The sequence below is a fragment of the Nannobrachium achirus genome (genome assembly GCF_963921795.1).
Source record: "Nannobrachium achirus genome assembly, chromosome: 22".
Lineage (NCBI taxonomy): Eukaryota > Metazoa > Chordata > Actinopteri > Myctophiformes > Myctophidae > Nannobrachium > Nannobrachium achirus.
In genome coordinates, this window is record NC_137829.1 from 28,516,288 (window position 1) to 28,588,376 (window position 72,089).

Here is a 72,089-nt window from a genome sequence, read left to right on the forward strand (position 1 = left end):
ATACATTTGAAAACTTGTGAAATGGGACTTTCTGCTCGATGAGTACTTTCTACTTTTGGTACTTTAAGTACATTTTGATACCAATACTTTAGTACTTTTATTCAAGTAAAAGTTGAATTCTGAATTCTGGACTACTTGTAAGAGTATTTCTACATTGCAGTATTGATACTTTTATTTAAGTAAAACATGTGAGTCCTTTTTCCACCGCTGATAGAGACTAGGAATGCCGTGGCTTGAGCCTTGAATATGCTTCAATTGTGACATTGGATGCCAGATTTGTTTATTTGTCATTGGCACGTTGCAGGGAAGGGTGACCGAATAAATTGCCTTTATTACTGTGAGGAGACCCTTTTATCAAGCTGTCTGTGGTGCCTGAAGAAGTATCAAACTGCTAATTGGTTCTTGGTGGTTTTTTGACACCGGCGACTCATCTGTAGTCTTTGATTAATACCAGGCGATTCTTCCACTAGTGGATAAGAGACATGGTGATTCATCTTTTGAAGGGGGACGATGTAAGCTGACTGCATCATCAGCTAACGTTTTCAAATACTCTTGTCAAGTCACTCATTCAATTCCTGAAGAGGATTAAATAAGACCAACATACAAAATATACACAGGCGAATCCAACAGTAAAATAGCAAAAGGTGTTTTACTAGGTTTGACAACATATGGAACTGGGTCAATATTACAATCTATGTGAATATCACAGAGGAAAGGGGATGCCTGATGCATGCCAATAATGTGCAGCTTATGAGCTGAATAGCTATGAATCACAACAGCCTTCCTCTGCTCTCTTCTCCTCTCCTCTGGACATTGATTAATCACACACGCTCTGCTCCCATTATCCTCTGTGGAATTCCATGCTGGGTACGGCATTCGTAGCAACCCTGCTCTGCTGTGATATAAGGCAACAGGAGAGCCTTGAGTGAGTTTAATCGTAGTTTGGGTTTAGCATACAAATGATAAAAGAACAGCTTGATGAGATGGCCTCATAAACCTTGTAAAACTTCCCGTGGGCGAAGGATTGTCACAACAAATCATCCTATACAGTAGGTGCAGCTACTGTGCAGTATTATGTCACCATCTTCCTCTTTGCTGTTTCTCCAAACTTCTCCCTCCGCTCCTCAATGGCAGTGGTTCTCAACCTGTGGGTCGGGACCCCCAGGGGGGTCCCCAAATTATTTTGGGGGGGTCCCCAGATGATTAACTTAATGTGAAACCTTGTTTTCTCACTTAATAGTAAACAAACCAGCATAAAGTTGAAGTGTATAAAGGGTATCTGCACATTTCTGAAGTGTCAATTTAAGGACTACTAAACTGACAAATGAAACATTGGCCAGATTGTCAAATATTAGAGTCAGAAATGGTGAAAATAGCCGATTGCGAGGCGTTGTGAGCATGTAGATCTGCTATTTTCACAATAGAACCGTGTTATACAAAATGTAATTCCTCAACTCTTAGTGCTCGTCAGGGTGGAGCCGTGGGGGTCCCCAGTTAAAATATGATTATTTTGGGTTTCGCTGCCTGAAAAGTTTGAGATGCCATGGCAATGGTGATGATGAAGGCACACACACTCACACTCACACTCACACTCACACTCACACTCACACTCACACTCACACTCACACTCACTCACTCACTCACTCACTCACTCACTCACTCTCTCACTCTCTCACTCTCTCTCTCTCTCTCTCTCTCTCTCTCTCTCCCTCCCTCCATCACTCTGCCACACTGTCCTAGCTCCCTGAAAGAGTGCTTATAGCCTTCTTTTTTGACTCCTAAGATTCTGAAAAAGAAACACATGGCTCTGGCTTTGACAAGGCTGTGTTTACTGCATTCATCAGCACCCACAACAGCATCTGTGTGCCCTTACAACCCCTGTGTCCCCACACTACTGTGTTAATTTAAGTATGAGAGGGTATAAATGTAACCCAAAGGAGACTTATAGGTTCCATTGGGTTACATTTTGTACACTTTCAGAGTTATAAAAGGATAAATGAACACTGATGATTTCACTGAGCACTCCATCTCCTTACCTCCCATTGATTTCTTATACCCTCCTCCTTTTCTTCGTACTCTCTCCATCTCTATCCATCACTCCGTTCCAGTGCTCTCCCTCCCTCTCTCCATCCTTCCCTCCCTCCCTGCCCTCGCACTTGCTCTCTCCGCGTCTCTTCAAAGCTGTCATTACAATGTGCCGCGACTCGCGCTCATGATTCCACGGCGATGGGAAATTAAACGACGGTGGCTTTAGCGCGGGGGGCTGGCTGACAGCAGAGGCGCGCTTTGGAGGGATGTAACCAGGGGAGACTGATGCTGCGCTATAGCTGCCACATCCTCTTCCACGGGGGCTGTGGATTTACGCCACTGAGACGCGAGGACACGACAATCACTCAGCCATGCAGAAGCCCCGACAACAACAGGACTAATCTCTCCACCTGACTCGTGGAGGAAGCTCTGGTTTTGTTCATTATTTATTTCCCCCAACTGCTTAAACACAGTGGGGACAATGGAGCCGGAGTGAGGAGCAGATTTGTAGATTTGTAGCCCTGACGGACTGCAGCAGTCTGCTGCACACATGGATGTGTTCAGCTTCGTAAAGATGCCAAAGCTGTCAGGGTGAGTCCGATGGATGCTGCTTTGCTGCTGTAATGTACAGCACTGTATGTGTGTGTTTGCGCGTGTGCGTGTGTGTGTGTGTGTGTGTGTGTGTGTGTGTGTGCGTGCGTACGTGTGTGTGTGTGCGTGCGTGGGTGTGTGTGTGTGTGTGTGTGGGGGGGGGGGGGGGGGGGGGGGGGGGGTGCGCGTGTCTGCCGCTGCATGGCAATGGTTTTCTTCTTCTCGTGTTACATGAGGTTGAGGGAAATTATTGAGTTTGTCAAACGTCGGTGCGAATAACTTGGCGTGTGATTCCGTGTGGACTGTTGAGTGAATGAACGAGTGACATGGGAGTGGGCAGACAGCTAGGGTGGGTGTGTTGGTACTATGGAAGGCAGTAGATGCTGATGTGCTATACACAGTCAAATCCTCATCTTTAATATAACTCAGAGAGTGTACAGTAAATGTTGGACACCTTTTTTTTTGCATTGTGTGTGCAGTAGGTCACATGACTTGTGTATTAACTAAATAAAACGAAAACTATCTGTAGAACATATTATTTAGTAAGTAAATATGTGGGCACGATCATCTCAAAAGATTAATATACAATTGTGTGTCATGTAGTCTACTATTAAGACAGTTCCTCTTTTGGACCTTAATTGGAGCTGGACATGTGAGTTCTCCACAGTGTTGTTTTTGACAGCAAATTTTGATTTAGTTTTAGTCATAATTTAGTCTCCTGAAAAGTTTTAGTCAACTAAATATCACAAGACTTTTGTTGACTAAATCTACAGTTGATTTAGTCAACTAAAATGTATTTTGGCAGGCCTTGATGGCATCGTAATGACTAATTTTACACTTGGTTGCATGTCTTAGTTTTAGTCATCACAGCTTTGTTTTTATTTCGTTTTTATTTAGTTTTCATCAGTGAAAAAAACGCAGTCGACACACATTTTTCGTCATAGTTTTAGTCGACAAAATCAACACTGGTTCTCCAACTCCAACGACCTAACAGAATACAGGTCTGAGGATTTCCCAAGTTTTTCCTTACATACAATGAAAACCCAATATTACAGTGTCACAGTTTTTACAATAAGAAATACAAGAAAGAGAGACCATCTTGTAATATTTAAATATTTTAAGCTATTTTAAAACCTATTATTATTAAATGAATTGGAGTGTGTGCATGAATTGAAACCACGGTGCCTTAATAAGTGATTAGGTAAATGAAATGGTTTTGTACTGCAGATCCTGAGTAATTCATTCATTGCCCGGGCAGACAGTTCACACCCATGTCTGTGTGTGTCATGATCTTCTACAGTAATCCTCCTAAGGGATTTAGCTTTCACCACAGGGTATTGGTTGTGAGATCAGTTCACCAAAAAAACGGGACACATTTTTTATCATAATATAGTTAGTATAACAAATAATGATGATGGCATTGGCCGTCTTATATGATTCATCCAGGGCTGATTACATGCATCAGTTCCCATTTTATTAATAGGCTCAAACAGAAGTGTAGAGTCGGCCTACAAGATTAACTTGGCTAACAAACTTCATTTCAAAGAGTGACCATTTTTGAGTTATACGGAAACAGAATGCAGGTTTTGCTCCAGTGTAGGCAAATCCACTCGAAGAGATAAACAACAGAGCTGACTTGCAGTTAAAAAAGGGAAGCAAGCGGGGACGACAGGGCTGCTGCTTCCGTTGAGGGGACCATTGCTGTCCAGTTACAGTAAGTGTCCCTCCATGGAAGAGTTTACAAGGTGGCTCCCATGTGGGCCACCTGCATCCCGTCACTGTTAATAACGGTGCACATAATATAGTCCCTGTCACTGCAAAATGCTTTGTCTCTCTGCCACCAACTAGAATTTCAACTATTTCATACTCCGTCCTTGGATGACATTTTGCACAGAGTAAGCCATGGCACAGTTACCAGTGGTGGAAAAAGTATTCACATTTTTTACTTAAGTAAAAGTATCAATACTGCAATATAAAAATACTCTGGGTTAGGGTTAGTGTTGGGATTCAAAAACGACTTAGGTAAAAGTACAAAAGTAATGGTATCAAAATGTACTTAGTACCAAAAGCAAAAGCACCCAGAATGCCCAAAATGTGAACTTTTGTGGAAATCTTTAGAAACCCTATGATTAATGACACATTCTGGAAACAAAAGATTACTGGATATTCACTTGTGACCAACGAAAATGGTCCTGACTGGTCCTGACTGTTTGGGAAACAGTGTCCTAGTACACAACATTGCCGTCCCAATTGTCTCCGCTGTCAGGAAAAAGAGTGATTTTTTCCTTTTCCATTTTCTTCACTGAGTGTAACCGTCTAGTGAACACGTTTCCTTGTTTGATGTTCTTTAGACCTGAAAGAGCTGAAGAGAGTATGAAAACATTTGAAGTTGTAAATGGCAAAGGTCTTGACTGATTTGGGGACGCATGTCATTCTAACAGCAATGAAAGAAGTACACAATAAAATCCAGTCTGTTCATTTATCTCTGATGTTAAATTAACATTTAGCCTTTAACTCTGTGATAGTTCATCATTATTTGCTTCAAAACTATGTGTTCAATTATGTGTTCAAAACTTGAGTAGATGTGAGAATATTGCAGCCTAGTGAGTGGTAGAAGCATGTTACTATGAAAGAATAGTTACATTAGCTGTTGTAAGTAAATCCTTAAGTGTTTATTTATCCATTCAGAGTGTACAAATATAAATGTGATTACATTTGACACTGTCTGAGACGTTTACTGCGTACTTATTACGTTATTACATTTGGTTAATTTCTGGGTGTGTTCTCTACAATGACGCATAACTCAATCAATCCATTAGCAGTAAGCGGGGTCAGTCCTATTTTAAATGTGCAACATTTCCACACAGAAGCCACTGGACCGGATACAATTTGATTAGCCTAAATGTTCATCAGAGTACAAGGAGACCAAAAGATTTGTCTTTCATGGCTGTTTAAATCAGAAACTCTCAGGGCAGAAGACACCAGCGATGGCTTGAGGGGGCAGCAAAGAGAGCCAGCTGGCTAGTGAAAGAGGTCTGAGCCAACCATTTATTTTGTTCTCTACTTTAGAGCTTTTAGAATGGAAGCAATGAATAGCACAATGAGCTTAGAGGAGGAGATTCAAAGCTATAGCCTGGTGCCCACTGGTCAACTGCATCACTATATTCAGTTAATACTTAACATGGAGTGCTATATAGACCACAGGGGGGCCTGGGGGAGGTTACAGTGCAATATAGAATGATTTATGAAAGGATACAGATAGATAGGCCCAATCACTTTTCTGTGTATCTCCCTGGTTACAGCCAGTGATATATATATACAGTACTTTAAAGTTCAATATTAACAACATGAGGACGGAACCGATTTGCATTAAAATAAGGAGTATATATACTACATTCAAATAATTAGTACCATTAATAATAATAACCAAGTCCATATATGTAAATGGATATATATTAATCCATCAATTTCCAATGGCAGCGGAAAAGTTTATCCAGAATAAAGTTTCCCAAGAACTATAGTATGTTGCCCTTCGGGCAACCACACTAACTAGAAAGATGCAATTGGAAATGGCAAGTGTGGTTGCCGACGTGACTACCGGTATATTCTGCAGCAAGCTACCGTAACTGTCATGTGAAGCTCGCCCAATACTCGAGCTAGCACTCGACCAATACTCGAGCTAGCACCACTCCCATTGATTCCCTCCCATTGATTCCCACTCCCATTGATTCCCTATTGATTCCCTATCCCATTGATTCAGAGCAGAGGCGGTGGGGGAGGAGAACACATGCTATTGGCCGGAGACTCCCGGTGAGATTTGCCGGGTTGTGTATCCCCACCCATCTGCAGTTTCTGAAAGCTCTCAAGGTTTCACCCACATGCCAGCCCTGTACAGAGTAACTAACTGTATTACAGTCCCTTGACACTTGTGAGGATATGATGCATGACACGTCTCCCAGTCGAATCCCCAGAAATGCCAGAAAAAAGCACCATGCTTTTGATGAAGGCACAAGACTTCTGTGTATTGTTCTTATTCTTCTCAAGAGCACACGGTAGTCAGAAACGTCCTTACTGTATGTCCCCTGTCTTTCAAGTACAAATATTGTAGTTAAGTCCTGCCTACCCAGGACTGCGTCAGCCGCCAGGACATGCAGGGGGTAAACAGAGTTCGATTAAACTTTTTTTCCCTGTTTTTTGTCAGTGGTTTTGGAGGTGAACTCTATCGAGGCCCCTCTACATGCAAGTCCAATCTTTTTGGTGGCAGTGGCTCAGGAGGTAGAGTGGTCGTCTTGGAATTCCAATGGTTCCAGGTTCGAATTGATCGTCCTGGCCACTTGTCGAAGTGCCCTTGAGCAAGACACTGAACCCCTACTACTGATTCCTGAGCGCGGTACGGCTCCAAGAGATGGGTCAAATGTGTAGAACAAATCTTGCATACAGCAATGCATGTGACACATAGTAGGACTTTAATCCATTTAGACCCGGAATGCTTCAACCAGACACACACACAAAAAAGAAAACAGCTCATTCTAATGAAACATCCTGCACAGTTTTGGGGCCAAAAGAACACCTTGAACGCCTTGTATTTGAATGAATCATTAGTATGATATAACGTAACCTCACATGCAGCAACTTATTTTCGGTAGAGCAATGTTAGTTGCGTCTTTATTTAACGTGCATGTCTGTGTCTTCATGTTTATTCACCTTATTCCTGGCCACGCCCAGGAAGTAGGTGGAAACCCTGTCCCCCTCGGCGGAACACCTGGGAAAGAGGTTCACCCGGCCGGAGACCCACATCATTGAGTTTCCTGTTTACCAGTGTTGCCATGTGTTGCCTTTTCTGCTTTTCAATTTTGGCCTTTTTTTAAGTGTAGTTGCTTATTGGGCTTGCTTTAAATTGCTTTCTATTATTTTTTTTTAACTCTTTGACTGACAGATACAAGGCTAAGCGAGGCTAATCGTCTGCTCTGCTCTTACCAGCAAATCGGAATGTTTTCATGGGGGGAGGGGGGGAATCATATCGGCAGACAGAGGTACGCTGCCTGGCACACACACAGAAAACTACATATTTTATGTTACCGGGAGTTAGTTAGCAGCCATGGTCTCATCCATCCAGGCACGTAGCTCAGTGACGCGGGCGTACCCAGCAGGGCGGTCCACCCTGCAGTACCCATGGACCCAGGTGGTCACACCAACCAGAGTCCAAGCACCATTCTTCTCACAGACCAGAGGGCCCCCAGAGTCACCAAAGCAGGGAGATACTCCATTGGCTCCCGCACAAATCATCTGCTCAGTGACAGTGGCCCCGAATTTCTTGCACTCCTCATTAGTGAGGAGAGGGAGGGCGGCCTGCTGGAGCCGGGCAGAGGTGGGCCAGGGCAGGTTGTTCTGGCCCCAGTCAGATGTCACACACATCATTCCAGCTGGGAATCTGTCACTGGTCTCGGCCACGCACGCCAGAGACACATGCGTGTCCAACTCAGCGGGCCTGGCTAACTTGATCAGTGCGATGTCATTGTTCAGCCAGTTGGGGTGTCCGTATTGGGGGTGCTTGAAGAACCTCTCCACCTCTATGGTCTGGATGTCTTCGTCGTACGATGAGTGGTCGTGCTCGCCCAGGATGACGCGGGCAGAGTGTTGAACAGAGCAGTGAGCAGCCGTCACGATCCAGCTCTCGTTGATCAGGGTTCCGCCGCAGAAATGGTGGCCTGTGGGATCCTGCAGCGACACTTGCCATGGCCATGAGTGAGGCAAAGCCTCTTGGCCCCCAATAATACGGGTGGGGTACCCCGTGATCACTGGAGGGATGTCAGGCACGCCACAGCCGTAAGCAACGGTAACGATGATCGCGAGGCAGCAGAGAATCAACCGCAAAGCCATGGTTTCAATTTGACTCTTAGCAGGCTGCCAGCAGCGTCCTTTGTACTGGAGCTATACAATATAGGAGACTAATTGTCTAACTCTAGCACCGACGATAAGAACTTTGACTCTCTCCTGGTGGAAGCTGGTTGATGTTTCTGAAGGTTCTAGTCTTATAATAAAGGATCCTGGGTAACACTTCTTGCATCTGCAATCTGGGGTGACTGCAACCCTTTATATACTGTAAGTACAGTATCATCACCATGTCGTCACTCAGTCATCACACAGCCTAAATATGGAAATCTCTGTATCTGTCAGTCCTTGTTTAGAAAGAAATCTGTAGGAGTTGCAAAAGTGCGAAAAGGGTGGAACATCTAATCAGCCGGAAATTGCCGAACTTGCAGTATATGGGCATCTAATCCCAGAACAAACTGATGGTGACGTCACCAAGGCTGTTCGTTGCTGTCTCTATGTATGTGAGTGGGCAAGTTGGCACTCTGCCGAGGTGCCAACTATATATATCAGTTCGCACTTGTTGGTGACATCACCATTAACAGCCAGTGAGGGACTAGTATTCTTGGTGACATCACCAACAAGTGTGACCTGGTATATATATACACAGAGGACATGTCTGAAACACCAAACGCAGTACTTGTGCGCTCTGCTGGCACAAGTAACTAGAGTGCACTCTGTCGAGGTGCCAACTTGCGCCTCCTGCACTCGTGGTCATGTTTGGCCTAACTGTGCACCAACAGAGGGCGCCTTGTTATTTATATATCAGGTCGCACTTGTTGTTGACGTCACCAAGAATGCTGGTCCCTCATTGGCTGTTGATGGTGCCGTCATCAAGGATGCTGGTCCCTGATTGGTTACTGGCGTAAACATAGACACATACGCGACAGATACGCCAGCGAGCGCAGTACTTGCCTTGTGCACTCGTGGCCATGTATGGCCGGCCTACTTGTGCGCCCTCAGAGTGCGCAAGTACTGCATTTGGCGATTTTGAGCGGTAGTAAACCGCTCCATAGAGTGGCTGTGCGTGTGTCTGTAGCCTTTTTGAGCGGTGGTAAACCGCTCCATAGAGTGGCTGGGTGTGTGTCTGTAGCCTTTTTCCTCAGCGTTTTGCCATAGCAAAACGTGTGTGTGTAGCATAGTCTGTACATCCTAGACTCAAATCCTAGTCTGAAGACGTTATGCAAGCACGACCACCGCTCACTTCACATTGGGTGCGATTTTTTATTTTTTGAAAAGAAAGTCAATCATGAATTCATCTTTTATTTTATTTTTATAGCAGATCTACAAATAACTAGAAAACATTGTTCCTTCGAAACAATCGTCCAGGATGACGCGGGTAGAGTGTTCGACGGGGCAGTGGGCAGCAGTCATGTGAAGCTCAACCAATACTCAAATGTTTTTCCTTTAATTTCCAAATGCACCTGGTTTCCATCAATATCCATTGGCAGCGGAAAAGTTTATCTAGTGAAAATAAAGTTTCCCCAGAACTACATACCATATGGAAACTGCAAACACACTTGCAATTTCCAATTGCATCTTTCTAGAAGCTTGACCAATACTTGAGATAGCACCACTCCCCCATTGAACTCAATGGATTTGTCATTCACAAATAAAGTTTATCTAGAATAAGGTTTATCTAGAAAAAATAAAGTTTCCCGGGACTACAGTGTGTTGCCCTGTCGGGCAACCACACTAATAATAATACATACATACATACAACTTAACACTTTTCTAGGTACTCAAAGATGTCGCTTTACAGAATAAGATAGAAACTACTTATTAGGAAAAACTAGTTAAAACTATAAAAGAAAGGTAAAACAAAGGGCGGTTGGGATTTATGTAGGGATTGCGAGTCTGAAAAGGTGGGTTTTGAGTGTTGTTTTAAATGTGTTGAGGGTGGGGGCAGCTCACATAAAATAAGGAGTACCATGGGTATTACATTAAAATAAGGAGGACCACGGGTGATTTGAAAGGCATGCGGATGCAGAGGCCCCCAGCTCCCCATTTCTGAAGAGTTTATAACCTTTAACATAAAAATTCCCACCAGACATATAACTGTATGTTGTCTGTATATGTAGGGGGTTTCGTGTGTGTGTGTGTGTGTGTGTGTGTGTGTGTGTGTGTGTGTGTGTGTGTGTGTGTGTGTGTGTGTGTGTGTGTGTGTGTGTGTGTGTGTGTGTGTGTGCGTGCGTGCGTGCGTGCGTGCGTGCGTGCGTGCGTGGGTGTTTATCCTAACTTAACTAACATAACCTTAAGAACACTCACAATACGATGGTGTAATTCATCTCACTATGTCAAATGGAGATGAATGCAATAAATATAGCATCTTGTATCATGTGTGGTGCAGTACCAAAATGCTTCCTTTGGGTGGTGCCAGAGAACTCCCAGGTTCCAGTGTGTACTACAAACCTTCTGTTAAGGAGTACCCTAACCCATTTTTTACACTGTTAAAGTTAAATTTACACATCTTTTATTGTAGACCTTTAGGTGCTAACTGCTAATACTCTGCTGGATAAAAGTTAGCAATGCTTACAGTCAGTGGCACTTACTTATTCCACTTATTCAATGCAAAACGGTGGTTCCCAACTCGCTCACCGCTTGTAGATCGGCTATTTTCACTACTTCTTAATTATTATAGTTTTTTGTAATGTAATTTCTTAGATTTGTTTGTTTGTTTTCAAATGTATAAAATGTGTTAAAAAAAGTTTTTTTGGGGGGTTGTTTTCCAAACACATTTTGAGAAATACCACCCAAAGGAAAACGACTATGCTGAAAAGCTGTCTTTAGAGAACCACCAGAGAGCTGCCTTGGATAGAGCTAGTGCTGTTTCCCATAGCAACAATATCAGCACTTGCAAAGAACAAAATAAATACAGAAATGCAAAAGGCACATTCAGCTTTTCTTGTTTTAATGGCCTCACCAAAAAAATACATAAATCACATAGAGAAAAGGCTACACTTCTGTGTGCCGTAGATATGAATAGCTCTTTTCTATGCCAATATTATACTGACATATTTATGGAAACAAATATAGGAATTGTAGTTCTCAGGGTTGATCATGCTGGTGTGATAATTATAGTATCAACTCCTGCATGATACTGTATGTACTGTAGGAGGTGTCTGTGGATGGACGCCATTTTATTTCTTTGGTGTACACTGCACTTTTATTCTACCTATGAGGGCAGATTCTGCCAAAGCATTTCAATGGGAATTGAGTGGTTTGCTGCCATTTGCGTATTTCTGCAAAAAACAACAACAAAAAAACAAACAACCCATTGAAATGCATTGGCACAATCCACCCTCATACTGTAGGTAGAAGAAAAGTGTGGTGTGAATATATTGCAGCATTGATACTTTTAATTGAACCGCTTTAACTATTCTTTTATGCTTCAGCTATTAAAAAATAGTAGATATACAAACTCACAGCGCGCTGCGAGCTTGTATCTGCTTGTATCTGCTATTTTTGAATTTGACCAAGTCTTTGAATGTTTTTGACCCCATTCGTCTCCTAAATATTTCTTCTAAATCAGTGGTACTCAAACCTTTTAATGTCAAGGACTCCCAAAATTACACATATTTGGTCACGGACCCCCCCAATCTCAAAATATGTAGTTCCAGCTAGGGCACTCGGTGCCGCGCTGTGAGCTTGTATATCTGCTATTTTTCAACAGCTAAAGTATAAAATAATAATAAGTGCAAAACTATGGAGTAGCCTACTTTCTACACCCCTGGTCAAACAGAGGACAGTGCACTTCCGCCCTCAACAGGAAGAGAGAGAGAGGAGAAATAAGGCTCTTTCAGAACGGGTACACATTATTGTGTATCATTATTTTAAAAACGTGAAAATTTTAATTTTGACCCGATTCTATAAGTGTCTTTTGAATCCTTCTAAGGTTTTTTGAAAAACCTATGTTTCTATGTCAGCAATCTGGCCAGCCATCGTCAAAGAAAAGGTCCTTTTCACTTAACTGGAGCTCAGTTAGTCTGTTCTTGAGAGACTACTATGTCAGTGGTTCTCAAACCTTTTCATGTGAAGGACCCCCAAAATGATATTTATTTGACCACGGAACCCCATCTCAAAATATTTAGTTCCAGGGACCCCCCCCCCCCCAGAAGCAAAATTTGAGTTACAAACGTTCGCTTTGAAAATACATATATTCAAAGATTTACACACATTTTCACGACTTTTTCCAAAAATAGCAGATCCACAAGCTCGCAGCGTGGCACTCAGTGCCGCGCTGTGATCTTGTATATCTGGTATTTTTCACTGGTTAAAGCATTCAATAATTCTAGGCCTAAATGGATTTTAATCAGACTGGTTCCTCTCTGTCTGAGCCACCGCTCTGCTCCCAGGGGCTGGTCATCTCATCTGCTGTTTGTCCACAGATTACATATCCAAACAGAATCACATTAGCCTGCTCTCTCCACCTTGCAAGCAAACATCTGTTGAAATCAAAGATCCAAGAGCACAGCAGAGGCAGTAGCGACACCCCATAGGCCTGCCTATCCACTGGCGGAAATACGAATACCCTTCCCTTTCCAATTATTTGATATACAATATTAGTCTGATTGGTAAAAAATCGAATCAGATCTACAAACTTGCAGCTTGTAGATCTGCTATTTTCGCATATGTAGGGGGAATAGGGCGGTGGGTGTCAGGAATGACGGTATAGGACCCAAATGAAGACTCAAGTCAAAATGGGGCCTTACAGGGTTATAATCTATCTAGAACCACAGGACAACACAGGAATATAGAGGTTACAACCCCCCCCAAAAAAACAAAGCCAACCAGGGGACTTAATAATAAATAGACACAAGGATTGACAACGATACGATGGGAACGATGCACAACAACGAATATAGCATATATAGAATATAGTATATCATATAATTACATATTCAAATGTCTTTTTTCACAGAATCAAAGGGTTTTATGGCCATGATTCACCAGGATCCCGGATGCATGGCTTGCTTCTATGATTCTATGCATAAAATAATTGATATAAATATTTTTTGTAAAGGTCAGTGAGTGGGGAAAATAAATGATTTTTTTAGTGGCACCAGTAAACCACGCCCACTGCTATAGATAGGTAACGACTACAATGGGTGACAGGAAACACAAGACCATGACTTCAAAATAAGAACACAGTTCAAAAACAACACACGCAATGCAGATCCTGACATTGGGTCTTTAAAGATGGGGTGCCATGATTCCCCCCCCCCCCCCCCCCCCCAAAAAAAAAACAAAACAAAACATGATTATCAGGTATTATGAGTATACCAGGAGGAAGATTTTTTTTTCTAAAAGTGTACAGAAAGAGTTAAAATTAGGTTTTTATGTGGCCACACCCACCAGTTCATTAAGTATGCCTGGTTGTCATGGTGGGTGGGAACCCAGTTGAAGTTAGCCACACCCACAGTGTTGGGTGAATGGTAAAAGGGGAGGGGATGATTATATGATGTCACTCTATCTGTGTTTTTGGATCTGCACTTTTGACCCACAAGGTGGCAGCCTCGAGGAATAAACCCAAAAAACTAAGGGAATACATAATTGCTCATAACAACCACACCAGGGGGTCTAATGAAATACTGTCAACCTCCTAGACACATATGGCACCACCTCTTTAAGACCATGCTCTGATATCAGCATGCACTGCATGACAGAACATCTTTTTTAACAGAGATCATCATGATTTAACTTATTCATTTTAGCTTGGATGTTAATGGTGGATGTAATGTACTGCAGGCCTACATTCAAGAACAAAGGTTGACTGTGATTGTGTGGCCGTGATTTTGATGACGTCAATGACTGAGAGACCATGGTGGTTGGTTCTAATGATCCGTTAATAGCCAATACCGGCAGGCAGACAGGGGCTGTGGCGTGGTTTCATATAGCCAACAACCATGGAGATTGTTCGTGTGAATTATTTAAACACAGTTAAGTGACTCCGTATTAGAACGCTCCAGTTAATTGGAGTTTGTCTGTACAACATGGGCGCAAATATCCATCAGCAGGAATTCAGACTTTATAATGGGGATTCTGCGATAATATGTCTTTCATAGAGTCAAGTTGTGAAAGAGAAGAAAGTGAAAGTGAGCCGGCGTGATAGAGCAAGGATCCAATTCCTCATGCAACTTTTATAAATGGCTGAACAGTGGCGCCAGTTCAGCAAAAGCTAAGGTATGGCAACATGACTGGTGTCTTGCACGCGCGCCTGCAAGACACCAGTCATGTTGCCATACCTTAGCAACAGGCACGGTGAATTCATTTTAAGAAGTACATTTTCTTCTTTTCTCCTGTAGCCAAGGTATGGCAGCTGCCATACCCTGCCATACCCAATTGACGCCTCTGTGGCTGAAAAATGATCTTTTCCCAGGCTTCTTTTCAGTTTTTCAGTTTGCTAGTGCTGAGGTGTCCAAAGTTAGTCTTTGGACGATTTCATCACAAAAGATGGGCACATGCTTTGAGAGAATTGAGACGACAGACAATTTCAATCTTTGAGCAAATATATTAGGTTCAATGTGTGAAATGATGTCTACTGTACAAATTAAACAGTGTTGTTTTCTCCCAGTTTAGATTATACATCAGTCTGACCTACAGTCGCCATAATTACAATGAGAACAGCAACAGCAACATGGTTCTTGGTTATTAATCATGTCATCATTATACAGTAGGTGTTTTCTTTACTGATGAAATATGGATACCACATAATGGGTTTACACTGTACAGTAAAAGGTTACCGTAATGTGATAGTTTATGCAGTAACTACTGATGCCAAACCCAGTGTCAGTTTTAATAACGATATTTATTTTTTATGTAATAAGGAATTATAAAAAAATATCCATTATGGGTTTTGCATTTTTATACTGCAGTCTGCTCTCTGTTCCAAAAGAAATCCTATAAAATGTGTAATTTAAACCCAGTCTCAGATTTTATACGTTTTTTACTGCATGGCACTGGAGGGGTCGAGCGATTTATAGAAGAGGGTCTGTGTGTGTGTGTGTGTGTGTGTGTGTGTGTGTGTGTGTGTGTGTGTGTGTGTGTGTGTGTGTGTGTGTGTGTGTGTGTGTGTGTGTGTGTGTGTGTGTGTGTGTGTGTGTGTGTGTGTGTGTGTCAGAGTTGCACATTAGATCAACTCAATTATTAAACCCTGTCTTGCTTATGCACATGAAAGACAAAACAAAATCACACCTAGTGTGAAGTGAGCATTGCTATTTATGAGTTCCCACGAACAAACTTTGAGTGCTTTGTGCCAAGATGTAGGCCAGATGTAGGCCACGCTTCAGAGCCCGGACTTGGGCGTACAACACACTTTGAGTGCTTTGTGCCAAGATGTTGGCCAGTTGTATGCCACGCGTCAGAGCCCGGACAAAGCCGGATGTTGGAGCTTAGCACTGCACAAAAAACATCCATGCCTTATACTGCACTATTCTAAAATAAATCCTATGGAATCAACATACATGCCTTCCTGTGGGATGAAATTAATTGAAATTAATTGAACTAGTTTCCCCTACCTCTCTGACTCTTGGGTAACCTGTTCATGAATTGTGCACCATGGGGTTAGCGACTCCGTCAGTCCTACATGACAGCACACACATCATTTATTAATGCCTGATGTGCCGAGGAGGATCGGTTTCACCGTCCACCATGCACCGTGTCAACCTCTCCAACTCCCCTGGAAGTTGTTGTTCTTTATTCTACAGAGTCACTCTGGCTCAGTGGCATAATGCACCTCTGGTGGACGGAACAAAGGCATCAAAAATCACAATATCCATGACCATGCCATTTAGAAAGACACTATAGGCTATGGCTGACTGAAAGAGCATGGATTTGGCACAACCCTTTGTCAGTCCAGAATGTTATCCAGGAGACACATCGTCTGAATCTGTGAGTAGCACGTTCCATTGTCTTTTTTTTTTTGAGAATTGTTCAGTCTTTTTGGGGGTCACCTTCATGAAAGGCTAGTGATTCCCAGAAAATCTACCTCAAGTAACGTCAGCATTTTTGCCGTATCATTCTCTGTGCATTACATCTGAACCTGAGTGTGATTTAGACTCCGCGGTCTCCACTGAATTACGAGTTAGGCATTTTGAAAGCTTAAACTCTAACAGTATTGTTGTTAAAAAAAAAGGTTATGGACCAAATCCTGAAAACTGTTTTGCTCAAAAGCTACAAATGCGTTGTTGGGTACAAACGGGCCACATCAATGAAACATGGCTCCAACGGTGTCGGTGAGACAGAGCCAAGCATGTAGACACACACCAGCTGAGCTGGAGGAAACATGTTCTAAATATACACCCAGGGCCTGCTCCATGCTGCTAATGTACTGTTGGTCAAATAAATCCATACCCATGTGGAAACAGTAATACCGCGGCTTGAACGCACCATCGTATTGGGATAGAAATCTGATTGCCTCACTATTCTGAAGCCATCAAGCCAGTCTTAAATAAGGCAGCTGACAAAAACAACAACTGACATTTAACTTAATGCGTTAATCTTTAGATGGCACAAAATACATAGAAATAATGTGTGTAGGTGTGTAGGTGTGTGTTTTTCTATATATTGATATGCTGTACAATAGGCTATATACGTATGTATGTACAGCATATAATATAAATGCAGTATGCATTTATTATGAATTAATGAATGCATCCGGTAGAAAGTTGAAGTGCTCTGGTGGTGACGAGGTTAAGTGACCTCAAAGCTTTTTTGTTGTTGTCGTGTCTTTTGCTTCAGTGAATGCTGCTATCTCATATTTCCTAACGTCTTCTTTCCCTCTTTATGCTGTTGTGTTGATGAATTGACAGTATACGTGTGTTGTTATTCATGCATATCGTATGAAACACACACACACACACATGCTCGCACGCACACACACACGCGTGCGTTGGCAGGGGTATCGCACCAAATTCTGGGCCCTGGGTACAAGGATTCACTGCGGGCCCCCGATGAATGTTCTTCATAGGGGGAGAGGGTTTAACCCATTTAGACTGGGAACGCATTATTACCCATTATTTTGTGCATTAACTATTGCAAAATAGCAGATATAACGTCTTATATCTGACAGCAAGCTTATAGATCTGCCATTTCAAATCCTTCTAAGGTTTTTGGAAAAACCTCTATGTCAGTGGTGCTCAAACCTTTTCATCTGAAGCACCCCCAAAATGATATGCATTTGGCAATGGACCCCCATCTCAAAATATGTAGTTCCAGGGACCCCCCAGAAGCAACATTTCAGTTACAAATGTTCGCTTAAAATATATATATTCAAAGATTTTGCACACATTTTCACGACTTTTCAAAAATAGCAGATCTACAAGCTTGCAGCGCTGCACTCGGTGCCGCGCCGTGAGCTTGTATTATCTTCTATTTTTCAATAGCTAAAGTATTAAAAAATTCCAGGCCCCTCCACCTTGGGCCCTAGTAACTCAGTCCCACTCCCCCCCTCGTGACGCCCCTGCTCGTTGGTGCTGTACAGTAACTGGGGGAGGCATTAAGAGGGGAAGAAAGAGAGCCTTTGAATAATGAATGTGAAGAGCCCTGTTACACAGACAGGGCTTTGAAGTGACATAACTTACTGCCACTGCTCTGGCGGCGTCACCATTCTGCCGACACACAGACATAAAGGAGAGAGAAAGACAGCAAGATGGAGAGCAAGAAGAGAGACGGATATACGGTGGAAGGGAAGAGAGAGATAGAGAGAGAGAGAAGTGGTATTAAAAAAAACTAATCGACTGTACTGACAACCTGTAGCGTGCTGTTTATAAAATAACAATAAATAGTGCCATAATATCACTAGTAAGACACCTCAGGGCGACAAGTGATCTTGCCATAAATTGCCACATGTGATCATCAGGGATGTCCATATATGGGCATAAAAGGGATTTGTTCCCCTGGCATCACAGGGATTTCCATATGCATATATGGGCATAAAAGGAATTTGTTCCCCCATCTCTCTAACAGGGCATCATTAATATTGATGACATCAGGGAACTCCATATTTGGGCATAAAAGGGATGCTGTTTGTGGGACATCACAGTGAAGCCAGAGCATGATGTCAGAGGAGCGGCAAACCCATAGACCATAAAAATGTGTACACGTCTGGACGGACGGACAGTCGCGGACAAGCTGTGACGTTTCTCATAGTAAACTTCGACCTTTGGTCGCAATATTTTGACGCCACATCTAGATACCGGTAAAATATTTTCCAACAGATTTTTAAATATCTTTCAGGATGTAATGATAAGAGCGATAACCCCACCTATCTTGCAGACTCCCCCCACAATCAGAATTCAGTTTGAATGTATTATGTGGGATGAAATTCGCATACAGATGTGAGGGGAGTTAATTTAATTGACTGCATTCTTTAAATTATGTTTAAAAAATACTCTCTCACATGTGTGCCAGCTATCAGGTTGCCTAACCCCTGCAAAGGCTATGGGGAGATGTTTTAAAACCGGAATCAATCCAAGTCAAATTGGCCTGGCTCATTATGCTATACTGTAATTATCCTCTTTGGAGAACATTGGGAATAGCTTATGGTATTCTGCTATTTCCTGATGAACTGACAACTCGTCCTGGAGTTGAGCACATCAAACAACTCACTTGTTTTAACAGAACTTATTTGGGGCTTCGAGCTTTACAGACGATGTGCTGACATCTAGGAATAAAAACCAATTTCATGCCTTTCAAGGCACAAGACTGAAGCCTGACAACTCTGCGTGTGTGTGTGAGTGTGTGCGCGCGCGCGCGCGCGCGCGTGCGCGTGCGCGTGCGCGTGTGTGTGTGTGTGTGTGTGTGTGTGTGTGTGTGTGTGTGTGTGTGTGTGTGTGTGTGTGTGTGTGTGTGAACGTGCGTGTGTGTCTGTGTGTGTGTGTTACATAATTAATTGAGTTTGTATTCACTGAGCGCTGGTTAGAGAACATTGTTTATCACATTTGAATCACACGATTCTGCACTCTGACTCACTTGTTCCTATTGTGATCACACAAAGCCTCTCTTTATGCAAAGATGTCTTCAAGATTCTTAGATTTTTAGCTGCAGATGTGCAGAAATTATCATGCGTGAAAACCGTTTTAATTCCTTGCGGGGTGTGGTTTTGCGTTGAAAGGATGTTTTTTGCTTGGCTGCGCCAAAAAGTTTCATGCATCCAAATGACTCAACATAACATGCCACAGTCCGTGACTGCCTTCCCCCCCTATCTGTGTCTCTCCAGCCACAGGACCAAATCCTCGGGCTGGCCACCACCCCCTACCGGGACCTGGAATGCATCGCTGGGACCCAATGGATGGGACATGGGGACCAATAGAGAGGGGCGTGACTGCTACATCAAGTAAGTGTTTGGAGTTTAAGAAAGAAAATGAGAGGTTGCCGCCTCCCCCCCCCTCCACCCAGATGTTTCGTGAGCTTTGGCAACAACCTGTGATTATTCTAGCCACGTCACTGCCTACACACTCTGTCTCCATCTGTGCATCCAGAATACTGATACTCCTGCCACTGCTGCGCACCCACACTGCCCCTGCTTCTCTCTTTCTCTCTATCTCTCTCTCTCTCTCTCTTTCACACACACACACACACACACACGCACGCACGCACACACACAGAGAGAGAGAGAGAGCCTGGTCTCGCAAAAGGGCAGTGAAAAGAGGCATGGGCAGATTGGGCACGTCTAAAGTCTGTGTGCGTGCCACTATGCCACTGAGGGATTCACGTGCGTAGGGACTTGTTTGGAGGTGAGAGCCGGCAGCGTTTTACCGGTGAAGATGTGGGGCTGCGCTGCATTCAGCATAATCGAAGCTTAAGCTTCCTTTCGTGAATCTGTGCAGACAGGTAAAAATCAACCCTCTTCGCAGCTCTCTCTGCCATCATGAACGCAGCATGTCGGTCTGATTCTAGTGCGTGTGAGCTGGAGGCTCCGGTGTAACAAGTGAGTGTTTGGTTCCCTTCATTTGTTATTCTGTTCCTGTTATTCGGTCTGCTCTGCTCCTCTCTCACCACTGATATTCAAGTGTGCATCTACTCACTAGGTCTAAAAATACGACTGCCTGCATCCATCCACATTCTACCGCATACACCAGGTTCCCGTTCCTTTTCTAGTCTTTTTATTTGTCATTCATTTCTTTCCTTCTCTCTTGCAAATTGGACGAATCATCACATTCCTTTTCACGAGGTCGAATCTTTAACTCTCTGGAATGAGGAGCACGTAGCTACTGTATGTCTACTGTATGTACTGTAGAGTGTTTTTGCATGTGATGTTAAACTGGATCATATAATATGGTTCTCTCTAATGGGGAAACTGTGTTTCTTTGCGTGCTATGTATGCATGACAGGAGGAGCAAACTTGTCACACATGGGTTACAGCAAGAGGAGTGTGATGTCAGGAGTGTTACATAAGAGCTGTGGAGTGGTTGATGCGCTTGGATGCAGAGAATATCTGGAGGAGGAATATCATAGGAGCTCTATTGGCTCCAGCCTCAGCTTTGGTAAAAAAAATAAAAAAAATAAAAAATCGTGAAGAGGACGCACAATTCATTTATTTGCAGCATGTGTCAGCTATTTGTCAGGTGCCGTCTGAATAATACGTTGAGGCTCCAGTGTTTTTATTTGAAATGGTTATTGTTGTTTCCATATTGCCTAATGAAACGCAGGTCGAGTGTGCACGAGAGGAAGCCATGAATAATATATCTGCTGCCATTTAACATGCATAGACTGCCGTGACTGTGTTCAGCAAAGAGGATTTCCGTGGACTGGATCAGCATCGACACTAAATCTAAATTTAGCACAACGACACCACTTGTTAAATAGAATCTGGGACACAATTTTGGATACAAGATATAGATCTGTATGCAGTAGGCTATAATGAATCAAGGTTCAAGGTTGTACTTTATTGTTACATCTTGTTGCGACCGTTAGGTCGCAAGTTATTATGAAAACCTCCACCGGCTGTCTGTCAGTCAGTCAGTCAGTCCGTCCGTCCGTCCGTCCGTCCGTCCGTCCGTCCGTCCGTCCGTCCGTCCGTCCGTCCGTCCGTCCGTCCGTCCGTCCGTCCGTCCGTCTGTCCGCCTGTCCGTCACGTCACACTTTTGGCCCTACTCTTATCTCTGGCACCGTTGCCCCTATCCATGCCAAACTTTGCACACACACTCTTTGGCTGGCAAACCACAACCTCCGCCCCTGATTTCTCACATGCCCCTCTTCTAGCGCCACCATGAGGTTGCTAAGGCCAATTTGTGCATGCTGTACATGCAACCTGACGGCCGCTTATCTCCCGATTAGGGAGTCTTACTGTTGTACAGGTACATACTGTAAGAGAAAAACGTATTTTGGTTTGGCTTCCTTCAGAGCGGGTGTTAACGGTTAGCGTGTTAACTTTATCCTTCATGCTCATATTGTTTTAATGTAATTTAGCTTGACGTTATGGGCAGGTCCATTTGGGTCCATTTTGACATTGTAAATCTTTAAATGAACCCTGAGGAGTTCACTGTGTAGCCCACTGTAAGCTCGATTGTGGTCGCCTCAGTCCTCAGAGTGGTTTATCAGAATTATTTCTCATAGAAGTTGTACCTGGCAACACCGCCTTTGATCATCCATTCTGCCCACAGTCGTGTCCCACTCAAGGCTTATGAGTACTTGGAACTTGCAAAGTAACTGCCTGCAGCAAATAGCAAAAAGTGACCTCAACAACCCCAGAAAAGAATGAAATGGAACTCTTTGAAATGTGACAGAAAAAACAGGTCTGTTTGTGGCTACATACAAGCCCGATTTAAACTTCGTCATATGACAGTTGTGGACGAGGTACCATGAATTAGGCTTTCACAGTCAGACACCTGTCAGCATCAGTGTTGTTTGCCTTGTTGGCAGGGGTCAGCAATGTGTCCGAACATGGACCTACAGTACATGTGTTCGTGGTGGGACTTTTTGACCATAAGACCCAATTACTGAAAGTCACTCTCCAGGTTTTATTCAGAATATCTATGACACTGTTTTGCTACAGTATGACATTATGGCACATTGGGAGTCCACTAGCACAGTGGTTCTCGAAATGTTTATTTTCGAGGACCCCTATAACACTGAGAATGTTCAAATGGAACCAAATGGTGGTAACTCTCAGAGTTACACACCTGTAATGATCCATTTGGAGCACCTTCAAGGAACCCTTGAAGTCCCTTTCCACCCACTACTTAAGAACCACTGCGCTAGTATACCGTACATTTAGGGCTGGCCCTTTGTGTGTTTCGTTTCTGGTAAAAGAAAATCTCCGCTCATTCGTACGTCGAGTACCGTACGTCGGTTTTGACAAACATGTCCACCGCAAGCCAGCATGGCGATGACCCCAGCTTGTTGGGAGGGGGAATCTGACACTGAAGCCACGGTGTGGATTGTGAGTGGTGTGCATGGGGTAGTGTGTGTGTGTATGTGTGTGGGCCGGGGCTACATTAGCAGCTAATGGGGATGATTAGGGACCATTAGATGTAAAGCTGTCATCGTGTTGGGAGGCAAGCCATCTTTAGCAGGTGGCCCATGGTTGGGGATTAGACTGCACACTTCCTGAATGCACAGGACCATATGGTTCTCCTTTGTGCACAATCTGTTGTGCTGCGTCACGTGACGAATCGAACTGACTCGCAGAAATCCAAAGTGAGAGTGTCTTGGAAGCGAGATTCAGGTGACAAAGCAACAACATCAACCTGAATCTACTTGCAATACAGTTGTTGTGTGTTCTGTATTGATGGAGTGACTATGATGATGAGTTATCGTTACCAGTCACCCATCATGCATTATACTTTATACAGTCAATAGAATGGAACAAGGATGCTTTGAGTATTTACGTAATCAATGTTTATTATGCTCAGTGGTTATTGTCTTGTGTCAAAATTGTATAGGTAGTTAAGAATACATTTAACATATTCTTTGTGGAAAACTGTGTAGAACATTATATTTTAAAACAAAGTAAGTAAAGGACAAATACGAAAATACAAAAAGTACTTCCTCTGTCTGGCTCTACATTATGTTGGAGAACAGCATGTTCTCTCTGTGTATGTGTGTGTGTGTGTGTGTGTGTGCATAGGTGTGTGTGTGTGTGTGTGTGTGTGTGTGTGTGTGTGTGTGTGTGTGTGTGTGTGTGTGTGTGTGTGTGTGTGTGTACGTACGTACGTGTGTGCATAGGTGTGTGTGTGTGTGTGTGTGTGTGTGTGTGTGTGTGTGTGTGTGTGTGTGTGTGTGTGTGTGTGTGTGTACATGTGTGCAGTGTGTGTACATGTGTGCATATGTGTGTGTGTGTGTGTGTGTGTGTGTGTGTGTGTGTGTGTGTGTGTGTGTGTGTGTGTGTGTGTGTGTGTGTGTGTGTGTGTGTGTGTGTACGTACATGTGTGTGTGTGTGTGTGTGTGTGTGTGTGTGTGTGTGTGTGTGTGTGTGTGTGTGTGTGTGAGAGAGAGAGAGAGAGAGAGAGAGAGAGAGAGAGAGAGAGAGAGAGAGAGAGAGAATTGCAGACTGTCGAGGCTAAGGGTCCTATTTTGGGATAATTGTGTTTTTTTTAGAAAAAAACAAGAACATTTTACCAATATATTATTGACACGGCTGTACTGTACTGCCTCATGACTATAACTGAAAATAGACATGGGCTTACAAGGCCTGGAATGGTTATTTAGACACAACTAAAGAAAAAGGGTTGCCTATAAGTCAAACTGTTGACATTTTATTGATATTTGCAGTTGGAACTGCAGGTATTGCTGGATTATTAAACATCAGCCCTGCCAATCACATTATGTACATGTCAAAGGTGTTGATGCTCTATTTTCATATTTGCATTATTTATTTTTCCATAGATAAAAAGAGAAGGAAACAAAGAGAGTTATGAGGAAACTCATAACCTTGTCAAAACACATATTTTGACATTGCCCTTCTGCTTTTTGCAGTGTATATGTTGTTACAGTCAGTTTGGGTCAGTGAGATTGGGGTAAGAGCGCTCGTTTTGTCGTTCACCACACACCCCTAACACCACCTGGATCAATTCACCTTGATGGTCTCTTATCAGCGCACTTAATTCTGCATATTCACCATGAGATGGCGACAACAGCCATTCACTTGTGCAGTCGATGACGTCACTCGTTTGCGACACCTCTTTCGTTGTTTATCCACTAGCCTAGCTCGGCTGTGTTTAGCCATTAGCTTACTATGCCTAACTCTAACCCTAACCCTAACCTTAACCTCTGTAAAACTATGCCTAACCCTAACCCTAACCCTAACCCTAACCTCGTGGGGTGAGGCGCTATCATTCCTGCCGACGCTACGTTGTCGTTGTTGTTGTTCAAAGCGACCGCTTGTTCCGCCCCGCGTCGCACGACGAGCGCTCCTGTTCTCAATTTCACTGAAACTCAAAAACTGTGACATATACATGCGACCTGATGGTCGCTTATCTCCCGATTAGGGAGTCTTACTGGTCCTACATGTGTGTTCATAATTTGGTTATTTCTGCACAAGGTTCACAATGATGTCTTTCAACTGCTATAACTTAGGCTATGTGGTCGTTCAAAAATTAATTTCTTTTCTAATTGTGTTTGTTCTGCTAATGCAAACTGGAAAATACCACATGTACCATATACACACACATAGACGAAGACCAGAATTCAGTAAATTAATCTCATACATAATATGTATATATCATATTCCGTTTAAGGCTTAGGTGAGATCCATACCCAATAGGGCTATGATGCAAAGAAATCCTGACTCACTGCATTGTGGTTGTTCCATATAGACTGGCATCAGACCGCATTGTCTAACATGAGTGTTTTTCTCTGATATTTATCAAATTGTGAAGCCCTGCATCCTGAAATATCACTTGAAATAAAGGCGTAAGTGAAAATCCCCCCTCTTCAAACATTGATCCACGAGGGCCATGCCCAAGCACTGCCTTTTGATGACGGTCGCGTGCCCCCCAAAAATGTATGTGTGTGACACCGCCAAAAGGCGAAGTATAAATGGGGATTAAAAGGTGGCAGCCTCAGTGTTTGTGGGCTTGTAATGGGGCTGCATCATCCAGAGAGGCCAGTCTCTCCCCATGCCTTGAAAGATTAATTGTTAGTATTTAGTGGCGAATGGAACATGTGTCAAGAATAACTGTGAATTACACGCTGCCTTGCCTGCCCATGGCCCTAATTAACCAACTCTGTCGGCACCATGGGGAGATGCTTCTGCCGCTGCTTCTACAGCGAGAGTACACACATGCGCGCGCGCACGCACGCACGCACGCACACGCACGCACAATTATAGAGCGAAAGCTGCATGTTGTTTGTTTTCACAAGAAAGCAAAGAATACTGGAACAGAGTCTTACTAAAGAGGGCATTGGGTTTGACATTGATCAGACTAATTGAAGCAAGGGGTGAAACAGGGTTCAAACCACAGAGAGTCCATGGTTTCCCTTCAGGTAATCAATGGCAGCTAGGGTTGCTGAAGGCCAGTGAGAGAGGTGGCACGCTGGGACGGGGGCCACAGCACCGCAGGCATCACTGTTATGCAGTACTGTAAAAAGTACTAAAATGTTTTACTTACTGTAAGTGAAAGTATACTATACTGCAATGAAGAAATACTCAAGTAAAAAAAAAATCCCTCCGCTATACAGCTCCGAGATGAGGTTCTGCTCATTACATGCCCATATGAGTTTTTCCCGGGGATAGTTCGCCACGTTTATGACAATTCTTACCTTCACCAAACATTGTATCCAAAAAGTAATGGTCCTATACCCATCTCTCACGTGTCTACTTTTTTTTATCGGCGGGGGTAATCCAAGCGGTGTGTTGAAACAATACTTTTGAATTGCTTGTTTTTCCCAGTGAAATGATACGGAGGTAGTAATATGCACATGTGACTCGCCATTAATCTGTGCAGCAAGCCACCAAGCGGTCGGGGCGAGAAATGGCCACAGGCTGACAAAAACATGGAACTAACTGGCTGACAAAATGAGCGGTTTAAAGATATTGTTTCAACACATCGCTTGGATTACCCCCACTGTTAAAAAAGTAGACATGTGAGAGACCGGTATAGGACCTTTACTTCTTGGATACAATGTTTGGTGCAAGTTGTTGATGCTATATTTGCATATTTAACATTCAAATGCATTTTCAAATGAACTGTAGCCTATATGTAAAAGAGGGACAAACTACAAGTGACTAGTTGCCAACTAATAGTTGGCTAGTGCTATTTTCCATAGATACAAAGAGAAGGAAACAACAACGAGAGTTATGAGGAAGCAAGGGGTGAAACAGGGTTCAAACCACAGACAGTTAAATCAATGGCAGGCCGGGTGACTGGCCAGTGGGAGAGGTGGGGGCCAGAGCACTGCAGGCATCACTGTTATGCAGTGGTGTAAAAGTCTAGAATTAAAAATGTAGGCCTACTTGAGTAAAAGTACAAAAATATTGGTATCAAAATCTACTTAAAGCAACAAAGGTAGAAAGTACTCATTATGCAGAATGTCCCATTTGTCCCAAGTTTTCAAATATGAAATGTATATAAATCCTTTGTAAATAGCAGATCTACAAGTGGAAATGGCCGAAACTGAATGTTAATGTGTGTTTTGGATTTTAATAATCAAAATCAACAAGTAACTTAAGTTTTCAAATTATTGTATTGGAGTAAAAGTACAATATTTGCCTCTGAAATGAAGTGGAGTAGAAGCAAAGATACTGAAAATTGGAAATACTCCAGTAAAGTAAAAAATACCTCAAAACTGTAATTATTAAGGGCCCGGATGGCTGGTGTGCAGCGGTCCGGGTACCTAAGCTGCTGATGCAGCCTGACAGTGTTCGACAGGGTTCGACTCCGTTGCAGCGTATCCCTCCCCATCTCACTCCATTTCCTGTCAGACTACTGTATACCATCTAATAAAGGCAGAAAAAGACAGAACAAATATCATAACATTGTATTTAAGTACAGTACTTGAGTAAATGTACTTAGTTACTTTACACCCCTGCTATTATGCAGTATCTCTACTGCAGTGATTCTCAAACTTTTTAATTACAAAGACTCCCAGTTTGATAAGCGTTAGGCCACTGGCCCCATTCGATGATCAATTTAACACTGAATGTACGCATGGAAATAAAATGGACCCTCCATTTGCACTCTCTCAGAGTTACAGACCCAAAAGGGTCCATTTGGTTCCCAGCAAGCAATCTTCACAATATTTATCTGTGGAACCGTGTCAAACAAAATGTATTGCCTCAACTCCTACCATTCCAAGTGCTTTTCAGTTGTATGTGGGGGGGGGGGGGGGGGGTCCCAGTTCAAATATGAGTATTTTGGGGGTCACAGCCTGTAAAGGTTGAGAACCACTGGCTTAGAGCATGGTCTCCAGGCACGTGCACACATAGACATCAAAAGGGGGCTTGAGCCCCTGCCCTTTTATCCGTCTGTAAAAAGTGCCCTCTCAGGACCATGAATGCAGTTATATGGTGAAAGAAATGCAAATGCCCTCTTTTCATGCCATACCTGAAGGCAGCATTCAAGAGAATTGCCTTATCCAAACTCTCCTGAACTTGAATGCAGCATCTTATGTTGAAATAATAATCTGTGTAGAAATGCATGCCATTACACCACATTTCCAGTATTGACTTGATTATGCTTAATTCAGTGTGGTATCAAGCACCGAAAATAGCAAACCAACGCGTTGTGAGCTTGGAGGTCTGCTATTTTCGATGTTTTCATCAAAAGGCCCTTTTCGAAATTTCAGACCCTGCCTCTCTAAGATTCTCTGCACATCCCTGATGGTCTCTGAAATGTATTTGAGAACATAATAATGATGTCTTCCCCTCACATTATAACACGCCATCACAAAAGCTAAGACTGCTGCTGATATTATCTCTGTTAAAGAGACACAGTGGGTATACAGTCTCTGGCAACAGGAAAACAAAGAATTGCTGGAGCTCATTTGACAATCGCCCACAATTTCTATTCTGAGGCATCTCACTATTTATTCATGTCAGAGAAAATGTTGTGATCAGCCTTAAACGTTTTAGGTACTGTATAATATTAACTGCCAAACATCCAATTAACACATATTTAAAAGTGTGAAATTTACGGCTGTCCCGTTCTGAAGACTTACGGCCACTATGTAACACTGAGCTTGGTTATTCTTTTGGATTACATATTGATTGACTTAGGCCTACATTCAAGTAGAAACGTATTATGCTGACAAGCCTGACAAGTACAGTACAGCAGTACAGTAGTTGTCAACTGATATCTTGCTTAACACTCATGTGTGTCACTTTCTATCTGTCAAACATTCCCCAACACTAATGGCAAATTTATCCTTTGTCGTAAAACAGGGTCAATCGCCGAAAAGAACTGAGTTTGACTCTAACGTAATGCAAATGCCTCAAATAAGGCAAATAATAACAATAATAAATAAATTAAAGGACAACATTAGTTTTTTATAACAAGGGTTCATATTTTAGATTGTAATTAAAGAATATAAAAGATGAGTGTTAAAATTATTTCATATCTTCTTTCCATTGTTTTAGAGATTCTTATACCAGTGGTTGGGGGCATGCGTACAAGTGGCTAAATATGTAATTTTACACAGAATAAGCCCATTCCCATGATACAACGCAACCTTTAATGGTTGGATGTGACTTATGGGGGCTAGAAGTGTTACTGTAAATAGCAAAAAGAAACTGCTGGCTTATTGTGTCTAAAAATACATATTTAGCCACTTGTACGCATGCCCCCATGCGTACGCATGCCCCACATTTTAGCACAGTAAACTTGATAAAACAATAGAACAAAGCAAATGAAAACATTTTAACACTCACTTTTTCTTTTCTCTAATTACAATCTAAAATATGAACCCTTGTTGTAAAAAAACAAAGTTGTCCTTTAAGGCTCAAGTGTCACTGCTCTTCTTTCTCTACCGCAGCCACGTCTCCCAGAGCAGCTCCCTGGAGGAGGTTCGTCTGGACGGGGACAACAAGTTTGTGCCTCCAGCCCCCCGAAAGGTGGAGATGAGACGAGACCCCGTCCTGGGCTTTGGCTTCGTGGCAGGCAGCGAGAAGCCGGTGGTGGTTCGCTCAGTCACACCAGGTAATAAACACAGCTCACCTCCGGGGGTGGATTGGGCATCAGGCATAGCAGCAGGGTTCCCACGGTCATGAAATTCCTGGAAATATTTTGAAATTAGAAAAATATTTTTCCAGTACTGGAAAAGTTTTGGAATTGATCAAGGGTCCTGGAAGGTCCTGGAAAAAATATCTATGCATTGTCTTTGGTTATTGATTTTGTTAATACTTCTGAAATGACAAATTAAACATTGGCCAAATTGTCAAATATTAGAGGCAGAAATTGTGAAAATAGCCTGCGAGGCGTTGTGAGCATGTAGATCGGCTATTTTCACTACCTGTCTCTGGGCATTGCACATAGGAGTAAGCGAATCGCTATTGAGCTGAATTATTGTTATATAGTCCTGGAAATCGGGTTAAATATTCTGGAAAAGTTTTGGTAACGTTTTGGAAATTAATTGGTAAAGATGTGTGGGAACCCTGTAGCAGGCATATGCCCAGTGGGCCGACCATTAGTGGGACAAATTCCTTTTGCACCCGTTTTAGGATAGTTTTGGGGCTGGGTGGCCACTATAGTGGAGAGGGCCAATCCTTCAGTAGCCCCGGCCCACAGAGCGGAGAGACATCACATGATTGGCCCACTGGCTTTTCTATCATCTGAATAGCCTCTGTGAGCGTCCCGGTTCTGCGCATGTCATAATAGGTGAACATTCTGCAAAAATAGAGGAGCATTCACCAGCAATAGCAGATCTACAAGCTCAGTGTGAGCTTGTAGATCCCTCTTAACGGTCAAGGAACCGGAATCTTTAAAATCCTAATGGATCCCAACTTTAAGTACGTATACGAGTGGTTAACACACCAGCAGGCCGTTCCATCCACGGCTATCATCACCAGAGGCTCTGATGGAGACAAAATGCAAAAACTGAGCCAGAAAGAAAATCGGCTACAGTGATGAATCATCGATTTTTACCCATCCAATCCCCAACCCCCACCGTCCGCCCAACCCCCCAAACAGCCTTGGGCCAGAGTGCAGGAAACCGAGACAATAAAGAAGAATGGTTTGACCTTCTTGCAATTCATACCACTTAACTGTTGTTTGGTGTTTGGGCAGGGGGGCCTTCGGAGGGCAGGCTGGTCCCCGGGGACGAGATCATCATGATTAACGAGGAGCCAGTCAGTTCAGCGCCCAGGGAGAGGGTTATCGACCTCGTCAGGTACGACAACACACCAAGATGAGATGTCACTTTGCCTGCTGCTATAGACACGCTGTGGAGATAATTGTTCATGATAATTATGCACACACTGTCTGCCTTGTTGGAGGTTGGAATTTTTTTTTGCTGCAGTCACATAGCGACTGTGAACCACACTGTCGGTTGGTTGGTTGGTTGGTTGGTTGTTCGGTCTGCCTGTCTGACCTTGGATCAGACGGATGGTCTCTGTTGGGCAGTCGCTCGGTCGTTCAATCTGCCTATCCAAAATGTTTGAATGGTCGCAGCTTATCCCGTATTAGAATAGGTGCTGGTTAATTTATTTCCTCACAATTTAGTTGTAAACTCTTTAGTGTACTTCATGCGTCCTATGTCACAAACTACCTCCATGAGCGAGTCCATGCATCAAACCCATTGGTTGAGCCATGAACTTGTTGGCCCAAGCTTGCAGTACTAGAGTTGGCAACTTGTCAACGTTTGCTTCAAAAACCCATCCCGGTCCTGGGGGGGGGGGGTTGGCACCACAGCATTTACTTTTTCGAAATTTTACTTGGACAGAAATACAATTGATTTTCCCGAATAAACAAGCCCTACAGTGTCCGACGTATAAAATGTCCTTAATAATTACTGTATACTGACAAGCTTAAGATAGTAATAGGATAGATACAGTACAGCATTGTACTGATGTGTCCATTCTCCATGATTCACTATTTTGCTAGTGTTATAAATTTCCCATAGATGAATGTCACCGATGCAGTGTTAATTTTGTCAACTAAAACTATAACAAAAACTGTTCGATTACCTTTTTTTACTGACGAAACCTAAATGAAAATGAAGCTATGATGACTAAAACTGAGACTAAATATATTGACAATTTCATCAACAAATAAAAACTAAATGTTAGGGAGGGACAAAAAACAGGTAATTTTATTTTTCGTTGCGCTCCGTTGTTGGCACTCTGAAAATACAATTTCCAGCATGCAACCAAGTGTAAAATCAGGCATTACGACGCCTGCCAATTTTTCTGTTGGCAAAATCAAATGTATATTTAGTCGACCTAAAACTAGGCTAAAACTAGGCTGAAAGACTGACATTTTATTCAAAAGAATATGACTAAAACTAAACAAAAACCTGCTGTCAAAATTAGCGCTGCTTTGATGCAGATCTAAAGGGCCATTCACACTGAGCACTATAACTATAACTATAACTATAAAAAGAATAGTTTTAAAAATCGTTCTATAGTCAAGTGGATGGCAGTGTTCACACCGACTAAAAAATATAAGGGTGAACGATATAGTTTTAGTAATCTTTATAGTTATTGTGCGCTTAAGAGTGACTTGTGCGAATGGCGCTTAAGAGTGACTGGCTCTGAGGGCTCAGTCCTCACATGACCTGTGCGGCGTTTTGTAAACAGTAGATTAGTCCTCTGAAATAATTAGGCTATGCCCATGTGAGGCTACATCACAGCTGCATTGGCCTTGACCAGTGTTGCCAGATGTACGGTAATTATCGTATTTGTACGATAATCTGACCCTCTGTACGATGTACGATCAATAATTCCAAAAATGCCCAAATGTACGATAATTTCTGCATATCGCCAAAAGAGCATGAATTTACTAAATTCCCTGGCTGCTGATCCGGGATCCATTTTGGCTTCTCAAAATAAGCCAGGAAATCAGCCAATCTGACCCTAGATCTGTACTTGGAAGCATTAAAAACACCTGTTGTGTCTTTCCAGACCAGTTTCAGGCTTTTATTGGTGTAAGCTCCAGGAAGTTTCCTGCCTTCACGCAGCCTATGTGATGCGTTTTTGTCACACAGGAGTCTCAAACAAGGTTGTTTCTTACACTAAAGACATATTTTTTGGTGAAATTACTTTTTTACGATAGTTTCATGTCAAATACGATAATTCTGAGCCTCCGGTACGATAATTCAACATTTCCCATCTGGCAACACTGGCCTTGACTGAGCTCTGTGTCTGGGATAATATACTGGACTACAGGCTACTGCACCTCAAGCACGGTGTGACTTCAAAGCATCACTGAATTCAGCTTGTTGTCCATCTCAACAATAACAACAAAACCTTGAGAGAAACATTGCTCTCAATCGTGACAGAAAATGTTTCCTTTTTTTGATGAATTACTATGACAAAGGGGTTCAGGTTCAATCTATATCTATAACAATGTGTTTGCTTGTGTGTACTTTCTTACAGGAGCTGCAAGGAGTCCATAGTGTTGACAGTCATTCAACCGTACCCGGTGAGTTTCAAGAGTATTCATTCCAAACACACAGTGCAAACCACAGGAGGATTACTGTGTGTGTGTGTGTGTGTGTGTGTGTGTGTGTGTGTGTGTGTGTGTGTGTGTGTGTGTGTGTGTGTGTGTGTGTGTGTGTGTGTGTGTGTGTGTGTGTGTGTGTGTGTATGTGTGTGTGTGTGTGTATGGCAGATGCTTTGTGGATGCAAGGAATGAACTGTACCCATATCCAGGACTATGCTGTAAGGTTGGGAGCTCAAACACTGAAGTCCTTACAAACAGTACTTTGTCCCCTACATCAGAGCCTACTGTACAAAAGAGCCGATATGAACCTGCCATGTCAACATTTACTGGCATCACAGTGGTGCACCAACCACCAGCTGCTGCTGCTGCTGACAGTTACCATAAAGAAATGGATCCTGAAAAAATTCCAACTAAAGCTGGTTGCACACTGCACTGCGTTCTTTTGTTGCATTTTGGAAATCCGAAATCCTCGAAAGCATTTTTCAGGCCAAGGAGAGAGAGAGAGAGAAGAGAGAGAGCAAAGGACCCAGTGGCGACAGTTGTGAAAATCGGAAAAAATCAACCCTGGTCCGAAAATAAATACGAAACGGGCGGCAGTGTGCAAACGTGATTGACATAACGTGAGGTTGATTTTCTTTTTTACACGCTCCGAAATTCGCTCCTATATTCGGCTGAAAAAACGCAGCAGTGTGCAACAACCTTAATTCTGAGCAGGTGAGTCTGAATAACCACCAACATTGGGCAAGCGTCTCAATACCAAAACATTTTATGCTATTATGTTTCTATTATATTTCATTATGTTGAATTGTGTTTGTTCATGGAAAAGACAGACTTAATGGTAATTTGCATGGTGTGGAGAAAATTAAATAAGCAGCAACACCACAGGAATATTCCACACTGAAATGAATAGCACCCAGTTTTGGCTTTTCACTTGTGAAGACCCTTTACAGTTTGATTAATTCAAAATGACATACTACATTCAAGGGGGAAGCCAGAGAGGCATCCACTTGAGAAACAGCTATACTCTTTGGTTTCTTCTAATCCTGACTGTAATTGCTTTCATTCAGCAGACTTTGCTAAGTAAGCTCAATGACACTGCACCAGAGGGAGTGTCCTTCATCTCATGAATGGCCACTTTAATCATGACAGTAGGCTACAGACTGGAGAAATGGGAGGTTCTAATGAAAATGCTTATGTTCAAAGGACGCGAGTGTGTCCTTGCATCCTACTGTATAGAGCCATAGAAGTGCATGACTCATCACCCATGACTGCAGCATATCTGAAGGGGACAAATGCGTTAACCACTTTCACCCTGGCCAGGGGTGTCGCACCAAACCACGAATCCCCTCCATATCAAAATATTTAGTTCCAGGGACCCTCAGAAGCAAAATTTGAGTAACAAATGTTCGCTTAAAAAATACATATATTCAAAGATTTGTACATTTCACGACTTTTCAAAAATAGCAGATCTACACAAGCTCGCAGTGAGCTGGCCCCTCCACCTTGGGACCTAGTAACTCAGTCCCACTTTCCATTTTCAAAAATGTTTTAAAAGTAGCAAATCTACAAGCTCACAACTCATCACAATGCGCATTGTACAATGAAGTATAAAATAGGGCTTATGTCTTATAAAAATAGGGCTTATGTCCGCATGTTTCCGGAAATAAAAGATTTCCAACTAAATGCAGCACAGCAGATAATCTTGGTGAACGAAAATAACCGGAGGGCCTATAATTTAGGCTTAACAGTCCTTTTTCCTTTGTGTTTTTCACCCCCTTTCTTAAGTCACCCAAATCTGCCTTCATCAGTGCAGCCAAAAAGGCCAAGTTAAAGTCTAATCCTGTTAAAGTCCGCTTTGCTGAAGAAGTCATCATCAACGGCCAGGTCCCAGTAAGTCCACAGAACACAGACTCATTCTCTACAACACATCAAAGGTTGCACACAGGGGACAATCACAACTGCCTAATTTATGCTCCGTTGTTCTCTTGCTCTGTCATGCACCGAAAATAGACAATCTACAAGCTCACAACGTGTTGCATGCGTGACGCATTCTGAGCTTGTAGGGCGGCTATTTTTGGCGTGCAACTCTAACGCCACAATGGAGTATAAATTTGGCTTGGCACTGACTGGAATCCTTAAAGCTGCTGTGTTGAAAATACAAGACTTTAGAGGCTTCAGTCAAATAGATAGAAAGGCATGCATAATAAAAACATAAATACTATGTCCTTCTGTCTCCTTCCCTCCTCCACTAGCAATGACAGACAGACAGACAGAGTGGGAGATTCCTTATTTACTGGATGATTTACATAAAGCATTACCCGTATTTTCCGGACTATAAGGCGCACCGGACTATAAGGCGCACTGTCAATGAATGGTTTATTTTCGAACTGTTTTCATATATAAGGCGCACCGGACTATAAGGCGCACATAATAGACGCTACCGTTATGTTTATGCATCCAACAGATGGAGCTGTGCTAAAGGGAATGTCAATGTCAATGAATGATCCATATATAAGGCGCACTGGACTATAAGGCGCACTGTCGTTTTTTGAGAAAATTAAAGGCTTTTAAGTGCGCCTTATAGTCCGGAAAATACGGTATACTGTATTTATAACTAGGGCGACCTCGCCCCTTTAGGGCGAGGTCGCGCCAATTCTTGGCCATCTGGCCAGTGATGTATATCGGACCAGTTACCTATATATGGAGACCCCTGGTACCCATATATTGAGATCCGGGTACTCTATATTGAGATATGCTGTGAGAGCCCAAACATGCTTACTCAGTTATTCGTTAAAGTCCTATGATGACTATGACATCTGACATCATACCCTTTTATGCCCATACATGAAGATCCCTACCTGTAGAACCAGCCACACAGATATGGGCTGTCTTGGCCATCTGTCTTGGCCATAATGGATTCTGTTAGTGTGGTATGTGGCCAATATGGCCTCCATATATGGGCAATTGGGCATTCCCATATGAAGTCCTGTTAGATATGGGCTTAATATTGATGAGGGAACTCCATATATGGGCATAAAAGGGATTCTGTTAGTGTGACATCACAGTGACATCAGAGCATGATGTCAGAGCGACAAACCCATAGAACCACAGTGTCAGGCGTGACAGACAGAGATACAACATACAGACAAGCTGTGACTGTTCACATACTAATCTGTTTTCTTTTTTTTTGGTTAATATAGCTATCTCAGCGCTGCTTACGGAACTCGGCTATCGCCTTGTTCCTGCAGCAACGCTGTCGTTCTAATAACCACTGTAAAGCACACCCTCTCGTGTAATATTGGTTTCATTATTAATGTGTACAATATACAGCATGCATAATACAGTCATCATCTGTTTTTATGTTCGGAGACTCCTTACCAGGTCTCCAGGATAAGCTTAAGACACGCCTCCTCAGGAGACTTGGCTCAGCTCTGAACCCATTTGATTTGGCTTTAGGAACCCGTTGCGACCGCATGCATGCCCTTGCTAATGTCAACCCCAGGCAGTATTGTGGATGAATTCACACAATCAGTTTTGGTTTATTACTGAGGTTAAAATGTATCATGTAATATATCACATATCATCTTTACTTACGGTATCTGGTGTATGTTGAACACACGGCCACCTTCACTGACTTTGAATGTTCAATAAATTCCACCCAAGAAATCATTTAAATTATGACATTTACCACGACAGCTCCCTCTGACACTAGAACAGTGTAATCCACTGATCAATAATGATACTGATAATAAAAGTGTGATTTATGTCTCGTACTCACATTCTATCACCAGGAAACGGTGAAGGACAACTCCCTTCTCTTCATGCCAAATGTTCTTAAGGTGTACCTGGAGAATGGGCAGACTAAATCGTTTAAATTCGACAGCAACACATCCATTAAGGTAGGTGGCTGCCAGTTCCTGGGGTTCACTGTGAAATGCTCTGACGGTGCATTGTACCAGCAACCAGTCAATGTTCATTTGAACAGTGTTCTTGTTCCATCAGTGCAATACACAGAGTATTGTTCTCAAAATGTAAGCTCCCTTTAATCATACTGGCCTACAGAATCCTATCTAGACTACTATTATTATTCGTTCATGACTTCAGCCCTGCGTGTGTGTGTGTGTGTGTGTGTGTGTGTGTGTGTGTGTGTGTGTGTGTGTGTGTGTGTGTGTGTGTGTGTGTGTGTGTTAGAGAGAGAGAGAGAGAGAGAGAGAGAGAGAGAGAGAGAGAGAAAGTCCACAGCTAATCTTGCAAACATCGGCTGTGTCATATTTCTTCTGCACGCTGACAGCAGGCCTCAACTCTCGAATATTTTTCAATGGTGTCGCACCAAATTCTGGGCCCTGGGTACAAGGATTCACTGCGGGGGAGGGAACGCATTTAGACTGAGAACGCATTATTACACATTATTTAACTATTGAAAAATAGCAGATATACAATCTCACAGTGCTGCACCGATAAAATATGAAGAATTTAAAGAAGATAATTGATAATCAACTTTTCCCAAAATGTAAAAAAATATATGTTGAAAATTGGTCTCTCCAGACCATGCATGGATGCAGCATTTACTCTGGCGAAAGAAAAGAAAATTCCCCCTCTTTCCACGAAGGCAGCATTCAGGAGAATTGCCTTATTCCTAACTCTCCTGAACGTGAACGCAGCATTTTAAGTTGAACGAATTTGTCCTCTGTGTAGTGTATAGGAATCCATGTTGTACACCCGCATCTCCAGTAGCTAAAGAGTGCAGGGTGGCGCCCTGAAAATAGCTGATCTACAAGCTCTCAACGTGCAACGTGTTGTGAGCTTGTAGATCCACAAAAGTGCCCTTTTAGGGAATTTCAGTCCCTGCCTCTCGAACATTCTCTGCACGTCCCTGCTCAACACCATGCCATGTCACACATTGTGAGCTTGTAGATTGCTAGATTCTTTTTCAATAATCGTCAGGAGATAATCAATAGTTGATGATTTGTTCATGCCGTGTATGGTCACGACATCCTGCACGTGTGCTTTAACGCGTGGCAGTGGTGTGCACATGTGGAATGCAAAAAATGCATACATGGTGCACACACGTGGTATTAATAATGAATGTGTCTGTGTTAAAGGATGTGATCCTGACCCTGCAAGAAAAGCTATCCATTAAGAGCATCGAGCATTTCTCCCTGATGCTGGAGCACAGGGCGGAGGGCTCCGCCAGCAAACTCATGCTCCTGCATGAGCAAGAGATGTTATCTCAGGTGAGGCTTCTGCGAGCGAACCCACTAATAGGATATTAGTTTTCCCTTCACATTACAGTTTAACTGTTTTTGACCCCTATTCATAGTTACTAAGAGGACAAACGCGATTGAATCGGGAAAGGTCAGAGAGCAATGGATAATGCCATGCAGGTCCACCATCACCAAAATGACAAATCTGCAGATGCAACTGTAATGACGTGCATCTTTACATAGTAAAAGATTGGACGTTGATCAATCCTGTATCAAATTAAAACTAAATGTACGCCAGGAAATAGTGGCGCTGGCGCATTGCGTTAACTTCGTCGCCATCACAACATCCTGCCACTAATGAGACATCTCCTGTTTTAATTTATGTTCTAGGTGACAAAGAGGCCAGGTTCCCACAAGATGAAATGCTTCTTTCGCATCAGCTTCGTCCCAAAGGACCCTATAGATCTGCTCAGGAGAGATGCGGTAGCGTTTGAGTACCTCTATGTTCAGGTGAATATCATCAACAGATCCGTGTTTCTATAGCCTGTGATGGGTCTAAAGTCCAGATTTATTCACATGCATTAACATGGTTATTCTTTGGTGCATAACGTCACTGTCGGGCAGAATCCTCCTATCTCCAAGTTTCAAATGTGTGCATTTTTCACAATGTAAAGCCCTGCTTCATCATACAAGGCCATCACACAAAAGTAGTGAAAACAGCCGATCTACGAGCACACAGCGAGGCGTTGTGTGCTCGTAGATCGGCTGTTTTCACTAGTTTAAATCATTTTAAAAATGATAAACACAAAACAAACGATTTTGGACATACAAGGTTTCCACCCGACAACGACGATAAATATAACCTTGACATTCAATAAATAAACTGTAGGAACGTTTGAAAGTCACTGGAGCCGAGCTCCACAGCTGCCCTACAATCTGTGTCATATTATCTTGGGTTTGGGCGGTCAGTAAGAGGAGCTATTGAAGGGTAAAGCTTGTCCTGTCCTGTCCTGTCCTGTCCTCACCCTCTCCGTCTCCATCCAGAGCTGTAATGACGTGGTGTTGGAGAGATTCGGGTCAGAGCTGAAATACGACACAGCCCTCCGCCTGGCTGCCTTGCAGATGTATATCCTCACCATCAATACCAAGCAGTCCCAGAAAGTCTCTCTGAAGTATATTGAGTAAGTGCATGGGCAGCGGGTCGGTCAAGACATTTAGCCTGTCGTGTAAAGTAACTAAGTACATTTACGTAAGTACTGTACTTTAGTACAATGTTTTGGTATTTGTACTTTACTCGTATTTCCAATTTCCAATACTTTTACTTCTACCAAATATTGTACTTTAACTCCATTACATATATTTGAAAACTTGAATTACTAGTTAGTAGTTACTTACTTTTTATTATATAATATTATAAAACATAAACCACTTTAGCCCTATTTATACAGTGGCTATTTGACAATAGCAAATCTACAAGCTCACAATGAGCTTGTAGATCTGCTATTTTCAAACATTTTGTACTTTTACTTTTGGTACCTTAAGTAGGTCTACATTTTGATGCCAACACTTTCATACTTTTACTCAAGCACATTTTGGAATTACAGACTTTTACTTGTAACTCCATTGCAATGTTGATACTTTTACTCAAGTAAAATGTGTGAGTACTTTTTCCACCGCTGCATTCAGCCGAATTAGCTCCCTGTCAGTCCTGTGTCCGAATGTTTAACGCTTTCCAGCTAAATAGAGGACAATATGAACCTATCCTAGGATCAGCTAATCAATGCACCACACGGTAACGAACTGACTGGACTAGACTGCATGGCGCTGGGGGACCCTCTCTCTAATGAGTATGGATTGTAACTGTGCAGGAAAGAGTGGGGTCTGGCGCTGTTCCTGCCTCCCGCAGTCCTGTCTAGCATGAAGGAGAAGAACATCAAGAAAGCCCTCACTCACATCCTCAAAAGCAACCAGAATCTGGTGCCACCCGGCAAAAAGGTACAAAGCATACTGTACTCTCTCTGTCTCTCTCAGTCTTTCTATGTCTCTCTGTGTGTGTGTGTGTGTGTGTGTGTGTGTGTGTGTGTGCGTGCGTGCGTGCGTGTGTGTGTGTGTGTCTCTCTCTCCTGTCTGATTTTCTTTTGCTAATTAGCTCTTTCTCAGCACACACTGCCACTATATCTTGTGTTTCCTCTCTTGCACCATAGCGCATCTCAAACAGACTCATGACTACCCCCTGGTGGTACACTAAACCAGTGTTTAGAGTTGGTCAGTGTTTGTTTGTTCTGGTTACCAGAACAGATGTTAGAAAATGAAACCATATACATTTGAGACAAACATACAGGATAGCAGTGTTCAGTGTTGCATGCGGCACATGTAAAATAAATAACGTATATTTTGTTTACTTCCCCCTCCAGCTAACTGCCTTACAGGCAAAAGTCCACTATCTGAAATACCTTAGTGACTTGAGACTGTACGGAGGGCGCGTGTTTAAATCCACACTTCTGGTAAATGAATACCTCTTTGTTTTTATTCATCTGAGACATGAAATAATGGAACATCATATTGCCCATAATTCTATGTCCAAACAAAAACAAAAAGGACTTCGTTTTTGGTTGTGTCTCTCCTTTACATAGCAAGGAGAGAAGCATACAGAAGTGACTTTGCTGGTGGGCCCCCGGTATGGGATCAGCCACGTGATCAACACCAAGACCAACCTTGTGGCCCTCTTGGCTGACTTCAGTCATGTCAACCGCATTGAAATGTACACGGAAGATGAGAGGACGATCAGGGTGGAGCTACATGTTTTGGACGTGAAGGTAAAAAGTATTCTGTCGCTTTTAAAATATCTGCTGCATGCATGTATGATGATGCAGACACGCAAACATACACACACACACACACACGCACACGCACACGCACACACACACACACACACACACACACACACACACACACACACACACACTGAGTGGCCCAATTCCAATCCGCTATCTTACTGACTCACTCTCTTTTCGCCCTTAGGCGTCTTACTGGTATATATACGTGTGTGTGTGTGTGTGTGTGTGTGTGTGTGTGTGTGTGTGTGTGTGTGTGTGTGTGTGTGTGTGTGTGTGTGTGAGTGAGTGAGTGAGTGAGTGTGTGTGTGTGTGTGTGTGTGTGTGTGTGTGTGTGTGTGTGTGTGTGTGTGTGTGTGTGTGTGTGTGTGTGTGTGTGTGTGTGTGTGTGTGTGTGCACGTGTGCGTGTGCGTGTGTGCGCGCGCTGTATATATTTATTGTTTTAATAGTTTTTGCAATAATACTTTAGAATTACGCAAACCAAGCCAAAAGTCTATTCAGCAGTCATTATAGCCTTCATGTGGTTGTGCTCTCTCGTTCATCGTGGTTCTTATTGTTGTCTGCTTATCTCCCTCTTTCACAGCCCATCACTCTGTTAATGGAGTCTGTTGATGCCATGAATCTGGCCTGCCTGACTGCTGGCTACTACAAATTACTGGTGGACTCCCGACGCTCCATCTTCAATGTGGCCAAAAGCAACTCGGACAATAAATTAACAAGTATGTCTAAGTTGATCAGCTGGTAACATCTCTCTTTAAAAATAAGCCATTTATACAGGCTTCAATACATGTCATTGTCACAGCTTCGACCGGCCATATTGTACATAAGCATAGACCATTTTTTGTTTTTAAATTTTAGATTTTCTCATTCAAATCTTATCTAATCTGAATATTGAGTTGTTAATATTGAATATTGGCTAAACATTGTGTACTGAAGTCATGGTCATCATGTAACCATGGTAATTTTCAGCTAGACCTTTCAAAGTAATAGGCACTTTAAAGCTATACAATCCCCATAAAGTTTATATCCGACAGAGAGAGGTAGTTACAACAATGTCCGAACTACAGCCAAGATGGCCGACTGTATGGCCGGCGTCTAGCCATCTGCTCTACTTACAACAGGGTCAAAGGTTCTGTAAAATGATTGAATTAAAACTCAATAATGAAGTAACTTGGACAAAAAAAATAATGACGCAATGATATCTAAAGTTCATTTGCATACTGAAATGAACAGAATCCAGAGGCTTCTTCAATGTTACCACCACATTACAGAATGCTGTGCTTTGGACAGCAGTAAATGTCAGGTATAGACAGTTAATATGATGACAGACCATCTTTTTGTATATTTGCAAAAATAGCAAATATACAAGCTTGCTATTTGGGGAGGAGATTTGGTGAAGAGGGAAAAAAGGAGGAGACAAAGTTTATAGCATTAGGTTTAGGGTTAGGATAAAACATCATGAAGCGTGTGAATGTGTAATAACTCCTTTTTTTGGCCTCCTCTTTGCAGGTTATGAGGCAAGAGGAAGGCAGAACTTCCGGCCCATTGAGTGTGCGTACAGCATGCCCTACCAGGGATACGAGGACCGAGGGAACCAGAGGTGCAACCGGGACTTCTCCGACCGGGAGTGTGAATACCTCGACCACGGGAGGTGTGAGGGGGAAGCCCCGCCCGTCTACATCACTGAGATCCACCAGCCACAGCATGTCGTGCACGTGTCAGAGAGAGCGGAGCGATGTAGGACCCCTCACGCCCAGCCGCCCCACAACGTCCCCAGGCCCAAACCCCAGGACTCCCCCCGGAGCGCCAAGGTATCCTTCATATTCGGGGACCCTCCTTTGGACAGCGTGAACCCGCAGAACCTGGGCTACCAGAGGCTGATGGACGAGAGTCCGGAGGTGCTGGACAACCACGGCCCGACGTACGGCCACCTCGAGGACGAGTACAAGATGATGGATGCCATGGAGGACGGCGAGGGCTACCACTACGCCGCCAAAATCTTCAGCCCCGCCGAGTGCATCGAGGAGCCCCTGCTGCGGGACATCTGCTACGCCGAGACCACGGACGACGCCGAGGACGACGACGACGTCAGCTGCGAGGAGGACTCGCAGTCGTTGATGATGAGCGACATCGACAGGCCCGCGCTCCTCTCGCTCTCCGGCTCCAGCGACGACATCATAGACCTGACCTCGCTCCCGCCGCCGCCCGAGGGCGACGGCGAGGAGGACAACGACGTGCTGCTGCACTCGCTCAACCTGGCCATCGCCGCCCCACCCCCGGGCTTCAGGGACAGCTCCGACGAGGAGGAGCAGCAGCAGGGCCCCGCCGGAGCCCAGGGGGGCCACAGTGACATCCCTGTGTCTCTCATAGACTCCGTGCCCACCCAGGGAGCGGAGGGCCCCGAGGAGGAAGAGCACCTGGACGATGCGGTGGTGTCCACTTTGCAGGCGCTCGAGGCCCTCGCCGCGTCCGAGGACCAGAGCGCTGCCGCCGCCGCGCAGTCAGAAAGTAGCACAGGTTCTTCTTCTTACACTATTGTAACGTTTATCCATTAGCACCACCAGCGCACCATGTTCCAGCCATTCACTTTTTATTTGTTGCTGTTGATTATAATTTTCTTTTTGTTTTTTCATTTTCATTTTCTTTTTTGCAATAAAGCCCATTTTGGTTTATGTTTCCACATTTGTGTGAGTAGTGCTTCATTCATTTGACATGCATACTGAAGTATTCATTTCTGTATCACTCATGTTGTGGAGTTTTGTTATTTTGTGGTATTTTGTTTTATGTCATTTGATTTATCATTCATGTTTTGTACAATGGTATAGGACGTCATGCTGTCTACTATATCATCTGCTTTAATCTATGATGATAGGCACATAATGTAATGTGACGTAACGCTGAACTAGATCAATTAGGATTGCCAAATGTTATTATGAACTAATACTGCAGCATTACCTCCAGATTTTACTACTTACATGTTCTCATTCACTCACTTTGTCAATACCATAATTTGAATGTCATTGCAAAATTCGCACCACAAATTAAGTCCCTGTCTGCCCTCTTATGTACCTCAGATGAAGTTGTTAACGAGGTGTTTGTCTTTCTGTGACACACAGGTGTGGTAGAAATATCACGAGCCTTTAGTCCAGAGTCCTCCTCAGATTCAGGCAACGAGACAAACTCTTCTGAGATGACGGAGAGCTCAGAGCTGACCGCTGCTCAGCGGCACGCGGACAGCCACTTGAGGATGCACGCAGCTGCGGCGGAGGGATACCACAACCTGAGCGAAGAAAAAACTGAGTTTGTCGCGCCGAGCGAGGGCGGGGCAGACGGCGAGCAGTACAACCCTCTGGAGACTTGCGGGGACGATGAGGCCAAGTCATCTCCTGTCTCCTCCGCGCAGATTGTCCACTCTGACGGTGGCGAGATGGAGCCAGAGACCATGGAGACAAAATCACTCACCGAATACTTCACTAAGCTGCACATGGGTTCGGTAATGAGCCGCCAGTCGGGAAAGCACAGGGAGACGGAGAGCAGGGTCCAGGGAGATTCCTGTGAGCCCGCCGATAGGGCCCAAGCTAGCTCCCGAAACTCCTTTAAAGAGGAGTCGTCTCAGTACACTGCGTTCACTGTGATAGATTCTCATTACATGAATCAGCTTGATTTGGGGAGAACTCCATTTCGAGAGAGGCCTCAGAAATGGCAGCGAGCGCCCGGAAACAAAATGGGAGAGAATGTCTCCCCAGAATGCGGGGGTGACTCACACCCCCACATTCTGGAGACAGATAGGTTAACAAAGAGGGGAGAGAAACAGGACTCGAATAAAAGGGGCCAGCAGTTAAATCCCCATCTACGTTCCTCCTCCCAAGGGCCCCACGGTGCAGACAATGGCAGCTCGCAGAATGACGAACAGCCACCAGGCAGGATTCTGTCATCTGAGCAAGATGTCGTGCGCGTATACGAGTACCACCTGAGCAAGCGCATGTCGTCGATGCAGAGCGAGGGTGCTAACTCTCTGCAGAGCTCACAGTGCTCCTCCATAGACGCAGGCTGCAGCACGGGCAGCAGCAGCTGCGCGACCCCCATGGATTCGCCCCTGTGCGCCGCGGAGAACGTGAACTTGCTGTCAGACTCTCAATCTCTCAAGGGTCTGGGCTACGCGGCTGCCGAGGAGAAAGCCTACGGCCCCCCGGGCCCGTGGAAAGCAGGCCATCCCATGGACCCCACTCTGCTGAGAAGGATCCATGCGGCCACTAGTGCTGAGCCTGGCTTTGGGGCCGCACGGGAGGGCAGCCATCGGGTGCCCAAGATAAAAGAAACTACAGGTACAACTTCTCTTTGATCTGTGGTGTGGGGCACATAGTACAGAATGTGCACGGTGCAACATGTCTGTAATGCAGCTGTAATAGTTCTCAAAAACCTAATCCTTCTCGCACCTGAGCCAGTTCGAATCCAACCAGAGGCCCTTTGCTGCATGTCATGTCTCCCCCTCTCCTACCTTTCCTGTCTTCTCTGTTCACTGTCCTATATAAAAGAAAAATATAAGAAGCCCACAATAATAATAATGTATTTGTTTTGGGGGGTATTTTCAGAACTTTCAATCGCTATATACAGTGGAGAGACAGCAAACACAGAGATAGAGTAGGGAAGTAACATGCAGCAAATATTGTCCCGCTAGCCAGGAATTGACCCAGGGTTTCAATGGTTTGCCATTTGAGCCCACATGGTACAGTATGTGCCCTTAACACTCAGCTATCAGGTCGCTATATAAACAAAAATAGAATGTCTAGCTTTACTCTAATGATTTGCAGAAAGGGACTTTAGAGATGAACGTACTGTATATATTATGACCAGAGTGATGCTTAACAATTCTCTTTGTGTTTCTGCTACCCCTAGTGTAGCTTGCGCACAACTGCAGATGGCTGGGGGAGAAGACTCATCCTTAGTCCTCAGTAATGAGATCACCAATGCCACGTCACCCTCATCATTACTGAGCAGCACAGAGCCTGCTGGGCGGACGCAGAGTTGCCCCCAGATCCATCCACACGTCCTGACTCTCCCCTCCACCACACCCCCATGTGACCCCAACACAGGCAGCCTCAGGAAACCGCGCAGGGTCCAGATGCTGAGGAGGAGCTGGAGCACCATGGCGCCAGCAGGCTCCAGGAGCCTCGAAGCGCTGTTAGAGAAGACCAAAGCCACACTTACGGGGAAGAGTGGCGGGCAGAACGTCCAGTCCCAAGATTCCCATAAACTACAGAGGCGATTCTCTGCCAAAACCCTGCCGAAAAGCTGGTCACATGGTCCGGTGGCCTCGCACTCCTCTGGGAGACGACTCTTCAGAGGGGCCTCTATGATGTTGCCAGTTTCGGCAACACCAAGACCAGATGCGGGAACATGGACGTGCCGCGAGACGTTCAGTCGCTGTTTCCTACGGAGAAAGATGAACACAGAAGACAAAGAGAGGGCTGCTCGTCTCGTGTTCTCCGATGAGCAAACGCCACAGTATATCAGACCCACCCTCAGTGGCAAGGCAAACCAGGCAGTCCCAAAAGTGGACTTTAAAGCCGAACAATCCAATGTGGCCACTGCGATGAGCGACACGAGCCTCAAAGCAAGACTGGCTCACGTGAACGACATGAAGGGAAAAACGTACAGTCTCCCAGCGGGTTTCGCAGCTGCACGGAGGGATGCGCTGGAGATGATCGGCCTGGTGCGCTCCGGCGTCGGCCAGCCATCCAGGGGCGAGAGGCCCGAGGACGGCGAAGGTGACCCGGAGAGGTTTTCTCTGCTGCTATCCGTGCAGGCCAAAGCGCTGGGCGGCGCCTGCAGTCAGATGGCCCTGGAGTACGGCAGTCCAGAGGAGCTGCTGCTCACTCTGACGCACAGCTTCCACACACTCTGCTGCCTGACGCAAGCCTGCATGTCACTGGTGGAAGGCCTCAGCGCGGAGGCCCAGCGCCGGGAGGTGGTGGCCAAGGTGGACGAGGTGGTCATGAACTACGTGTGTTTGCTGAAGGCTGCCGAGGCGGCCTCGGGAACCTCCGCCGATGACCAAAGTGTGAATGCATTGACACATCACTCAGCCGCCATGTCCGCTATTATCAACGCACTAATTCACTCACTGAAAACACTGCTAAGCAAGTGAACTGTTGTGTTGCTCTGATTTCAAAGCCATACGTTAAAGGAGACATGGGTTAAGCCAACCAATGTGAACTGCTGTGATAAACCTTGCCTTGTGTATACAGTATTTTATTATGTAAAGTATATATAATATATAATATAATATATACATATATATGTTTACAGTGTGTGTGTATATATATATATATATATATATATATATATATATATATATATATTTATATATATATATATATATATATATATATATGTATATATATATATATATATATATATATATGTATATATATATATATATATATATATATATATATATATATATATATATATTGACTTGTAAAGAGATTATATTAAGCGGTCTATGAACAGGAATATGAACCCCTGAGTATATTATCTATTATGACCTAATAGGGATTATTTTACAGATTTATTGATGACCTCTTAAGTATTATAATGTACATCATAAAACCTAAATAGGACATGTACATGGATTCTTGACAATATAATAATAATAATAATACCATGTTGGAAATGACACTTATAACATAAAACTGCTCTTGACAAATCACTGCACAGACAAGTCATGATTAAACAAAAAATGTTTATATAGCCAAAATGATGTTTGTTTTTCATTTGAGGCATTCTTTATGAATTTATGGATACTTTGCACATGATCACTAAGTACATTTATGTTCTCATTTGTCAGAGCCATTATAATATATTAAAACTTTTGAAAACTGCAACGTTATGTACTGGAGATTCCTGTCTTGTATTTTCATTTAAATTTGTGATACTTGAATCTAATTGTTTTCCAATAATTACCACAGTGCATCTAAATTCAGAGTCACATTTTTATTTCATTTTTTCTTTAAGGCAAACGCATCAAAGTCTGAGATTATCTCTCCTGGCCTCTTAAAACTGCATTATTCATACCAGAAAACATTCTTGAACCACGTCTGGTTTTATAACAACGTTCAATAATTCATTATTTTCCCATTTACTGTGGCCCGGGTGATGGTAATACATTTTGCATCAGTGAGATGATGATGAGGATGGTGATGGCCCATTTCACTTGGGGAGCGGGTGGTTCTATCTGCATGGCGGCACCAGTGACAGCACAGGGCTCACAGTGCTAGACAAAGACGTGCTGTACATGATGTGCCTGTGCTGTAATAGAGCCACTGGCTCTTCCTCGCTCTAATGCACTGGTCCACAAATACATAGGTTGGGACCCATTTGTGGGTCGCGATTAAATATCCCTTCATTATTAAATAATGAAGAAATAAGTAAAAAAAGAAAACGTAGGAAACAAATAATGATTATTTGTTTCCTACAATTTCTTTTTACTCATTTCTTTTTTCAAAAATCAAAAATCTAAGGAATGCCATTAATTAGAAAACAAATCGTTGTTGTCCATTTGTTTTGTATCACCATTATCACCATGTTGTGTGCTTGTAGATTATTTTCACTAGTTTTGTGCGACAGTCTTGAAGCAGGGCTATAGGCCTACCTTACAAAAAAAGGTAAAAATGTGAAACTTGGAGATACAAGGAATCTGCCCGACAGGGAAGAAATGTTTAAGAAGTAGTGAAAATAGCCCATCTTGTAGGTCTGCTATTTTCACTAGTTTGTGTCCCGGGGAGACATCAAATCTTTCTTTTGGGTCCCCAGCTAAAAAGTTTGGGAACCAGTGCTCTAATGGACTCTTACTTACCTGGCAGCAGTGACAGCACAGGGCTTGCAGTGCTAGACAAAGACATGCTGTACCTAGCATGTGGTGTGCCTGTGTCTGTAATAAAGCCACTGGCTCTTCCTCGCTCCAATGCACTCTTACTTCCCGGGTACTCTCAACTGAAGCATACAGGTAATTATAACTTTTCTGCATGCCAAGAATAACCAATTTCCCACCAAAAAACAAGCAGCTTCATTGTTATCACCTGACTTCAGAAGTACCGTACATTCATCGCGTGAATACCCGATGGAAACTTTTTATAGTCATTGTGTCACCGTGTATAAACCAGGGTTTCATTTTCCCATGGTGGCTGATGAGAAGTGAAAAGAAGACTTCCGCACACCCAGTTCCTTTCAAGCAGGTGTGTAGGCAACAAGGCAGTATATGTTGTAGGATGAATCTATAAAAGATTAGACATGCACTCTGCCACTTGCAGGTTCAAGAGAATTGGAGCAACGTTTCGCTTGTGAGACCAAAAAGGCCGACAACATCACTAAATATGCTTATAGTTACAGACTGCCAATCAGAAACAAATTCAAACAATGTGATAATTCATGACAGATAGGTCATGATCAGAAGTGAAACAAATGCTCCTGTCCACAGACTACCACTGAGAATATTTTCATCCATGTCTTACCCCTTATTCCTAAACCTCTTTGCCTTTTTTTACTATTTTGAAAAACATTTCAAAATACTTTAAATAACCTGCCCTACATCGACTCGTTGTGAGCTTGTAGTTCAGCTATTTTAACTATTTAAAAATGTTTTTCAAAATAGTAAAAAGGCAAAGCAGTTTAGGGATAAGGGCTAACGAAAATAGGGCCCAGAGTCCCCAACAGAAGAAAGTGTTTGATGTGTGACAATAAGGAAGTGATCCAAGCTAATCATAACCCCAGCCATCTGTTACTTTCATCCTGATCACCACATCTGCTCCCTTACATGTGAACATCAATGTTAAGATCTGTGTTAGTGTTCTCTCCATCCTGACAACAGATCACATTGCAAGACGTTCTCATATAAACCATGCCTTCACAACTGGTAAGTGGCAATAACTTGGACCATTATGTATACATGCAATATGTGATTCATAATTTGAATTAACATGCTGGAAAGTGGGTTTTAAAATGCCTACACTAATAGAAAACCTGCATATGATTTATAGCCAGTTGCGTGCTAGTGTCGCACACCAAAATAGCTGATCAGGCATGAAACTATTAATTGATCTCTGAGAGTGTAAAATGCACCCATGAGGGTAAACGTTCTACAATGAATAAGCATGTAAGGCTTTTCTTTTTTACTTCATTTATATAGCAACTAGGTTTTTTTTTAATATTTATATTATGAGAGTTTTGTTTTCTGCTGAACACCCCATATAAGAATTATGTTTTTTGTTTTCTCTCTCTCTTCTCCATCACTTTTGTCAGAGGAGAGAGGGTGTGTCCTTGCAGATGTGTGTGACGCTGGTGGGCATGTGGAGCTGTATCTCCACATTGGCAGCCAATAGGTCATACCCCAAAACCCTACCGTGTGACGTCAGCAATGCCACCAATGGAAGTGAGGTCACGGTGGATTGCACTGAGAGAAGACTCACTGACATCCCTCGTGGAATCCCACGGGACGCCACCAACCTGACGCTCACCATCAACCACATACCCGGCTTGAACTCCACCTCCTTTCAGGGTCTGGAGAACCTCACAGAGATCGACATGCGGTGCAACTGCGTGCCCATCAAGATTGGCCCCAAAGATCGCATGTGCACTGAGAACATGGTCATTAAGGACAATACCTTTACGGGTCTAAAGAAACTGCGATCTTTGTATCTGGACGGCAATCAGCTCCATAGTGTGCCAAAAGGATTACCTCCAAACCTCGTCCTACTGAGCCTAGAAGTGAACCACATCTATTCCATTCCAAAGCAGAACCTCTCAGACATTAGAAATGTTGAGTTCCTTTACCTTGGTCAAAATTGTTATTATCGTAACCCCTGCAATGTGTCCTATGAAATAGAGGAAGGGGCATTTTTACAGCTTAGCAATTTGACACTGTTATCCCTCAAGTCTAATAACTTATCTTATATTCCGCCCAATTTACCCATTAGTCTACGGGAGTTGTATCTCTACAACAATAAGATTGAACAAGTCACTGAAGATTTTCACAATTTAACTAATTTGGAAATACTAGATATCAGTGGAAATTGCCCCCGTTGCTACAATGCTCCGTTTCCATGTACCCCGTGTGCAAACAACTTAGAGCTCAAGATTGACAAACTTGCTTTTAAAACGTTAACCAAACTGAAGATACTACGCCTGCACAGTAACTCTCTGACATATGTAATGTCTGAATGGTTTATCGGCTCCAAGGACCTAAGAGTGCTTGATCTCTCATCAAACTTCCTAGCAAATGCGATAACAAATTTCTTCCCAAAAACGTTGCCCAACCTGGAAGAATTGGACCTTTCATTTAACTACGAGCTTCAGAGGTATCCATCAACGCTGAAATTAAGTCGTGATTTCTCCTTCCTCAAATCACTCAGAGTTCTCAGGCTAAGGGGATTCGTTTTTCAGCAACTGACTTCAGAGAGCCTCAGCCCCTTAATCTCTCTGCACAACTTGGAGGTTATTGATTTGGGCTTTAACTTCATCAAAATGGCCAACCTTAGCATTCTGATGCAACTGAAAAGCTTCAAAATAATAAATTTGTCCGACAACAAAATATCTTCCCCCTCTGAGGACCAGGAGCCTGTTGGGTTCTCTGGAAGGGAGCCCATGCATTGGTCTCCAATGTCAAGTGCTGTTCAGTACCATGATGGGGAAGTGAGAGAGATTCATTACTTTAGATATGATGAATATGCACGCAGTTGCAAATACAAAGATAAGGAACTTGGAATAGTGAATTCCTTTGTAAAAAGAGAGTGCAGTCAATTTGGGAAAACTCTGGATGTCAGCAGGAATAATATATTCTTCCTCCACTCAAGGTTTTTAAATCTTGGAGAGCTGAGATGCCTTAATCTCTCTGGAAATGCAATGAGCCAAAGTTTAAATGGCTCAGAATTTTCTAATCTAATTAATTTACAATATCTCGACTTTTCATACAATCGTCTAGACCTGCTTTATTCCTCTGCATTTCAAGAACTACAGAAGCTGGTCATCTTAGATATAAGTAACAACAACCATTACTTTGAATCTGAGGGCTTGACTCGCATGCTTAACTTCACTGTCAATTTACCAAAACTCAAGATATTGTTGATGAACCACAATGAGATCTCTACTTCCACAAACACAGAGCTAGAGAGCCTTTCTCTGGAGAGATTAGAGTTTACATACAACCGTTTAGACATGCTGTGGCGAGATGGTGATACAAGATACATCAACTATTTCAAGAAACTGTATCATTTAAGAATCCTCGACATCTCCAATAATAACCTCAACTTCATTCCCATGGCAGTCTTCGATGGCCTTCCGTCCACACTAGCTGAACTCTATATCAGGAACAACAAACTCAGGTTATTTGCATGGGAGAAGCTTCAAATTCTAAACTTTTTGGAAGTATTAGACATCAGTGGTAACAGCTTAACTAACATCGCCATTGTTCTGTCTGACTGCACTAAATCTCTCAAGAAGCTCATCTTACATGACAACCAAATCAGTAAACTCTCCCCAGACTTTCTGAAGCAGGCTAACAACTTAAAATATCTAGATCTCAGCTACAATCATATTGAATACATTGAAAAATCAAGTGTTCCGGATGATGTAATTAGCGGGATGGACATGCTACTCTTGCACAACAACAAATTTGTGTGCACTTGCAATGCCACTTGGTTTATCACGTGGCTCAACAAGACGACGGTATTCATCCCAAAACTGGCCACGGAGGTGACCTGCGACACCCCGGGAGCACAGAGAGGTCATCCAGTCATCTCAGTGGACCTGTTGGCCTGCCAATACAACTACTGGCTGATCGTCCTCTACATGCTGCTCACGTCCTCCATCCTGATCTTCCTCGCCCTCCCCATCTCCAGCCACCTGTTCCTGTGGGACGTCTGGTACATCTACCACTTCTGCCTGGCCAAACTCAAAGGCTACGCCCGCCTGTCCTCCCAGAGCGCCGTCTACGACGCCTTCGTGGTGTACGACAAGGAGGACCCTGCGGTGTCAGAGTGGGTGATGAAGGAGCTGCGCGTTCACCTGGAGGAGGAGCGCGCAGAGAGACGCCTGACGCTCTGTCTGGAGGAGCGGGACTGGATGCCCGGGTGTCCCCTGATCGACAACCTCTCCCAGAGCATCCACCAGAGCAAGAGGACCGTGTTCATTCTCACCAACAACTACATAAAGAGTGGGAACTTCAAGACCGCATTTTACATGGCCAACCAGAGGCTAATGGACGAGAAAGACGACGTCATAGTGTTGATATTCTTAGAGAAGGCCCCGTGTCGCTCAAGGTACCTGAAGCTGAGGAAGAGGCTGTATAAGCGGTCTGTGCTGCAGTGGCCAACAAATCCTCAGGCCCAGCGATACTTTTGGTTTAGTCTGAGAAGTGTGCTTGTAACTGAGAGTCACAAACAGTACAGTAATCTCTTCAAGGAGACCCTTTGAAAGACGCATGGGTGACTCTGAATGTTCTGCTGGCACAACAGTACAGTAAGTTTTCGATTGCCCGCAATGTAAACACTGTTATATTAATATCCTTGCAGATAAGGAGGGACCACAGAATCTTTTCTAAATGCTGTATAGTTAGTAGTTCTGATTCTACTAATCATATGATGGGAAAAGGAACCAATAGAATCAAATTCATTCATTCATTCAAATAGGGAAGTGAAATTGGAGCACTTCTCAAATTGAGCAGCAACATAACGGGTCTCACAAAGGAACCATCTTCTTTATATCAGCTTTTAACCTCACAATGAATTACAGGCTCATTCGTATATTAGGATTGTTCTGTCTGTTAAAGAAAGGGAAGATAAAGAAATAAATATGATCTCAATACTTACTGACATTACTTGCAAGGACACAATAGTAATGTAGTTTTTACTTGACAGACTGTAAAGCTCTTGAACTGTATCTGTTTTTAAGGAAGACAAGGATCACAAGATAGGCTACCGATACACACACAATGGTGAGTTTATTACAAAAATTATCAGAATTCTAACAGAAATAGTGATTTATATTAATGTTTACTTAATAATGGGGTTTCACCACTGTGCTGTATACTGTACTATAGCATTTTTCCTACAACTAAACTTTACTTAAGTAAAAACATGCTTGAATGTTCATATTTATTAATGACAAACTATTTTCATTTTGTTCATTGTGTTAAATCAATTATGATACGTGTTTACCACTTAATTACATTATTTACTTCACTACTGTAGTATTATAATGTACTGTGTGTAATATTCTAAAGAAGAAAGAAAACTGACTGCTTTGTAATTTTGTTCATCAACAGACTACTGCCACCTGCTGGGTGCACTTGTTGCTGTTCTCTCTGTGTTATTGCTATGGGACCCAGCCTGCTATGTGTCTGCCCACATGGATGATGCCACAGTTTCCATGTGATGTCAGAGCCTGTAATGCCTCTGATGTCGTATTTGATTGTAGCAGACAACGACTCCACAAAGTGCCAGACGGAATAACCAGTAATGCAACCGAGCTGGATTTGTCCGAAAACGACATTCGCAACATAACAACGGATGCATTTTCTCATCTGGAGAACCTAACTGTACTCAGACTCAATCATATGAACCATCGTGGACGTACGCACATTACTGAGGGTGCTTTCAAACATCTGAAAAAACTTCAAGTCCTGGAACTGAGCGGCAACGGTCTGGAAGAAGTTCCCAGACATCTCCCTCCCAGTCTGAGGAATCTTACATTAGACAACAACAACATTCTGGTGTTAGATGACAAAAGTCTCAAAGGCCTTAATTTGACTATGTTCTCCATTACCAAAAACTGCTATTTCACGAAACCTTGTGGGAAATCCTTAAATATTAGTCATGGCACTTTTTCAGCTTTGACTAACCTTAAGCTGCTCAATTTGTCCTTTAACAATCTAACGTATGTTCCAAGAGACCTGCCAAAATCAATAGAGGAATTATACCTACATTCTAATAGAATACAGGACATTTTGGAGGATGACTTTCATGATCTGCCTCAAATGAGAATCCTTTTCCTACAAGGGAATTGCCCAAGATGTCAAACTGCTTCATATCCCTGTGTTCCCTGCCCTAACATCTCCCTATACATCCACCCTGATGCATTTGCCAGTCTCGAAAACCTTCATACCTTGCACTTAGGGGGCAACTCCTTAACAACACTTAATAACGCTTGGTTTAAGAGTTTGAACAATCTTACATGTCTGTATCTCGCATTCAATCTGTTAAATGATGCAATAGTTGGTGAGATGAGATTTTTTAATGATCTTCCAAAACTAGAAAAAATTGATCTTTCATTCAACTTTGGACAGAAGGCCTATCCTCAGACAGTGAATCTCTCCAAAGATTTTTCGAAACTTGTGTCACTTAGAACATTGCATCTAGAAGCTTTAGTGTTCAGAGAAATTGGACCAGAAACACTACGCCCTCTTTATGAGCTCAAAGATTTGTCTGCACTGAACTTGGGAACTAACTTCATAGTTCACTCTAACTCTACCATATTCAGCCAATTCAAGACTGATATGAAAATGATATATCTAGCAGAGAACAGATTATATCCAGTTTCAGTGAATAATCCTCCAATTGTTGACCAGGGATATAATCTGAAATCAGAATTCTCCATTTCACCTCTGTTAGCAATACCCCATGCAAAGGACTTTTCATATGAGATAAACCACGCTCTTATTAATCAAGAGTGCTTTGACGCTGGCCGTGTGCTAATCCTCAGTTCAAATAACATCTTCTTCATTACTCCAGAGCAATTTAATGGCTATGGAGACATTGCATGTCTCAATCTGTCAAGAAATGGATTTTCAGCAGCATTGAATGGAACAGAGTTTTCATCGCTACCTAATCTGACATATTTGGACCTGTCTTTCAACAAGATTGACCTGGCTTATGACAATGCTTTCAAAGAATTACATAAACTAGAAGTACTTGATCTTAGTTACAATGCTCATTACTTCGAATCATATGGCATAACACATAATTTGAACTTTTTAAAGAATCTACCTGCTTTGAGAGTACTCAATATGAGTCATAATTCAATTAACACCTTAACTACAAAGCGGATGATTAGCAAATCATTAAGTGAGCTCCAATTTCAATACAATAATCTTGGGGCTCTTTGGAAAAAACAGAGTGACGAGTATGACCAACTTTTCATGAATCTTACTAATTTGACAATTCTAGACATATCCTTCAACCACATTTCAAAGATCAGAAAAAAGGTTTTAGCAAATTTACCGCATACACTCACAATACTGCGGATAAATCACAATTCCCTTTTTGATTTTGAATGGAATGAACTTATAGCTTTTAAACAACTTCAAATTCTAGACCTAAGTTTCAATAAGCTATTAAATGTACCATCACATATTTCAAACTTCACCCAAACTCTCATTTTATTAGACTTAAGCAACAATCACATTTCACAACTATCAGATGAGTTTTTAAAGGGGTTTAGAAGCCTAAAGTCTCTTCTTCTTAACAACAACCAACTGACTATAATCAATCAATCCACCTTTTTATCAGGGCCCGATAATAATCTCAAGACTTTGTTCTTACAGAAAAACCCATTCCAATGTACGTGTGATATGTTAGATTTTATAATCTGGATAGAAAACTGTAATATAAAGATTCCGAGACTAAACACTGAAGTGACATGCTGGATGCCAATAAAGACAAGAGGTCAGGCAATCATACACTTTGACATTAATCAGTGTGTAAATGACACACTGGCCTTCTTATTAAGCATTCTGTCGAGTACAATCATTTTAGTCTCTATGTTTATGGCTACACTAGCTCATTTGTTTTACTGGGACGCCTCGTATGTCCTTCACTACCTGAAAGCTAAATTGAAGGGCTATCGTCACTTGGATTCACCAGGCAGCATTTATGATGTCTTTGTAGCTTATGACACCACAGACCCCCAAGTCGCAGAGTGGGTGACAGGGCATCTGCGGGTCAAGCTGGAGGAAGAGGGAGAGAGACCCATTCCTCTGTGTCTGGAAGAGAGGGACTGGCCCCTGGGAGTCCCCTTGGTAGACAACCTCACTCAGAGCATCCAACGCAGTCGAAAGACCCTCTTCGTCTTGACCAAAGCCTACATTAGGACCGGGGCCTTCAAGCTGGCAATGTATCTGGCTCACCAAAGGCTGCTGGATGAGAATGTGGATGTGATTGTGCTAGTGATGATGCAGCCCGTGCTGCAGCACTCCCACTTCCTGCGCTTGAGGACGAGACTGTGCGCAAAAAGTGTTCTAGAGTGGCCAAGGACGATGGCTGCAGAGCCGTGGTTCTGGCAGAACCTGCGGAACGTCGTCAGGGTTGACAACCAGATGTTGTACAACAAGAGCTACATAAAGTACTTCAAAAACAATTAAAACTGGCATCAGGACAGAGATTGTTGCCTAGGTCTTTAACAACTGTATATGTTTTTTTTTATAACTTAACATTGTGCACCATAATTATTTTAGTTTCATTGTTTCTAATTCATTTTAAACTGTAATTTCCTTGAGACATTTCCTGACATTTGTTTTAGGGGAAATGTATGCTGCACTTCTTGTCAGATTGATGGAGGTATTATTGTATGAATAAAGTCTTCATTTAAAAGACATCATAGTTTGTAATCTTAACTCCTGGTCGTTGTTATTTTGCCTATAGAGTGAGTGAGAAGTGTTTTCAAATATCCAAACAGTTCCAGCCAACTGCCATTTATTTATGCAATAGCCTACAAATGTCTCATAATTCAAGGTGCTTCTGACCCTAAGCTAGCTGCTATGAGCCTGCCTGCTTTTGACAGGTAAAAGCAGCTTAAAGGAGTAGTTCACCCCCAAAAAGACTTTTTTTCTATTGATTAGTCACACCATGGAGACTTGAGTTCAATAATATTTTTTTGAATTTGTCGCATTCCTAAGACAAACAATGTATTATAGTAAATGTACCCCCATTGATGCTGGATGGGGACCCAAATGCATGGGCCTGGATGGGACCCAAATACAAGGCCCTGGATGGGGACCCAAATGCATTTGTGTGAGAATTAATGGGGGTAAATTTACTTGACCCTTGACCCTAAATTTACCCCCATTGATTCGGACCCCATCCAGGGACTTATTTGGGTCCCCATCCAGGCCCATACATTTTTTTCTCTTAGGAATGCGACGAATACAAAAAAATATGTCTCCATGGTGTGACTAATCAATAGAAAAAAATCTTTTTGGGGGTGAACTACTCCTTTAAGCCTATAAGTTGATTGTGAGTGTGTTTCTCTTTCGGCACAGGATTTGTCCATGCTGAACTACTGGCTCACAGTAACGAAAAATGAAACAACCAGTATTATTATTTATTGCTTTCAGCTGGGTCTACCCGTCACGTTTACTGCAGTTCGTCTTATCATAGACAAATGTCTTTAATACCTGCAAATGAAAATACACAACCATTATGCATTACTAAATATATCCACACGGTGTCATCACTGGCACAACTTTGTGCATCACATGATGCACTGTGTGTGTATCAATGATTGTTTAGTCGTTGTTGTGTTGCTGTTTGATGCAATACAGCATGTTAAAGCAATGGTTTCACTGTAGTCACACATATATACAGTTTGCCATTACGTAGTGCTGCAAATTATGCTACACCTAATTTATACTGCAAAAAGAAATACAGTTGAGTTGCTACAGCTCGGACATGGTGCCTCATTTATTCTCCGTCGTACGACAGTGTCCTGACTCCTGCGCGACAAACTGCAAAACTACAAGCTCACAACGCCTGACATCGCGACGCACTGTGAGCTTGTAGATCTGACCGCGGGACACCGTCGTACGACTAATTATAGGCCAGCCTCGACGTCACTTGGTATTTGCATACTGCGGGGTATTTAAGGTCTGATTGCACGCTCGGCTTGCACTCGTGTGAATCCTCCTTGTGCATCTTCAACATCAGGACTTTCTGCTCCACGACCACCTACTCTCGTGAGTATTTGCTTTTACGTTTTTTTTGTTTCTTTCCAGAAGCTATTCAAAATACTAAAATTGTTTGCGTGACTAACTAGACAGTTTATAGCGTATTAATCGATTAGCTTGGATTTCAAAATCAAGTTGTGTGGCCGTGGGCTATTTCTAATTTCTACATCGGCTCGCGGCTTGCTTTCGCGTTTTGCTTTTGGTCAAGGACAAAACTCTAATATTATGGGCTGCCTTGAATGTCGACTAGGGAAGAAATGTGGTTCAGTGTTTTAGTTGGGTTTTTAATTACGTTTTTAACTTGTAGGGAAGTCGTGTAAACGCAAAAGAAAAAAAACGGGGAAAAAAAACGGCGAATTATAGTAACATGCATTGGTTTCACATTTTACACGCTTGCGCACAAAGTTTGAACACAAGTTAAGGGCTGTAGATTTTAGAGCAGATCGTCATGCAATGGATTCAAACATTCTTTTGAGGTGATGCCAAGCAGGGCGGTGCCTGCTGCACACTGCTTATTCCAGCCACAAACTAGCCTCGCGTAGCCAGGCTGGCCACAAACGCATGCAGTTGGCATCATGGTGATGATTGAAACATTTAGTAGTTTACAATACAAACGTTTAGGCCTTTTTATTTATTATAGGGCCATAGTTAAATTCGAGTGAAACTTGTTCCTCTTTGACCTTTAGTCAAAGGTACAGTAGGCCGTAACAGGTTTTCCCTTTTACACAGGCTTACAACTTCATTGATTGAATAATTTATTATAAGTTTGCAATAGAAAAAAAGTACAGTTTATGACTGCACAAATCACTGGTACAAGGTCAATTAAAAGGAGATCTAGAAAGCTCTATGGCTTATTTCCACAGGAACAACACTTTATGTATCTCATCATAACATTGAAAGACAGATGTCCGTATATGATGGCCAATTGATGGATATGGTTTAATAAACTGAATCTAATGTGTACACATTTCTCTCATAGAACCCCCTGCAAATATGTCTGACAAACCAGATATGACTGAGATCTCTGGATTTGACAAGACCAATTTGAAGAAGACGGAGACGCAAGAGAAAAACGTCTTGCCCACCAAAGAAGGTATGAACTGTGTTCAGTAAGCTAAGATCATCTTTTTGATCTACGGTACATGTGCTCGATGATTCCCTAATGCTCTTTTTCTTTTCTTGCAGTCATTGAACAGGAGAAGGCAGCATCATGAAGACCTCCGATGCACTGTACAGTCCACGAGCATTGCCTTTTTTTTTTCTTTTTTTTTTTTTTTCTCCACCTGTGTATCCTGTCCGTATCATTGACCAAGACTGTACAAAACTCCCTCATCCACTACCTGACATCCCCTTTACTACTGTCAAGTCGGATGTGTCCTGATGTCAGCATGGGGGCTTGATCTCATCTGCTGCAGTTTGGAAAAGCAAGGATTGTAATTGAACAGCTAAGGGAGCCGCTTGTATATAATCAAGTGGTGCATTTGTTTTGTATGATGTCCATTCTGGAATGCACACGTTTTATATGCAAATAAAAAAAAGTTAACTATGACTTGTGTGGATCTGTACTACTTGATGGCACTGTACAGCATGCCTTACTGTCCCTAGTCTTTATTTACTGACCCATGAGGCCGATTCTAAAGCATGACCTAATGTTTTCAGAAAACATGAAAATGCAAAACTTTTTTATTACAAAATCGTATTACATGGTAACAAATTGTTCCTGGGTATTTTTGCCTATACACCAGAATTTGACATTAATCACCAGAATTTGACATTAATTTGCAGAAGTGTAATCGAGTTGTATTTCAACATGTTGGCACAACTGCCCAGTACATTTTGTAGAAAACTTGTGTTCCTGAAGTGATCAGTAGCCTACACTACTTTATGCAGCTAATGACCCAAAGGTAATGTCAAGCTATACTGGCTTTGGGTTATATTTGGGCCTGTACTGTGAAATATGTAAACCAAGTTTAAAGTATGTTGGCATTACATTTTAACAAGGCTTTATAGATGACGTTTGAACATGCAACCGATTCAATTTGCATATAAGCCATACAGAGCCCATGTAGCTAAAGTTAACTTGTTACAATACGTAGTCGATTTTGTATAGCATAACAATAAGACTTCCTTCCTCACAGCTGCACTGGCCATTGTTCAGAGCTGTGCCTGCCACAACTATTTCACATCGCAAGGCTAATGAAATAACTTGTGCGGAACTCTCCCTTGTGACATTACGGAACTCTCCCTTGTGACATTACACTCCACAAAAACACCTTCGTTATGGTGTGGTCAGTATGTAAAAACGTCTGCACTGAGTATCTTGAAGTGTGTGGGGGGAGTTTTCTAAAGGTAAAACAAAAAACACCCAGGGGACTTAAGAGGCTGTTTTGTGGCTTTCATGTGTCGACTGCAAGTCCACTTTCCTCCAGCATGGTAAAAGGCAATAGGAGATGACAGGTACAGTTGTTCAGCCAGAACCTGATTGAGGTTGACTGTCAAGAAAACCACAGGCTATGTGCACAAAATAGACAGATTTAACTCTTGAGACAGTACAAAATGTAACCAAATGGACCGGAAGTGTCCATTTGGTGACATTTGTTCACTCAGAGTTACAAATGGATAAATGAACACTAGAGATTTTACTCTGTATGAGAGGAGGATGGGAAGGAGGCTTTCTTACCGTAGGGAATTGACAATAACCACACACACAAAAAAGAGAAATAATCAATTAGATAGCCTACTACACCACCAGAGGCAGGCATTCAGCTTCTCAGAGAGTGTTTGATATTGTTGGGGGGAGCAACAAGTTTCAGTTTGGATTATGGATTATGATCATTATATAATGACAACCACTGTGTTTTTGTTTCGGTTTAAAAGATTAACTCTTGCTCACCGTGGCCTCATTCAGTACCTCTCAGGGTCACTGGGCTGAGGGGACACTGCTCGGTAAACCTTTAGCCATCTATATCTATCTAGACCTGCATGTCGCTTCCCCTTCGTGCTGCACAGAGATGACAGCTGCAATACACAGTTTATGGAGAGAGAGAGATTATGTAATTTCCAGGCCTGCAGTGCATCCACAGAACAGCTGTGGTGAAACCATAACAATGGGTTCTGCTGCGGGAGGGCCACAAGTTCACATTCATCCATTTCCCGGGTTTCATTTAATCTAAAAGCAGTGCAGTACAGACATGTGTTACTCTTTTCTGCTAGCCATTCAGAGGAAGCAGCAACAAGCCACATAATTTAATTTAACATTTAAGACAAGCTGTTTCCCAACGCTTGAAACTTTAAACGAGACCGTTGTGATGTACAACAGCACATGAGTCATCACAGGTCAAATTAGTTGGTTTATTGTCATTCATACGAACCATACTGAGACTGAATCCATTCCCGAGAACCTTCAATTCACTGTTGACCCCATTCATTGTCTGAATAATGGAATGCTTAAACACATCTGCGATGCCAGCCCTCATCTTGGTCCCATGCCATCCTTATGTGTGCCCTTGTAACACAACGGCTCCTTAGAGTCCTGCTACAATGTCGGGGCACAGATGCTGAGGAGGGGCCACAAGTTAAGACTAACACACTGCAGCTCAGTGGTGGAAAAAGTACTCACATGTTTTACTTAAGTAAAAGTATCAATACTGTAATGTAGATGTAAAAGTCCAGAATTCAAAATGTACTTGACTAAAAGTATGAAAGTATTGGCATCAAAATTTACTTAAAGTACAAAATGTTTGAAAATAGCAGATCTACAAGCTCACAACGCGTCGCGATGCGCTGTGAGCTTGTAGATCGGCTATTTTCAAACAGCCTAGGTATGAAATAGGGCTATTTATGTTTTATAATATTATAATTTATGTCTGCAAAGTAATTAGTAACTAAAGTTTTCAAATAATTGTAGTGGAGTAAAAGTACAATGTTTGGATCTGAGATGTAGTGGAGTATAAATAAAAGTATTGGAAATTGGAAATACTCAAGTAAAGTACAAATACAAGTGTACTTAAGTACAGTACTTAAGTAAATGTACTTAGTTACTTTACACCACTGCTGCAGCTACACACCACACATGCCACTCTAGCTTGGGAGAATAGTGTATAATAGCGTTCCTCCGACCTCCTGACTTTACATTTATTATCCATTGTATACTATACAAATTCATTTTGTGTCTATTGATCTGTTCATCATTCAACTGAATTGACCATGGGATCCCCTGGAGTATGAAATAAGAGCAAAATGGCCACAGTGACAAATCACAATTTGGCCAATGGACTTGAATGCCACAATGTCGTTAGCTCAGATGAAGAAAAAAGTAAATACAATATGAACATCCCTTAGTTGAGGTGCTGGCAAAGCTCATGAAGAAAAAGAATACAACCAGCACACAAGCACCCACACGCTCGCACCCACACGCTCGCACGCACAAGCGCACGCACAAGCGCACGCGCGCGCACACACACACACACACACACACACACACACACACACACACACACACACACACACACACACACACACACACACACACACACACACACACACACACACACACACACACACACACACTCAGTGAGATGCAAAGGCACACTGAGGGGTGATTGTAGGGCCATCTGCCAGTGTTGTGACGGGTACAGTACCCTCTCTGGACCCCCTGGCCGTGTGGTGGCCTGTGGCCATGACTAGCTACAGCTCTGTGAGAAGAACCTCTGTCTATCTATATGGACACAATGTCAATCAGCTCAACGGCGTGGAATCAGTCCACACTGGGAATGCTATGAGAGATTACATCATCCATTCTTATGTTTGGGTTAGAGTTAGGGGTTTCCCAAACAGTGGGTCAGGACCCATTTGTGGGTCACGGACCAATTCTCATGGCCATTTTCCTTTCCTACTTAAAAAAAATACATATATATTTCAAAGATAATAAAATAATAACAATAATAATTAAGAAGCTTTGAAAATATCTGATCTACAAGCTTGAAACGGTGTGCTTGTAGATTTGCTATCTTCAATAGTTTTGGTCTAGAGTTGGGGAACCACTGACTGATCCACAGTACACACTAATAGAAGCTGTCTTGTTTAGCACTAAGTGATATTTATACTACTGAACATTAAACTATTGATATGACTTGGTGGTGGTTCTCAAACCTTTTCAAGGACCCCCATAAGCCCTGGAACCCCTTCACGGAACCCTGAGGGTCTCTGGATCCCACTTAAAGACATGCTTAAATAGAAGCAAATTGAGTCATGTGACATTACACTCTAGGGACATGGCACACATGATGGAACAGGAAACACTGCAGGCATAATAAAGAGCTAGTTCCTACAGGTATTACTACACACAAGAGGAAGTTACAAGATCTCGCTGATGTGTGCAGCCAGTGTGGTGAAAACCCATGTCTGTGTCTCTAACTTGTGCTCAGCCTTAGAAGTTGAATGTCCAGATCCTTTTTCTCCCTCTGTTTCCATGGCAGCAGACAGGTGCTTTTAGCTCCAGGCACATTGTGAGCCTATCAAAGCGTCTGCTCAGAATTTTAAAGTCAATGAGCTTTGCTTTAAATAATTTCACAATGGCATGTTTTCATGTAAAACAGGCATACCAAAAAGAAGAGAAAATATTCAAACCATCCTAATTATTTTTCCTCCTAATGCTAAATATGTTGTCATCGTCTGCTGTTCCACATGCACATTGCAGCTCTTGTACATGACTTCAGTCCTTCAACCTGTCCTTTTCACTACAGAATATGCACATATTAAACATTAAACACACACATTAAAAAGACAAACAGTGTCAACATGACCGTTTCATTGGCTTGAAAACGTAACAGCCTGTTTGATTATTATTGTATTTATATTGAGCATTTCCTTCTTTGATGATAGAACGGTATCTTTGTCATTATATACTTGCAAACAACATAACATCCTACATCTGGCTTTGTCTGTTTGTATGTACGTACGTCGTACAGTATGTCCCACACCTGGCTCATTGGCCAAGCTTCACAAGACGCTTAACGAAATGAACTCATAAATAGCACCGCTCACTTCACACTGGGTGTGATTTTTTAATCAACATCAAACAAAAACAGCAGATGAAGCTCACATTGTTAGCTTGTGGACTGGATATTTTTTCACATGACAAAGTATATGGCCAGACTCCACACCAATGCAACTCCTTGGAACATGCAACTACTTGCAACCATTATCCCCAATAGCAGTTGCAAGGGGTTGCATTGGTATGGTGTGACATGGCCTTACAACTGTTTTGTTGCAAGGAGTTGCGTTGGTGCGGTCTGGCCTTTAAAGAGGTGGTGCCATAGTTTTGTACTTTTTCTGTTTTTCATGTGTCTAGGAGGTTGAAAGTACTTCATTAGACCCCCTGATGTGTTTTTTTTGAGAAATGATGTATTCTCTTAGTATTTGTTTGTTTTCTCTTGGAGGCTGCCCCTTGTGGTCAAAAGTGTCAGTTAAAAAACACAGATACTAAGTGTGTCACAGTATCAACTCCTCCCCAATTGCCATTCACCCAACACTGTGGGGTGTGGCTATATCAGCTGGGTCACCACCCACCATGCCATCCATACATACTTAATGAACTGGGGGTGTGGCCACATAAAAACCCAATTTTAACTCTTTCTGTATACTTTTTTGGAAAAAATCTTCCTCCTAGTATAATCATAATACCTGATAATCATGTTTTAGAGGGGGGGAAATCATGGCACCACCTCTTTAAGTGTTTAAAAAAAGCACATGTACACAAGTACATGTCATCAAATATGTAAAAGACTCCATGAAACCTACTATAACTGTATAGTATACAGTATGTTCCACTATATAAATGACTAGATGGATAATAGTATTAGAACTAGAACAAGTGATGCTTTCTGCTTTAGCCCCAGTGTACTACTTTCTGCCTGACTGCTTCACAAGTGGAAACAGGATACCTCTGCTCTGGTGGAATGTGGGCGTGCAAATGGCAATTTACAAGCAAGATGTGATTCCTCTGACAAAACTGCATTAGAGTTGAACTAAAAGCAGAGTATACCTCATAGGCCTAATAGTTGCGACCGAAGGTCACAGCTTTTCCGCGCCTGTCCGTCCGTGTAGACGTGTACACATTTTTACGGTCTATGGGTTTGCCGCTCTGACATCATGCTCTGATGTCACTGTGATGTCAGGGGAACCAATCAACCAGAATGGGTTTGCCGCTCTGACATCACGCTCTGGCTTCACTGTGATGTCACACTAACAAAATCGCTTTTATGCCCATATATGGAGTTCCCTGACGTCATCAATATGAATGGTGCCCTTTTAGAGAGATCCCTGGGATGCCAGGGGGAACAAATCCCTTTTATGCCCATATATGGAGATCCCTGATGTCCACATCCCTGATATCCACATCCCTGATGTCCAAATCACTGTGACCTTGCCCTTTAGGGGGCGAGGTCGCTTGTCACCCTGAGGCGTCTTACTAGTAGAATATACTGTAGTTCAACAAGTGACTGCGTGGACTGTCTGTGGTCCCTCTCAAATGCAGCCATGCAGGAATGCTCTTTAGTGAACAATTCACATTGCCTGCAAGGCCAGGATGTGGCCTTGTGGAGTTTTCACCCATTTCTGTGTCAGTGTGTGTCTGTGCTGTGCACGCCTGCCTATTGATTTTTCACTGCATAACCAGTGGCTTGATGGAATTGCAGTAGTCATGCATTAAAGCCATACTGTGTAAGTTGCCCAACTAGTGGTCATTAGCCCTATAGCAAACCGCGGTCGCGTCCGCGTCTTTCGTCCGTTTTTCGTACCTTCAGACCCCCGCGTCTGCCTCCACCTCGCTGAGATCTATCTTTTAAGGGGTCCCTTGTTCCTGTGCGTTCAGTAATTCCAGAGATACGGACTCCTTCACCCTGCCTATCTATCTAGGTCGTCCTCAGACGAGCCCTCCATCGTTGTTTCCAGTCATCTCGGTTCTCCATACATCTGGCCAGCTCATTGGTGTTCTGTGTCCCTACGTCTTCCTTGAGTATGTCCACGTATGTTTTTGTGGGACGTCCTAGGCGAAATTACCTAGAGAAGGGATGGTACAAACGGGCGACAACAAATATGGCTGCCATAGCGACCCCACTTCAAGATGCGCTGTGATTGGCCGGCAGTTGTATAACCCTCGCTGTGATTGGCCGGTAGTGTGATGACGCAATTTTGGCGCGAGATCCGGTCCACGGCAAGGATCTCAGTTTACATATAGAGAAGGCTTTACAGGCTGAAATTCACGGCGCGGATCTTCTAAAACTTTTGTGATTTAATAGTTAGGAGAATTTTAAGATTTGTTTTATAAAAAAAGTTACATAGTACAACTTTAAATGGTCTGCATTTCTATACCGCCTTGATTCCAAAGTGCTTGACAGTGTGCATTATATTACACTGATGGTGGATGAAACCTATGCAAGGAACCACCCTCATCAGACATGAAGCCAAGATGAGGACTCTATACTCCTGAACTACAGCCACCCAACTATAGACTGCATTTAACTATACATACATACAAATATACAAAGCCATGTAGGAGCGGTTTGCACCGCTCAAAAATACGGTAAGGTTATAAGAATAAATCTACAGATCCATCTAAAAAGATTAGAATATTGTGTAAAAAAGCATTGCAGATGCCATAGCACCCCAAATCATAACTGACTGTGGAAACTTCACACTGGATTTCAAGCAACTCCAGAAGGTTGACATTTCTCTATTATAAATCCTTGTTTTGAGTGGTCTTGTGTAATATTGTAATATTTTGAAATATATTATTGATATTCATGCCATATGCCATAAGAATTCTAAAAACAAAAAGGTTTGGAATAATTCACTGCATGTGCAGTGTATCTAGAAAATGTACTTTTTACACAATATTCTAATTTATTTAGATGGATCTGTAGAGTGTCCGTCCAGGTTGCATTGAGGTAAAGATCTGGCTTGGCACAGTTGGCAGAGAAATCAAACTAACACAATTGGCAGTGTTTGTGGGTGGGAAGCCAGCAGGGTGTTGCGTCTGCTGTTGCACTAGAAACTCCTACAGGTTGGTTGGGGTGTTTTAGCAGGAAGGGAAACTGGGGAACTGGGGTGTGTGCTACACTCTCCTGAAACTCTTCGCTGTCAGGTGACAAAGAAGCGGCCGATGACTCCATGTGTTAGTGGTGTAAAGTAACAAGTACATTTACTTACGTACTGTACTGAGGAATTTTGAGGTATTTGTACTTTACTTGAGTATTTCAAATTTCCAGAACTTTTACTCCTACTCCACTACATCTTGGATCCAAATATTGAACTTGTACTCGATCCACTACATTTATTTGAAAACTTGAGTTACTAGTTACTTTGCAGGTATAAGTTATAATACGCTATTATAAAACATACATTAACCACTTTAGCCCTATTTTATACCGAGGCTATTTGGAAATAGACGATCTACAAGCTCACAACGCGTCGCGGTGAGCTTGTACATCTGCTATTTTCAAACATTTTTGTACATTTGTATACCAATATCTTTGTACTTTTACTTAAGTACATTTTGTATTCCAGACTTTTACTTGTAACAGAGTATGTCTATATTGCAGTATTAATACTTTCACTCAAGTAAGGAATATGAGTGCTTTTTCCACCACAGCATGTGTATGGAAAGAGGCACATGGCTGTCTACTCTCTCCCCAGGCCAACAGCTTGGGTTGGCAGTGATAGAGACAGCAGTAAACAGGAGGGAAATGACAATGAATAAATTGGGTGGAAGAAATTAAACAAACCATGATCAAATTCGTTTTCTTTTCTTCTTTTTTATAAAAAAATAATGTTGTACACAGTAATGATTATTGTAATAATTATTATAGAGGTTCGGGCCACATATACAGTATGCATTTTAGCAGGCACGTCTTTGAATCAAATCTACTGTACAATTGTCCAAATCCTGACACCTAATATTCAGAGGAAAAGGCAATGTTTTACAGTAAATCATATTTATCCCCTAAGCAAATGATGACATTTTCCTAATGCCTTCTTTTAAAACAAGCAACATGTCCTGTAGTCATGTTGTCTGGGCACGGAGTAACAAGAGAGACACCGTGGGAATTTCAAATACTATATTTATGTTCCAGCAGGGAATGTTTCCATTTTGACCATTCGTGGGAAAACACAGTTTGTTATTGTCAAAAAACAATAATACTCCTGGCAGAGAGTAGAACGCAGCTGAGAGTCTATAAACACAGTCCTTTTGTAACCAGTGATTTCAATCAAATCAGTGGTATGGTATCACTCCTTATGTTTGACTGATAGAAGTGTAGTAGACAGTTCAGGCACCATCAACATGATTTATTTCGTTTAGGAAAGAGAAGGGAATCTCTCTCATCTCCTGCAGAGCCCAGTAATAAAGTCAGACTACGTTCACTAATGGAGGCTCACCTACTGTAGGAAAAACCAAAGAGACATGATGTGAATAATTTGCCTATTTTTAACATCACTCTAGTCTAGCAAACCATTATGCTGAATGCCCTTAATAGGAATAGTGCAGTGGTTTTCAATCAGTGATCCGGGGACCAGGTGGTCCCCAGCTAAATGATGCAGAGTTGGTAACCAAATGGACCCTTTTGGATTTTTAATTCTTGAGAGTGTAAAATGAAACCAAATGGAAGTTAAATTATTGTTAAACATCTACTTTACTTAATTTACAAGAAGTAATACGACTCGTAGACAGAAACAACTCTTGAAGTGCACATCCATGGGAATCAGAATGCTGCCTTTCCTGTGTGACTGGAAACAGCCAAAGAGCATTGAAACAATTAGTTTTGCCTCAGACCTCCAGACCCCCCCCCCCTCTCTCTGTCTCTCTCTCTCTCTCTAACCCTGAGGTCAAAGGGCATCTCAACCTGACTTGAATAATGCAAACCCCCTCTTCCCAATGTGGGCGCACGCACGCACGCACGCACGCACGCACGCACGCACGGGTGGGTGGGTGGGTGGGTGAACTTCTAATGTCTCTTTTGGGTCACGACTTGAAAAGTTTGGGAACTACTGCATTAGGCCACAGACGTATATTTGATATGAAAAAAGTATATACTTATCTCTGGGTCCCTAAACTGTAAAATCCTTGATGTTTTAATGATTTAACTATCAGAGTGTACAAATTAATCCATTTGGTTCCATTTGTACACTTTCAGAGTCACAGACCCTGTGGTTGAGAAACTGAGAAACGTCTCTATTGACGTAAACTCTCAAATGATGGGTTTAAAAAAAGAAAAGGAATGAAGAAGAAACCACTCCTCTCTCCTTGCGAAACAAACTCCTTATTAACCGGATTCTTTTTTAACAACACCTGCCAAACGTAGCTGACAGCTTATCTGATGCAATGGTTTGGCAAAAAGATGAATGAGCCCTGGTTGCATCCAAATTAGTCAGAGTCTTTCAGAGAGAGCCCCTTTTCATCATCAAACAATGATGTAACTCAAACAGTTTTAACAACCATAGCTCAGCCTAAGGTGATAATAATGGTTGTGGAAGAACAAGACATGGTCTAAAATGGCGTGGATCTCATTCTCAGACTTCATGTGACCATTCAACTAACATAATGATGTCAGTAATTTATGACATCAGTACTCAGTAGTACTATGATGTCAATCATATGAATACAGTATTTGGGCAAAGTTTCAGCTCGAACACTATGGCATATTAGGAGTTCCAATAGTACTTGTGGTTCTCAAATGTTTTATTTGCAAGGACCCCATTAATACTCTGATTGTGTTCAAATGGAAAATGGACCATGGGAACCATCTCAGAGATACAGACCTGTTATGGTCATTCAGGGCTAGCTCTTTATAGTTGTTAGTTTCTGGTAATATTATTGTACACTCATTTTGTATGTCTATGGTAAAAAGGGAATTTTGACAAAAATGTCCACCACAATTGCCACCATGGCAATGACCTCTGCCATGCCATACATTTTCAACTGCTGCTGTTGTTTTCATTTTGAGTTTTAAATGCATTTCTCAAAATTCATAACATGTTTGAGCCAATGCATTTGTTCATGCATCACACTTAAACCCTATACTTATTTGACCGGGGTCCCCCAAAGCTCTGTACTTTTCCCCTCTGCACCAAATCTCTTCTCTGCAAATAGCCGATATACAAGCTCACAATGCATTGTGAGCTAGCAGATCTACAATTTATTTTGCCAAATGTTCACACCAGAATAAGAATGCTAGGGTTCATATTGTTCATAAGCATTTTGTGTCATTGTAGATTTGATTCTGATTTCTGGTCATGACATTACAACTTAAACATTGTAATCCAATAACACTTTTTAAATAAATGCTGTGCTTGAAAGACCTGCTAAGTGAAACGGCTGACGGCTGAAAGCATGCAGTAGGAGAGAATGTCAGCGAATTCTACACAATCATAAACTGTCTTGAGGGCAATGGTGACTCTCACGCATGAGTGCAGGCACACGCATCCACAGTACACAAACAAACATTTACTGTAACAGTATAATTTGCAATGATGATGTCAGCCCTTCAGCTAACAAGTATCTGACTGCTCCCAGCACATACAAAGGCAACCAGACAATAAACAAGTCTTTGTCGTCAACGCGGATGACTTTATTATTACTAATGTCACTTAAAGTGATCTGAAAATCAGTTATGTCAAATGATTCGCATTCAGTGTTATTTCGTCGACTAAAACTATGGCGAAAAATTCTTGTCGACTACCCTTTTTTACAGACAAAAACTAAATACAAACTAAGCTATGATGACTAAAGCTAAGACTAAATATATACCGGTATTTCCACAATTCCGTCAACCATTAAAAACTCATAAAAACTAGACGAAAATGTTAGGGAGGGACTAGTGGAGAAGAGATCCAGGGTACATTTTATGTTTGGTTGTGCTCTGAAAATAGCAGATCTACAAGCGGCTATTTTGAGCATGCAGGTGTAAAATCTGCCATTATGACACCATAATAAAATAATATCATAAATACCTATTTAGTCGACTAAAATTG

General features: G+C 42.5%; 4 protein-coding genes across 4 annotated transcripts; 3 read left to right on the plus strand and 1 right to left on the minus strand.

Moving 5' to 3' along the window:
- Positions 1-2,578: 2,578 nt before the first annotated feature.
- On the plus strand, positions 2,579-47,216 carry LOC308307313 (FERM and PDZ domain-containing protein 4-like; the record flags this gene model as incomplete). Its single annotated transcript, XM_080752504.1, has 17 exons — positions 2,579-2,619; positions 19,709-19,825; positions 29,404-29,567; positions 30,654-30,756; positions 32,963-33,008; positions 34,815-34,919; positions 36,821-36,928; positions 38,132-38,263; positions 38,624-38,743; positions 39,278-39,414; positions 40,102-40,228; positions 40,648-40,737; positions 40,867-41,049; positions 41,652-41,787; positions 42,578-43,585; positions 44,185-45,393; positions 45,970-47,216. The coding sequence occupies 17 exons, from the start codon at positions 2,579-2,581 to the stop codon at positions 47,214-47,216; spliced, it is 5,073 nt and encodes a 1,690-aa protein (XP_080608630.1).
- On the minus strand, positions 7,705-8,499 carry LOC308308004 (chymotrypsin A-like; the record flags this gene model as incomplete). The annotated part of the gene is made up of 1 exon (XM_080753355.1): positions 7,705-8,499. The coding sequence occupies one exon, from the start codon at positions 8,497-8,499 to the stop codon at positions 7,705-7,707; it is 795 nt and encodes a 264-aa protein (XP_080609481.1).
- A 3,197-nt stretch (positions 47,217-50,413) lies between the features above and the next one.
- On the plus strand, positions 50,414-53,536 carry LOC308307545 (toll-like receptor 7; the record flags this gene model as incomplete). The annotated part of the gene is made up of 1 exon (XM_080752811.1): positions 50,414-53,536. The coding sequence occupies one exon, from the start codon at positions 50,414-50,416 to the stop codon at positions 53,534-53,536; it is 3,123 nt and encodes a 1,040-aa protein (XP_080608937.1).
- Positions 53,537-54,677: 1,141 nt separating this feature from the next.
- On the plus strand, positions 54,678-57,479 carry tlr8a (toll-like receptor 8a; the record flags this gene model as incomplete). The annotated part of the gene is made up of 1 exon (XM_080752812.1): positions 54,678-57,479. One exon carries the CDS (start codon positions 54,678-54,680, stop codon positions 57,477-57,479), a length of 2,802 nt encoding a protein of 933 aa, XP_080608938.1.
- Positions 57,480-72,089: the final 14,610 nt, after the last annotated feature.